Here is a 72,089-nt window from a genome sequence, read left to right as displayed (position 1 = left end):
TTGGGTGCAGGGTAAACTGAATATGAAATCCATACTAATCTCGCACAAAGGGGTTTCGGGAATTGGTAAGGGAGTATACAAAGCAACATTGGTGAGAGTTCCCTTAGATTGCTGACAGACAAAGCAACGGTCCACGAAATGAGCTGCGTTACTTGTTAGCTTGGGCCAATAGAATTCGGAAGAGATGAGGGCTAATGTCTTATCTCGGTTGAGGTGTCCTTCGTTATGCAATTGATTGATAATGTGTTACCTTAAGAAAATGATCTGGAATACATAATTATAGTCCACGAAATAGATAACCATTGTGAAAAATTAAATCATTGCGAAGCCTTACCTCCTGAAATATCTTGCCGAAGGAGGGATCAACAGCATAAATATCTGAGAAAGATCCAAAGCCGACAACCCTAACGTTCATGGTAGTAAGCAAGGAAGAACGACGACTTAGAGTATCCACAACACGATTGAAACTCCTGGATTGATGCTTCAGTATGAAGGTGAACTCCTACAAGTAGTTTTATCTACTTGGCGTGTTGACTACTAAACTTGTCAACTTATGTTGGCCGTTGATATACTTCAAAGCCTCATGATCAGTGAATAAGATAAATTCCTTCTGCACGAGATAATGACGCCAATGTTTCAAGGATTGCATAATGACATAGAATTCCATGTCATAGGTAGAGTAATTTTTCTTAGCACCGAATAGTTTCTACCTGAAGAAAGCAATAGGCCATCCCGAATGACTTAGAACGCCACCAATGTCAATGCTAGATGCGTCACAATTTATTTCGAATAGTTTGTTGAAATTTGTAAGTGTTAAAACGGGTGCTTTGGTTATTTTTTGCTTCACCAGTTGAAACCTTCTCATAGCTGCTTCATTCCACTTGAACTTATGCCCCTCGAGATACTCAGTGATAGGAGCAATTAAGGCGTTGAAGTTCTGGATAAACCGGCTAGAGAAACAGGCCAATCCATGAAAACTTCGGACGTCGTGAATAGTTTTTGGCTACGACCACTCTAAGATTGCTTCTATCTTGATGGATTTGCACGGACACCAATATACCATCAATAGACACAATAAATCCCTAAAAAAACTATGGTCGTGAAGAAAGAATAAGTATTTCGCCTATAGCTTCTCAAAAATAGTTCGGAGGTGATGGTGTAAAGCCCATGTCGAACTATAAATGAGGATGTCGTCAAAGTATACAACCATGAATCTTTCGATGAAAGGTTGCAAGACTTGATGCATGAATCTTATAAATGTGCCGGGTGCATTGGATAATCCGAAAGGCATGACCATCCACTCGTATAGCCCATGTTGTCTTGAAGGCAGTCTTCCATTCATCTTCGGGCTTGATTCGAATCTGGTGGTATCCACTCCTAAGATCGATCTTGGAGAAGATCTTAGAACCGGAAAGTTGATCTAACATGTCATCTAAGCGAGGAATCAGAAATCTATACTTTACCGTGATTTTGTTGATTCTCGGCTATCAATACAACATGCGTCACAAATCGTCTTTCTTTGGTACGAGTAGGAAGGGATGTGTAAGGGTTCATACTCTTGCAAATATAGCCTCGTCTCAATAGCTCCACAACTTCTTGTAGTTCTCAACATCCTTAGGGCTAAGACAGTATGCCGACTAGTTAGGAAATCTTGACCCCGGCACAAGGTCAATATGGTGCTCAATGTCTCTTATAGGGGGAAGTCTCGAGGGAAGTCTCGGAGGAAGGTCTTCGCCCATCAAATCATCGAAGTCGGATAGGAGTTGCTGCACCTCAGCTAGTAGATCTGAGTCTAGATCTATTACATTGCTTTCGCAAGGAAGCAAAGTATATACCACATCTCCATTTGCCATCTCGTTCAAAAATCTGGACATATAAACTACTGTATAGTTATTAGTTACCAAATTTAAAGGAGTTCTTTTTCGTCGAGGAGCCAATATGATGTTCCCCCCTTTGATGCTGAGGGTGTAGGTGTTCTTACGTCCATTGTGGATGACGTTGTGATCATATTGCCAAAGTCGTTCCAATAGTACGTGACATGCGTTCATTGATACAACATCACACTATGCTTGGTCGTAATACTTGTTGACAATAGAAAAAGACAAAAAGCAACACCTATCATGGTTACCTCGCTCCCTTTGCTAAGCCATGACAACTTGTAGGGTTTTCGATGACGATCTGTCTTCAATTGTAGCTTTTGAACAGCTTCTTTGGATACAATGTTTTCACAGCTTCCACTATCAATGATCATCTTGCAAACTTTGTCCGCAACCTTGCAAGTTGTGTGAAAGATGCTAGTTCTTAGCCAATCATCTTTCGATTCTTCCTTGGGCACAGTAGACTTTTGCGTACGACGAGAGTGTTATGACTATCGCCATAAAGAACCTCATCAACGATATCGTCGTCATAAATCGGCTCAATAATCTATTCAGGTGCATTCTCCATGTCTTCCTTAACCAGCAAGGTTTTGTTTTTTTTATTTAGAGATCTTTTATAATCAGAAGCTTGATGCCCTTGTTCACCACATCGAAAACACTTGATCGAGGTTTTAGGGTTATCTTGTGGTGGCTGCTGGGAAGGGTGCAGCTCTAGGTGAACGACTTGATTGTTTTGATCACTCCTATTTGCACCTATTTATTGGTCTTCGATTTAGCTCTTTTTTAACTGGCAAGCCTCGTTGATAAGCCTTTGAAACAGTCCAGAGTGAGTCGAGGCTCAGGGAATCTTGTAAAGGTTGTCGTAATCCCCCTAAATATCACACTACCGTCTGTTCCTCGATCTCAGATAGATCGTTTCGAGCAATAAGCTGATAGAATTCCTCTGTATAATCATCGATGGTTCTAGCCCCTTGCCTTGATATATGTAGTCGTTGAAACAACGTGTGTGTGTTGCCAAAGGGAAGAAAGTGGGTTCTCATCAGTTTTTTTTTAATTTTTTTCAAATTGGTGATTTTGGATTTACCTTGTCTCTCTCGTGATCGCCGAAGTTGCTCCCATTGTGCTGAGGCTCGGCAACTTGATTACGACCAATTTTACTTTGATGTGATCAGGTACTTATATTTGAAAATCCTCTCTACTTCGTTGATCCAATCAATGAAGTTTTTCGCTTGTAATGTGCCAAAAAAATCTAGAAGATCAATTTGGAAACCAAAGTCCCCATATCGTTCCTCTCGACCATGGTGTTCCCGGTATGTAGTACGATGGTGATATGGATTCTCAAAAGTAGAGATCTCATGATCTTCAAAATCCCGTACTGCTAGACACTGGGTTGATTTTGCAACTTGCTTCTCAGGTGATAATAAATCAATGATATCTCAGGTGTTTCGGTTATGTGATTATATCAAAAATAGTCACATAATTGAAACACCTGAGTTCGTGCATTTGAATTTATTATGAACAATTTTAGTTTGTGGATATGCTGCTATATTTAAACCAGTATTATGGAGTTTGATGCGACAAAAAGCATGTTTTATTCATTTGGCGTGTCCATGTGTATGTGGTAAGGAAATCCTAAGAAATTTTTTCTCAGGACTCAGCTGATACAGAAGAAAAAAAACTGAATAGTAGATAAGAAATTGAGTACATCCCTCTCTATAGATTCCATTTCTAAGTTTGCTTATGTAATGAGAGGAAACCTTTCGCTGAATTGTTGCTACATGGTTTCATTTGAATCATTATTGCAGGTCATCCAGCTCTGATCGGACGACATGCACCATTCCCTGTTACTCACCAAGCTGCTGAGAGGTGGTTGCACCACATGCAACAAGCACTTGATAGCACCACGAGCATCGATCCTGATTCAAAAGTCAAAATGATGAATTTTTTCAGGCACATATCAATTCCCACTGTCTTTCCTTTGTTGATGAAATGAACACTATAGTTATTTTTATTATTTGGGCTGGCTTTCAGGCACACTGCTTACTTTCTTGTGGGTGGGAATGAGATGACAAGGCAAAGGCAACAAGTTCAATGTAAGCATGCAGCAAATGGACCATCAACATCTACCTGAGATTCAACTTGCTCGTCAATTGACACAGTTACTTGATATCATATATATAAATAAATTCTACAAAATCATGCAATTTGCTCTTTGATCAATCGGGAGTATTGTGATCAATCTCATGAATGCGCGTTGCGATTGTTTATCACTTCACACCCGTGAAACGATTGCACCTGCTAATGAAATTAAACATTGCAGCTATGTTGTTCAATCTTTGATTTCAGTTTACCGCAAAATATATACTGATTTTAAAATCCGACCAGGCCGCAGATGAAGTCTTGTTGGTTAGTGATTTTACTGATTTTAACCGGCGCAAATCCTGGTCGCACTGGATTATGTCTATTTTCTGCTGTCTTGATGATTCCTAGTCATGTTTTCATTATTTAATAACAATTTAGTAATTCAGATTGGTTTAACTCTGTTTTATTGAAATGGAGTTACGATCGTTTTACCTCATATAATGTTCTCATATAGAATATTGCGTGCAGTGTGTGACTGTCCATGTGCAGGATATCAGTAGCGATTCTTTTTTTAAAAAAAAATTATTTTTAAATTTTGAATTAAAAAATTAATTAATTTTTTTAAACTCTTGTATAAGGAAATATTGATTTTTTAATTCAAAATTTAAAAAATAATAATAAAATAAAAAATGCTGCTGATGCATGTACTGTGCAATGCATAGGACATCAGGAATATATATATATATATATATATACTGCTGATGCATGTACTGTGCAATGCATAGGACATCAGGAATATATATATATACTGCATCATATATATATATATATATATATATATATATATATATATATATATATATATATATATAGAGTTTTGATCTCCTGCGCGCTCGCACAGTGCGCGACTGTGCGCGCGCGCAGGAGATCGGTCAAATTTTTTTAATTTTTTTAATTTTTTTAATATTTTAAATTTAAAAAATTAATTAAAAAATTTAACATTTCCTTATATAAATTTTTAATACCTTAATATATCCCCTTAACATATTACAATACTCAATAAAAGTTTAAATAAAAGCTATTTTAATTTTTTTTTAAAACCAAACACTATAACCTAATTGAAAAGCCTAAACCCCAAAGGTAAAATCTAAAAAAAAAAATAACTTTAACACTATACCCAAAGCCTGAACCCTAAAAATAAAATTTTTAAAAAATTTTTTAATTATTTTTTTTAATTCAAAAATTAAAAAAAAAATAAAAAACAAATTAAAATCATTGATATCCTGCGCGCGCACAGTCGCGCACTGTGCGGCGCGCAGGATATCAAAACCGTATATATATATATATATATATATATATATATATATATATATATATATATAAAATGCTACTGATGCATGTTCTGTGCAATGCATAGGACATCAGGAATATATATATATATACTGCGGATTGATATGCATGATTCCAGGTGATTAAATTCATTCTAGTAGTTTTTTTAAAAAATATTTATTTAGTTCCGTGGTTAAATCAATTAGATTTTATCTTTAGAATTTAGAGTTAAATTATACTATTCAAGCTAAAAAAAATTTAAAACTAAAAAAAATCTAGGTATTCACGTCTGGTATAATATATATATTTAGAGTATTTAGAATTTAATATTTAAGAAATTTTTAATTAGAAAAAGAGAGAAACGAGGCACCTCGACAAAGGACTCACGAACCATTCCAAAAGGAATGGTCTATAGCATATCACGATACTATATATATAGATCGTACTTCTGGAGTTATATCCGTGCCTCACTGTATTTGGTTTATATATTTTTTTTGTTTATTTTTTTAAGCTTCGATTATGCCAATAAGATTTTATCTTTAGAATTTATGTGTTGAGTTCTAGTATTAAGTAAGAAAAAAAACAATTTGAAAAAAATATTTGAGGTTTGCACGGGTGTGCGCGGTGTTCTTAGGGTAACATTGCTATATATTTACGCTGCACACCCTGTGAGCACCTAGTGTAATTAATTTTTTCTTTTTTAAGCTCTTGGTTATCTCAATCAGATTTTACCTTTAAGGTTTAGAACATGGATTATAATATTAAGTATAAAAAAATTTAGGTGCACATGGATGTGCAACGTAAGGTGGGCAGCATAGAATACGAAAGAGTCCTTCAGTGGGGTCGAAGGGGTCAACAGGCCAGTGCAACTGTCGGTTAAAGTCCACTATGGGTCAAAAAGCCGAGTAGTTGGCTTAGCAGGACCTCTATCTCTCGATTGAATATCATCAATTGGACATACTCTTAATTGGCCCCACTCCTGATTTTGCCGAACTCACACGGGGCTCTATTTCCGGAACAACATAAGCCTATTATCCATCCAAACATAAACCTATTAAATACACTTATTTTGAACTTAACTTAAAGTTAATGTTAGAAAACTGACAATGATAGACTAGGACTCTTATTATCAAATAATTTACAAATTATAAGAAAATTATTTACTTATATTTTCTAAAAATTTCTCATTTCTCTAGTTGTAAAATTATTTGGCCTTAGTCTAAGATCAAACTCATAGAAAGTATGATCCTATAGATCTAGGGAATTAGCACCTCACAAACACACTAAATTTACTTTGATTGTGTATTCAAAAACATAAAATGATGTGAGATGCATAGGCCTTTTGCTTGTACTTCAAATGCTTATATCAGTGCATCAAAATAAGCATGAACTATAAATACAACAATACATTGATCAAGTTAAGCAACATTTTTAATAAATAATAAGTTGGATCAAATTTTGCTTAACGTATTTAACCAAGTTAACACCACTATCTTCTGGTAGATAGTAACTAATGGTTAGATATGTATTAAAGATATTAGTAGTTGAATGATTATTTTTAAATAAAGATATATATCATACTTAGGGGGAGAATCTAATTTCAAAAACTCTAAAATGTTTATTTGAAAATTTTTTCTTAAAAAAAAAACTTTACCTAAGAAAAATCTTAGAAAATTATTTGCTTTAAAAAATATATAATTTTGAAAGTTTTTGAAAAATAAAATAATATTTAAAAACTTAGAAAATTATTTTGAATCCGTACTCTTCAAATTACTTTGAAAATCTTTCTTAAAAACTTTTCTTTAAAATTAATTTAAAAATATTTCCTAGAAAATTGTCTTTAAAATTATTTTAAAAATTCACACTTTGAAAAACTTTACGTAGAAATTTTTTTTCTTACAATTAATTTTGAAAATCCCTCGGGCCATCGCCTCGGCCGACCGGACGTCATGTCCGGTCAGGCAAAAGGCAACCCTTCGACAACCAAACAACCGAGTGGAGACAAAATAGCTTTGTTCAATGCGGTCGAGCTACATTGTCCTTGCCAAGCGACGTTTGCTTGGCCTATAGTAGGACCCCCTGCATATCTCATCGTATCGTTTTAGAAGTTTGTGACACTAATAACAGAACATGTCTAGTATGTAAATCGTATTTTAGAAGCATCTAACTTGTCACATAGGAGATTTGTATGCTCGCTTAAGGAAAGGTGTCAGAGACACTTTTTGACTCGTCTTTTCCTAGGATTCTTTGGAAAACATGCATATGCTTTGAAATACGTACACAGACACTACAGGGACACTATAAAAGGGTTCATCCATAGGCGGAGGTATGCGTTACTTTACTATTTAACATGCTTATTGCTACAACTATTCTACTATTCTCTACTGTACCAAGGATTCACTTGAGCATCGGAGGGCTAACGCTAGGAACCTCTTCTCGATCCGACACTAAAACCATCTCCAATCGGTACCCTTTTACACTATTTTGGTGTAAAAGCGACACCAAATCTCCTCCAATGGAGACCCCAAAATTTACACCAAAATGGTGCAAGTGAATAGTGCAGCACCATCTTGGTATTGCACTGTTCACTTGCACCAAAATGGTGCAAATACGGTTTATTTTAAATATAATATATTATAATATTAAATTTATATTTAAAATATTCTTAAATATTATAAATTAATATTATTTAATTTAATTAAATTTATTATGCAAATTTTATATATTATAAATTTATATTAATTATTAACTTAAATAAGTAATATTTAAAATATTTGTTATATTACTAAGATTATAAATATATTAAAATTTATAATATTGATAATTTCTTTAAATATTAGTATGTTTATTAAATTATTTCTAACAAAATTAAGAAAATACTAATTTTTAGTTATTTTTAACTAAAAACATAATAACATAAAGAGAAATGATATTCATCTAGAATTTTCATCTAGAAAATTCATCTAGATAGACACATAAATGATGGGGCCCACAAAAAGTGAAATGATGGGTCCCATCTTTATGTGTCTATCTAGATGAATTTTCTAGATGAAAATTCTAGATGAGTATCACAACTCTAACATAAAAATGAGTTATTATGTACAATAAAATTATTAATTTTAATAGTAGTTATTATCGTAATAAAAATATTTAATAAATTAACATATATATTGAATAATAAATTATAAGATGGAAAAATAGAATACTTTAAATAATATTCTTTTTAATGTAGGAAATGATGTATATTGGTTGGAGTTGAAAAAAATTTTAGTGCTCAAACGACACCAAACTGATGTTGAAAGTGCACCAAAATAAATTTGAGCGTTGGAGATGGTCTAACGTTCCTTATTTTGTCGGACCACATGAAGTCTTCGTCTAGTCAACTATAGAGCCACATTCACAATTAAACATCTTCTCCGCTTTCCGATCAGTTAAATTTCTCCAGTGGATGCCAGTTAGTTGAAATGACCACCCGTAACAATTAACGATCCCAAAGCTTATAGTTAGTTTTCTTCACTTTAGGTAGATTTGCTGCTATGTGTCCCAACAAGCGTGAACCTGAGATCGATGTTTCCCTTCTCAAAAAATGAACCAATTAACAATCAATTAATTAAATAGACAGTTCGTATTCTTACTACCAAGCAACTCAAACAATTAAAACATAAAAAAGAACTCTCACTACAGAGAGAAGAAAATCATAGATCCTAAATTTTTTAACAACTTTATAAATTAAAGTGTCCTGACGATCTTCGGCTTGAACATATTAGAAAGAAAATTAATTAAGTTAACCTGATCTATTTATTATAATAGTGCAATAACACAATTAGGGATTTGACAGATTCAATAGCGAAAAAAGTTGTGGTTGATTCGAGAGTTGCGGTTCTCCCATCTGGTTCAGTTTCTGAGACACTGATGTGAAGGGAATTAAGGAGAGGCGCAACTGCTCTACAATAATTGAGCTACATTATTGGTCACGACCCGAGAGATAAAGATTGATGAACTCATGAAATCAACCCTCATTAATTACATTGTCTAATTCTTATGAATTTGTGTTCTCTCCACTTGCTTAAATAATTAGGGCTATCTCTTTCATACACTTTGTCTTTCCCCACGCTTATCTTAATTTTTCACACAAACAAGTTTTGCTTTAAAAGAAAGGGTAATGCTAAATGGCCAGAATCTGGCCAGCTAGAATCAATACATGCAAGTGTACACATGGGTATTTTGGTAATATCATCTGTGTACATTAATTACATGCATGTACATGCATGCATTTTAATTGGAGCATAGGTAATTCTAGCTGGCCAGATTCTGGCCAACAAGAATTACCGTAAAAGAAGGGTAATGCTAAATGGCCAGAATCTGGCCAGCTAGAATCAATACATGCAAGTGTACACATGGGTATTTTGGTAATATCATCTGTGTACATTAATTACATGCATGTACATGCATGCATTTTAATTGGAGCATAGGTAATTCTAGCTGGCCAGATTCTGGCCAACAAGAATTACCGTAAAAGAAGGGTAATGCTAAATGGCCAGAATCTGGCCAGCTAGAATCAATACATGCAAGTGTACACATGGGTATTTTGGTAATATCATCTGTGTACATTAATTACATGCATGTACATGCATGCATTTTAATTGGAGCATAGGTAATTCTAGCTGGCCAGAATCTGGCCAGCTAGAATCAATACATGCAAGTGTACACATGGGTATTTTGGTAATATCATCTGTGTACATTAATTACATGCATGTACATGCATGCATTTTAATTGGAGCATAGGTAATTCTAGCTGGCCAGATTCTGGCCAACAAGAATTACCGTAAAAGAAGGGTAATGCTAAATGGCCAGAATCTGGCCAGCTAGAATCAATACATGCAAGTGTACACATTAAGATAAATAAATGACATTATATTATGATAATGTCAGGATATTTCCTAGGAATCCAATTAAAATACTTTTCAATTATAATACATGCATGTATTTAATATAGGGTAGTGCTAAATGACCAGAATCTGGCCAGCTAGAATGTATACATGCATGCATATTCAGGGGCATTTTAGTAATATCATATGTGTATATTAATTACATGCATGCACATGCATGTATTATAATTGGGTGATACAGATTTATAGCTGGCCAGATTCTGGCCAACAAGATTTACTGTTTAATATATACATATGATATTACTAAAATATCTATATATATGTACATACATGTATGTATTCTGATTGATCAGATTCTGACCATTTAACAATACTCGTATAAATCTTATTGGCCAGAATATGGTCAACTAGAAATCACTATATTTTCAATTATCAGTAAATCTTGTTCGCTAGAATCTGACCAGCTAGAAATTTTTATCTCCTAATTATAATGCATGCATGTACATGCATGTAATTAATATATACATATGATATTACTAAAATACCCATGTATATACATGCATGTATATATTCTGAGTGATCAGATTCTGGCCATTTAGCATTACCCTCCAATTATAATGCATGCATGTACATGCATGTATTTAATATATACATATGATATTACTAAAATGACCCTTTAATCATAAATCTTGTTGGCTAGAATCTGGTCCGTTAGAAATCTTTATTTTTCCAATTATAATGCATGCATGTATGTATTTAATATACATATGTTATTACTAAAATGCGCACATATATATATATATATATATATATATATATATATATATATATATATGGTAATGCTAAATGGTCAGAATCTGGCCAGTTAGAATTCATGCATGCATGTACAAGGGTATTTTAGTAATATCATAGGTATATATTAATTACATGTATGCACATGCATGTATTATGATTGGACGATAGAGAATTCTAGCTGGCCAGATTCTGACCAATAAAATTTACTCATATATATATATATATATATTATGGTTGGTAAGATTCTGACCATTTAATTATTACTGGTTGGTATATATATTACTGATTTAATAATACCCTTTTATTTATGTACTTTGTAATTGAGTCGGCATGCATGTTGGAAACGAACTAACCCACTAGTCCAACTAATTAATTAAGCTATAAATATGTATCAAACTGTTTTAATTTTTGTTACAGCTAAGTGAATCTTAGCAAGAAATAGTCGAGAAATAAAAAATTATAGCTTAAAAGTCTAAGCAAAGTTTATATAGTAGAGTTCGTCTTACCTGTGTGGGAAATTATTTACTCTTAAAATTTTCACATCGTATTGCATGTAAGAATTATTTATTTACGACAAAAATCACAAAATTAAATTTGCTCCTAACGATATTACTTACAACTGTTGTTACTTGAATGTAATCGTATTTTTTAAAAAATAAATTTCTAAGCTGCGATCTCGAGTTCGCAGACATATATGGTTTTCCTTCATTTAACAAATAAGCAAACTCCTCGAATAAAACAAGATCTCATTAATGGCATTGCACTAAATAAATTTGTCAGCTAATATAATGAAATTATTCTCTCCTTCTTTAGGTTTTTTAATATATTAATTAGACAAAAATCTCGTCGCGTACACGTCGGCATTAATGCAGGGCCCCACGCTGTCCACGTGGCTCCATAAACAAGGCTGCTCATTAACTTGTCATTCCAAACTCTAATTATAATTAAGATTAGTACAATCCTCTCTGATTACTTGTCACTATAATCCTTATATTCCAATTCCTCTTAAAATTTTATTTTATTTTATTTTATTTCAATGAACTTTTCTTAATTTAATTGAATGTTAAATTTTAATTATATACGAGTCTCATTTTCTAATTTATTGAGGACTTTCTAGTAATTTCTGATCCAATAATTGCAGTGGAAAAATATCCTCACACCATACATGTTCTCTTTGCAGCCACTGTTCTTAATTAGTTTCTTCATCATTTTATTTTTCCATATTTTCCCTTTATTTCCTTCCACTCCGCTTGTGTAATATAAATACCTTCCCTCTCCTTCCACCATTTTTTCTCAAACCAATATAAATCCACTCTTCCTCTTCCTCTCTTAATTCCTCTCCATAAATTCGGGAAAAATAATAAAAAAATAAGTAATTTCATGGAGATGACGTCAGCCAGAGGAGGTAGGAGGTTCTGGCATATTGTGAGGTTGGTGTTCCTGGGCTTCTCCAAGAACAAGCTTATGGTCGACCTCGACCTCCTCCTCAAGCGAGGCAAAATCGCCGGAAAAGCCCTCTCTCATCTCCTCAGCCACCACCATCACCACCACGGCGGCGGCGCCGGCGGAGGTGGCGCCGCTTCCATGTACTCCGCCCTCACCTGCCAGTCCATGGACCCCAACCTCGCCTTCTACAGCCCCCGGGAGGTGCAATTCAGCTTCAGCAACACCCCGTCCTACCCCACCTTCCGCCGCCACCGCCGCCGGCGTCACCACCGCCGCTACGATGACGACGACGCCGTGTTCAAGGCCATTGAAATTCTCAATGCCGAGGCGGATATCGATAACGACGGGGGCGGCGAAGACGAAGAGTACTCTGCTTCGGCGGTGGCGACGCCTTCGCTGGCGATTTGGAAGAGCCCCGCGGCGCAGGTGAGGCAGCTGAGGATCACCGACTCACCGTTCCCGCTGAAGGAGGAGGAAGGGGAGGCGGACGGGGGGATCGACCAGGATGCGGAGGAGTTCATCAAGAAGTTTTACGAGCAGCTGAGTCTCCAGCAAATGATAACCCCGGTGATGACGACGGCGCCGGAGTACATGAACCATCGCCGGCGGCGCGATCTGCCACTAATGATGGGACGAGCTTAATTAATTAATTATATTAGTGTTGCTGTTTGGTTTAATTTCTCCATCCACCTGTGAATAAATTCTACAAGTATTCTATATAATGAATAAAAAATTTATAATTAGAGTTGTAATGAGAGTGTAATTTTCAACCGAGGCATTATACATTAATAAAATATTTATTTCTCTAATTTTTTAGGTGCAGAAGAAAATAAGCCGGCTGGGTCGACAATCTACAGACATTTATTCTTAAAAAATATTAATAATAAAATTTGACAAGATCTCTCGATCACTTTTTATGGTTCAGATGATATGTCACTCGTATTTACGATTGAATTATGATTGTGATCCGATCATAATTGGTTGCGATCTCTTTTTGGGATCATCGTCCCCACCAGATTATATTTTGATTCGAAACGGACGACCGAAGACTACCTGGAGAACACCATCGCCCGACGGTCAGTAACCTGATCATTTATCCACCACCAGAGGCCGTCCGCTCCGAACCAAATTATAACCTGGTGGGGACGATGAATCAAGAAGGGATCACAACCAATTACGATCGGATCACGACCACAATCAAGTCGTAAATACGAATAACACATCTCTTGAATCATTAAAAAAAAAAAAAATGATCCAGGAGATATGCTCTCCACTAACAATGACAATGGTCAGATTTATCCTATATTAAATTCATCTTATTTGGAATAGATTTAAATTCAGTTAAATAGACTATGAGGTGAGTCTAAATCTATTCACTGCGAGACGTTATCTAACTATTCAGAACTACTTTCTATTATAGAGCTCTAATTGTTATAATCCCAATGTAATTAGGGTTAATATAACTAGATTAATGTTTATGATAAAATTTCGTTTGTAATTTCTGAAACAATTTATTAAAAGGATTACCTAACTTTGATTTTTTTTTTCTTATGTATTTATATCTGACAAAAGATAATTTGCCCGTTTCAACACCATTTATCCTTAGACTACGTAAATCACATACTATTAACCATTAATACAATGATCAAGGTATAATAAACAAATATACTCATTTACATTAAATTTTAATTTTATAAATTAATATCACAATATTTCATATTTTAACTATCATTAATATTACACGTTGGAAGGCGAGGTGCACGAAATGATTTTGACTTTGACTCGGACTCGTGTATGCATTTAACACGTGGTCTTGGGTATGCATTTAACACGTGAGGTGCACGAAAGGATTTTGACATTTGGACTTGCACGTGAATTTGTACGAATTGACTTTCACTTTGAGTTAGACTTAGACTTAAGCTTATGTACGTATTCAATACTGGTACATCAATCTAGTGTGTGATGGCAAGGATACGATACATGTTCGCGTGTAGTTTAGTCTAGTAAGCATATCATACATCAATCTAGTGTGTGATGGCAAGGATACGATACATGTTCGCGTGTAGTTTAGTTTTGACCTATCGATCTGATAATTAGAAGCAATGCATTCAGCTGCAGCAGCACCCGCCGTGTCTCTGCTCTTCTCCCAAATAATGCTGCTGCTGCTGCTGCTGCTGCTGCTTAGCTTGCAGTTGAATCTGCTATGCCTGATGGCAGATGCCCAACAAAATGCGGCTACGTGAAGATCGATCCGTACCCCCTTCAGCGTAGGCTCCATCAGTGCTAATTGTTCCACTGAACAGTCTCAAAACTGGCATCGATGGTTTCAATCTAACCTGCAACGCCATTGAAAGTGGCCTCAAGAAGCTATTTTTTTTTTATGATCTTGAGGTCTGCAATATTTCATTGGTGATGGGCCAAATGCACAGGCTGCGACCATGTATATATCCTCAGCATGCTATGATCCAAATTAGTGATTACAACAATGCCACTTACTCGTACGGAGAATAAGAATCAATGATCCATAAAGATTCTCAGATGTCAACAACACGTTCGCTCACTCTCATCAGCTAGCTCCTTGGTAGAGACCAAGTGGCTCCAGTTCCAAATTAACATAGATCACCACCAACCAATTGATGCAAATGAACAACAAACAAAATAATGACAGGCAGGGTGGTGCCGGTAGTGATTGACTGGGCCATTGGAATTTGGAAATGACGTGTGAGGTAACTAACCGCAACCTAATTATTCCTGCATCAGCATTCAGCAATTAAGAAAAACAACATCAAGGTGGCGGTGACTTCAGTTGGTAAGACACTTCTCCTAAGAGATTAGTCATTTGTCTCTGTCCACCTAAGAAAAACAACAACACAAAAATACTCATAAAGTTCACACGTATGACAAACATGAAATTAGAGCAAATTTGTCCATGTCCCAAGTGTGACCTCTGTTTCAATGTTAATCCTAACGGTGACATCCAAAACGAAGATAGTACCATCCTTTGTATAATTTTCCCCTCCGTCCTCAGTTCATTTGTAGCCATGAAAAAACAAAAAACTAAGACAGTACCTCATTTATGAGAAAAAAATTGATGGCCATGAAAAAAAATGCTAAATTAACATATCAGTTAGAGAAAACCTTTTGCATCTTAAGCTGTAGTGCCCTTAGAATTAAGTACTATAGTGCTCTTAGAATTATTGGCCTATAAGAATACAATTTATTTGGAAGTTGTTCCAATATACCAACAAACATTTTTGCAGCATTAAATCACCACCTAATTAAAAAAATATCTTTCTATTGTAAGTATTACAATAAATTATAGAAAGAAAAAAAAAATCAAGGAATATCTTAAGCCTCTTCAAATTTTGAGGAAAAAATACACAAGGAACATAGATCACATTCACAAGGACCTACTTAAATACTTAAATGCTAGCAGTTGTCTAACTTTTAAAATTTAGTGTTATAGGAATAATTAAAGAAAAACTCAACCATCGAAATTGCATGTCTAATTCTACATGCCATATCGGAATTGCATGTCTGATAGGAAGAATGAAAGTTTGTACATAGATTTCTAACAATAAGCTAGGATTTAAAAGATGAAGAAAAAGATTTTAAAAAAGTCAAAAATATGGAAAACAAACCTCAGTGCTCTGTGATTGGAAATGCACATTCTCTATTCTATACATTTACATGTAAATATGATTACACACCAATCACTATAATAATATCAAAATGTATTTAGCTATTAAATTCATTAAGCCTATATACACGTAGAAATTCCAATCTGCTTGTCGAATTATTTCCAAGGAAGCAAGTAGAAAACTAATCATTTGGTTCTCTTCTTGACTTAATTCCAACGGCATCAAATTCACGATCCATGTAAATTGAAGTATAAGGTTCAAGCCCGGTAACATTTATATATTATATGAATATATAGTCGATCACTTAACTATACTAATCTACTTACCATGGATGTGTAGTAATATAATTTTATTTTCAATGAGTTTGTCTATGAGAAAGCGGTTCGGGGATTGGAAGTCAAGGAGACACAGTCCATGACAAAGTCCCAGTAGAGTTGGTAGATAGTGATACTACTGGATGTGAGTATGACAAATATAAGCAATGTCGGCATCTTATACGTTATGTACTTCCACGGTAGTAAGACTGCCAACAACGTAAATAAAAACTTTCCAGTGTTTGTAACATCAATTTGAATTGTTTAACAGTTCAACACTAACACTTCATTAATAAAATTTAATTAAGTAACTGAATTAATTAGTAATAAATATTTTTTCAAGATATGAAATATACCTGTACCAAACAAAACAGGGAAAAATATGTAGTATGCATTATTCTTGTACTGTTTGGTTCGAATGCTAATCTTAGAAGAACACACAACATTTTCAAATCTAAAAAACCAAGCAATACCATATTATATGTCTCATTACGAAAATTTGCATGCATAACATAGTTACTTAACATATAATTAAATGAAGTTAAACTTATTTCAATAGCTAATTAGTTTTGTAATAAATATATATATATATCTTACTTGACTCGTTAGTTGGTCCATCATTAAAATTTCAACCATCGACATTTCCTACAATTAATAAATTAATAAAAAATAATAACTAAGTAATTTTTTTAACAATTTATTGATAGTAAGTAGTTAATCTATATATAATTACCATGGATGCCAGCAAAAACATAATGTTGAACATCGTCCGACGAAAGTAGGAGCGTGTTCAGCTATAGAATAGATTTGATGGGAAATAAGCAACACAATAAGCATCTGCATATGTTTATTAATTCATAATATTTAAAAATGAAAATAATTTGAAATGATATCTATACACAAACATATCAGGACGAGGACTCTTGGAATAGAGTCAATATATTTGCTTGTACCAGCAAGACTCTTGGAATAGCATCAATATACTTGCTTCTACTGGCAAACAGAAGGAGGAGAAGAGCGAGGAGGCCGATAGAGACGACCATCAAAAGGAAAGTGCTGATGAAGAAAGCATCACGGTGCTCAAGAGTCGTATTAGGCGACAAGTTCAAAATATAGTTATGATTGATTCTGTTACAGTGTCATGCCAATAGATTGCATTCATAGAAAAATATGTGCAGAATAATCAAAGCAAATACACTGCACGGAATAGAATACATAGAGAATATTCCAAAAAGTGTCGAAGAACAACTCACTGAAAGTGATATCAAACAATTGAGATAAGAATTAATACATAGAGAATTATACCAAAAGATCGGATAAATTCTTTCGATGTAATCATTAGGATGCATATTAAAATTAAGCAGTTGAGTTGAGCTAAGATGAAATGTAAAATGATTGATAACACAAAATTGTCGGTGAAGAACCCTGTAACAAACATATCTTTCATTAATAAATAATTAATGAGTTAATAATAATATAATTATATTCAGAGAAAATGTCCTCGAGCATTTCTTCTATAATTCTATGTGTGTGTGTGTGGAGGTTGTCAAATATCCCTCCTCACGTAGTTTGTTCCATAGGAGAGTGTTGGGTAATGCGATCGCCAAATTGCCGCCCGAATTCAGGAGAACAAAGGTAGTTCGCCTGCCTAGCCGCTAAACGCCCATTTTCACCCGCTTGATAAGTCTCCCAGTTGGCCTTCGAGGTTGATGACTTGAACTTGGTTTGTTCCAGTTCGGCTTCAAGGATTCTAACTCGATAGCCCAGGAGTCCAGGTCCCTTTGCTAACATATTATTCCATATCCTTGGCCCCGAGCTCCTTAGTTAGGCGAGCTACCTGAGAAGCATATGACTTTTTTAGGTTGTCCAACGCATTAGTCTCTGCGCTAAGTCCATTGCGGTTTTTTCCTTTATGGCAGTCTTCGCTCGACATTTAGACTCAGTAGCCTGCAAGAGCGCTTCAAGCTTTTCTTTGTTTACCCAATGAAGATCCGCAGCCTGCATAGCTTCCCCTAAAGCTTTCTCCTTCCCAACAGTTAGCTTCGTCAAAGTCTCTGTCTCCAGCTGTAGTCGATGCACCTCTAGAAATGCATTAGAGGAATGAGATTCTAGCTTTGCTATGCGATCCTTCAAAATTTTGTTTTGACGATACGAATCCATCGCTAGCTAGCTTAGGTTCAGCCCGAAAGCAAAGAACTAATAAAAGAAATAGTTAGAATCACACCAACCCCACCTGCCGAAATAGAAAAATCATGGGCTTATCGCGGAGGCATCCTGAGCGAACACATCTACCCGATCGAGTACCGAGCTGACGTTTATTTGTTTCATAGAGTCTATCCAGGCATCTGTCATTAAACCCTTTAATTCTACTACCCTCCGAGTGAGGTGGGGGTCGATAGCCATCCTTTGCTGGGAAGGCATGTCAACATGGAAGTAGAATCGACGGGGAGTAACAAGCTTGGAGGTCGACGTGTCGAGGATAGGTCTGGCTAGACGAGGACGTGCGAAGGGGCCAATTAGTTGAGGAGGTGGCCCCTTAGAATAGGCTTTGCTATCTCTATCGGGGCTTTCCACCGAACGAAGGTATAGATTCCCGCTCGATCCCAATTTGCTCAACAACAGCAGGGCGACCTATCTCAGTCAGAGTTGTTTGAGGGACTGAAGGGACGGGCGAGGGTCTCTGCTCGAGTCGAGTCGAAACTGGGGCAGCCCCGATAGGCGACTGAGGTCTTTTACGGCAAAAGTCAGCGGTTCATTTGAAACAGACAACTCTAAAGCAGGATGACGGATGGGTAGGGGACCCTGCAGAGCTAGTAGGATAGAATGGCGGATGGATGAGGGCCTTGTGGAGCTCTCGGAGCGGAATGACAGATGGGCAGGGGACCTTGTGGAACTCTCAGAGCGGAATGACGAATGGACGATAAACATTGTGGAGTTATCAGAGCTAGATGATGAATGGGTGGACCTGCCTGAGCGGGAGGATAAAGGGCAGAGGGCCTGCCAAAATAGCCCACCCTCTCCGGTTTATTTCAAAATTACTCATCTGAAGGGATCCAGACACCAAGGCCCTGGATAGAGTATCCACTGTAAAAGAGGAAAAACCAAAAGGGGTAAATCAAAAACAAAGTTCTTACCTAGTGAGGGCGGTATTTCCGCTGGGAGGGAGCTTAGGCCACTGCCAATCGTTCTGAAGCTTCGGTGAATGATCGCTATGTGCGGAAGTCGCCTAGCTCAGGCACGACTGGAAGGAGTGATTGATGTCCAATCAACCAAGCCACAGGAGAGGGAAAGTGAAGAAAAAAATACTTAGTTTTCCAATCCCTCCCCTGAAGAGGTATTTTGTCAAAAAGGTTGTCCTAAGATGAGGGTGAAAACGAAAAATGTCATCAGTCTGGCGTTGCGGAACAAAAAAGCAATGAAATACGCGTGTCAAGGGAATTTCATACAGACGTAAGAAGATAGTGATCCCACATAGTATGCGGATAAAATTGGGGCTGAACTGGCAAAGGGGAATGCTGAAATACCGACTCATGTCGGAGAAGAAAGTGGGGAGGGGAAAACGAAGTCCCGCATGGATTTGATCTTTAAAGATATATATTATTACCGATCAATAAAGTGATATACTCCTTGGGTTGTTGATGAGGTCTCAGAAATCTTCTGATTTTATTTTTGTCATTGTTAGCTAGGTTCTTTATAAACATAGACTCTAACGTGTCTTTTAGTGTTAACACACCTATATTAATAGTAATTAATTACCAACTTTATATATACATACACATATTACTACCTTTTTCAACCTATTGAAGTATGACCTTTCCGCCTCCATCCTGAATAATTCGATAATTTATTTTTTATTTGATACCTTCATTTAAATAATTAACATTTAATTTATTTCAAATTTATAAACTAAGACATTAATTAAATTTTAGTTTTATTTTTTTAATTATAAAACAAGTTTAAATATTAAAGATAAATGAATAAACTAAGAGATAAATTAAAACTATAAATAAATTAATAACTAATTACCTTTTTTAATTTCTAAAATATATCTTTAAACGTCTCCATAATTAAATAACTACAAAGACAATATAAATATATAATTTATATAACTTTATAATTTTTATTTACTATGAGTAATGAGAAAAAAAATATAATAAAGAAAAGTAAAAACAACGATAGGGAAATATCTACCGTTTGGGTAAGCACTTGTTTATTTTCGAGGTATTTCCGTAGTTCATCTATCAACTTCTCTTCACTCTCATGACACTCTTCCTCAATGGATGAACAAATCTATTTACCCTTTCTAATTCTTCATTTAGTTTATCTCTATACTTTTCGGCCTGCAATTTATATACAAAATATATTTTATATATTTATTTTTATTGCTAATAAATAAATAATTATACATATTCTATCTCAGTATATATTATTATCCTCCTTTGTATTTTTCTATGAAGTTCCTAAAAAATTAAATAAAATATTTTTAAAAATAGATCAACTATAAGTTATTAATAGTATAAGGGTTTAGAATTTACCGGAATCATTAGATCGTGAAAGATGTTTATGGACAGAGCTTCAAAGCCAACTCGGTCGTGATCTCGAAGACGATCCTTCAAATTGTATAATAGATGTTTTAGCTCTCGGTATCGCATTAAGTCGTATTTTCATGGCATGATATCCCAAGAAAATTCATTTCTCATTTCCATCGATCAGACTATTAAGGAAGAAGAGGAACTTCCTCTCTCGGATCAATCCTAATCTCAGATATAGAAAGTTAATGGGAGAAGCGATGCAGAAGAGAAGGAGAGGAAGGTTCTCGATGGTCGCTCGTTCTCGATGGTCGCTACCACCGAGCGACCACCGAGAACCTTCCTCTCATTCTCTTCTCCCATTAACTTTCTATATCTGAGATTAGGACCGATCCGTGAGAGGGAGGAAGTTCCTCTTCTTCCTTAATAGCCTGATTGATAGAAATGAGAGATGAATTTTCTTAGAATATCATGCCATGGAAATACAACTTAATGCGATACCGAGAACTAAAGCATCTATTATACAATTTGAAAGATCGTCTTCGAGATCACGACCGTGCTGACAGAGTTGGCTTTGAAGCTCTGTCCGTAAACATCTTTTACGATTTAATGATTCCGGTAAACTCTAAACCCTTACACCATAAAACTTATATAGTTGATCTATTTTTTTAATATTTTATTTATTTTTTTAAGAACATCATAGAAAAAAACAAAGGAGGATAATAGAATGTGTATAATTATTTATTTATTAGCAGTAAAAATAAATATATAAAATATATTTTCTATATAAATTACAGGTCGAAAAGTATAGAGATAAACTACATGAAAAATTAGAAAGGGTAAATAGAGTTTTTCAATCCATTGAGAAAGAGTGTCACGAGAGTGAAGAGAAATTGATGGATGAACTACGGAAATACCTCGAAAATAAACTAAGTGATTACCCAAACGGTAGATATTTCCCTATTGACCATCATCGAGTTGAGAAGTAAGAAAATGTTAATCCGGGATTCCTCCATCAAATTGTACACCACTATCTGCCACCTTGAGAATTACAGGTATCGTTGTTTTTACTTTTCTTTATTATATTTTTTTTTCATTTCTCATAGTAAATAAAAATTATAAAGTTATATAAATTATATATTTATATTGTCTTTGCAGTTATTTAATCATGGAGACGTTTAAAGATATAATTTAGAAATTAAAAAAGATAATTAGTTATTAATTTATTTATAGTTTTAATTTATCTCTTAATTTATTCATTCATCTTTAATATTTAACCTTGTTTTATAATTAATAAAAATAAAACTAAAACTTTAATTAATGTCTTAGTTTATAAATTTGAAATAAATTAAATGTTAATTATTTAAATGAAGGTATCAAATGAAAAATAAATTATCGATTTATTCAGGACGGAGGCGGAAAGGTCATACTTCAATAGGTTGAAAAAGGTAGTAATATGTGTATGTATATATAAAGTTGGTAATTAATTACTATTAATATAGGTGTTAACACTAAAAGACACGTTGGAGTCTATGTTTATAAAGAACCTAGCTAACAATGACAGAAATAAAATCAAAAGATTTCTGAGACCTCATCAACAACCCAAGGAGTATATCACTTTATTGATCGGTAATAATATATATCTTTAAAGATCAAATCCATGCGGGCCTTTGTTTCCCCCTCCCTACTTTCTTCTCCGACATGAGTCGGTATTTCAGCATTCCCCTTTGCCAGTTCAACCCCAATTTTATCTGCATACTATGTGGGACCACTATCTTCTTCCGTCTGTATGAAATTCCCTTGACATGCCTGTTTCATTGCTTTTTTGTTCCGTAACGCCAGACTGATGACATTTTTCGTTTTCAACCTCATCCTAGTACAACCTTTTTTGACAAAAATGCCTCTTCAGGGGAGGGATTGGAAAACTAAGTATTTTTTTCTTCACTTTTCCTTTCCTGTGGCTTGGCTGATTGGACATCAATCACTCCTTCCAGTCGTGCCTAAGCTAGGCGACTTCCGCACATAGCGATCATTCACCGAAACTTCAGAGCGATTGGCAGGTCTGAAGTTTGATATTTCCGAGTTGCGTTAGGAGGGAATCTTGTAGATGTTTGGTCTAAGCTCCCTCCCAGCGGAAATACCACCCTCACTAGGTAAGAACTTTGTTTTTGATTTACCCCCTCATGCTTTTTCCTACAAACGCCTTCTCTTTTGCAATAGATACTCTATCCAAGGCCTCGATGTATGGCCCCTTCGGATGAGTAATTTTGAAATAAATCGGAGAGGGCGGGTTATTCCGGAAGAGCGACGAGACCCTCTGCCCGTCTATCCTCCCGCTCAGGCAGGTTCGCCCATCCATCATCCAACTCTGATAGCTCCACAAGGTCCCTCGCCCATTCGTCATTCCGCTCTAAGAGTTCCATAAGGTCCTCCGCCCTTCCGTCATTCCACTCCGAGGGCTCCATAAGGTCCCTCATCCATCCGCCATCATATCCTAATAGCTCCATAGGATCCCTCGCCCATCCGTCATCCTGCTCCAAAGAATTATAGAAGAAATCCTCAAGGACATTTTCTCTGAATACAATTATATTATTATTAACTTATTAATTATTTATTAATGAAAGATATGTTTGTTATAGGGTTCTTCACCGATAGTTTTGTATTATCAATCATTTTACATGCCATTTTAGCTCGACTGCTTAATTTCAATGTGCATCTTAATGATTACATCAAAAGAATTTATCCGATGTTTTGGTATAATTCTCTATGTATTAATTCTTAGCTTGATTATTTGATATCACTTTCAGTAGGTTGTTTACCAAAATTTTTGTAATATTCTCTATGAATTCCATTCCATGCAGTATATTTACTTTGATTAGTTTGCTCATATTTTTCTATAAATGCAATCTATTGGTATGACACCATAACATAATTAATCATGACTACATTTTGAACTTATCGCCTAATATGGCTCTTGAGCACCGTGATGCTTTCCTCATCAGCACTTTCCTTTTGATGGTTGTCTTTATCGGCCTCCTCGCACTTCTTCTGTTTGCCAGTAGAAGCAAGTATATTGACTCTATTCCAAGAGTCCTCGTCCTGGTATGTATGTGTATATATATCATTTCAAATTATTTTTATTTTTAAATATTATGAATTAATATACATGTGCAGATGCTTATTGGATTGCTTATCTTCCTATCAAATCTATTTTACGACTCAACACACTCCTACTTTCGCCAGACGATGCTCAACATTATGTTTTCACTGGCGTCCATGGTAACTATATATAGATTAACTACTTACTATCAATAAATTGTTAAAAGAATCACTTAGTTACTATTTTTTATTAATTTATTAATTATAGGAAAAGCCGATGGTTGAAATTTTAATGACGGACCAACTAACGAGTCAAGTAAGATTTATATATATTTCTTACAAAACTAATTAGCTAGTGGACTGAGGTTACCTTCATTTAATTATATATTAATTAACTATGTTATGTTATATGCGGATTCCATTAATGGGACATATAATGTGGTATTGCATAGTTTTTAGATTTGAAAATGTTGTGGATTCTTCGAAGATTAGCATTCGAATCAAATAATACAAGAATAATGCATACTACATATTTTTCCTTATTTGTTACGTTTGATACAGGTATATTTCATCTGTTGAAAAATATTTATTACTAATTAATTCAATTAATTAATTAAATTTTATTAAATTAAGTGTTTGTGCTGGACTATTAAACAATACAACAAAATTAATGCTGTAAACACTGGGAAGTTTTTATTTACGCTATTGACAGTCTTACTACGGGGGAAGTATATGATGCACAAGACGCCGACATTGCTTATATTTGTCATACATCCAGTAGTATCACTGTCTACCAGCTGGAATGAGAGTCTAGGGGTGCGTGAGCCAGACACGCTTATAACTCACCGCTGGGATGAGAATCTGGGCCTGACCTGATAGTCGTTGGGCGCGAGAGCCTTGCTCGCTTATAACTCACTCTAGGCCGAGAGTCTAGGAGGCGCATGAGCCTTGCACATTTATATAACTCATTGCTGGGATGAGAGTCTCAGACCCAATCAGATGGTTATTGGACGCGAGAGCCTTACTCGCTTATAACTCGCACTGAGGCGAGAGTCTAGGAGGTGCATGAGCCCTGCACACTTATAACCCTAACATTGTTGTCCCCTGGCGAAAATTCGATAGGCACTAGGACCGACCGGGTGTATTCTTGGAGTCTTGCCCATGCAAAGTGAGAGGACTGAGCCCTGGGGTCCGACCGACGTGGAGCTGACCGGGAGTAGACTAGGAGTCTTGCCCATGAGGCTCTGGGGTCCGACCGACGTGGAGCTGACCGGGAGTAGACTAGGAGTCTTGCCCATGAGAAGTGAGGGGACTGAATCTAGGGGTTTGACCAGCGTGGAGCCGGTCGGGAGTAGACTAGGAGCCTTGCCCATGAGAAGTGAGGGACAATGAACTGTGATTCCGATCATTACTGGAAATGACGGGAATGGATTGGGGTTGTGTCCAGAAGTGAGGGACTATGCCCTGGGAACCCGGCCAACTATTGGGCGATTTGGACACGTACCCCTCGACTTTGACTGCCACCTTATCTTGACTTTTGACCGCCACATGACCTTGACCATTGGCCTTGTGTTATCCTTCGGGCCACCCACTATACATCGGGTCAATAACCATTCAGTGAAAAATTGACAAGAACACCACCCAGATGTGAACAAACATACTTCCTCGTTTTGATAAGAGATGACTTTCAGTGGGAAGCCAAACTTGATATTTACACTAATAGTTTTGAATCTAGGGCAACTACTATACTGGCATCGCTTTCTTCCTGATTATAATGCTATTTGATACGGCGATAAGAGTGGACCCCCACCCCCAAAAAAAAGCGGGTCAAAGTGATAAGGACTAGCTGACATGATGGTCAAAATCAATAGGAGGTCAAAGATGTCAACAACGGTTGGGGTGAGCCCGAGCTGCTTACACGCCCGGTCAAAGATAAGTGTCCAACCAGGCCTTCGATTCGGTCGGATTTAGCATCCCAATTTGGAACCAATAGGCCATCCTCATTGCCAAGTAGTGAATATGTTGACGTGACTCAAGCCGATTGGGCTTTAAGGCCAACCAGGTCCAATGTTCCTTCACTCTGTTCAAGGGATAGACCGACCAGGCCTTCGATTCGGTCGGATTTAGCATCCCAGTTTGGAACCAATAGGCCATCCTCATTGCCAAGTAGTGAATATGTTGACGTGACTCAAGCCGATTGGGCTTTAAGGCCAACCAGGTCCAATGTTCCTTCACTCTGTTCAAGGGATAGACCGAGTGAGCGCCGAGTCGAAGGCGGCATCCCATAGGACGAAATGGGCGTCCTCCTGGCCGATTGACGACCGATTGGCCCATAGAAGAATCGTGCACCTATCATGTTGTATTTTTCTAGAAGTTTGTGTTAGAAATGACAGAGAACATACTATAGGCAAATCGTACTTTAGAAGGGGTCTCCATCGCGGAGGAATGCAATGCTTCACATTTGAACACGCTCGTTGCTACAATTTTTTACGATTTTTCTCCTTGTACGTCGATCATTGACTTGAGCGTCGGAGGAGCAACGCCGGGAATCCCTTCCCTGCCCCGACATTAACACTCCTTGTGTTACAGGAAAGCGCAAGATCTTCACCGAGTTAACAGCAGAGTCACGTTCCCAGCTCACCGCCTTCATCGATTTCGGACAAGATCACTATTATATGAAAGTATTCTGATATACAGACGGTTTCAATAAGCAGAAATATGTATTCATTTTTTTTCTTTTAATGTTTACCTCCATTCCCCATTTGATGTAATCTGGAGACTCGCATGCCTTGTATTCATCGACCAAGCTTTCTATTATCTCCTGAGATTCATCAAACTCCTCCTGAGATTCATCAAACTCAGAAGATCATTATCCTGATAAAGCCAAGCAAAATAATATAATTAGATACGAGCATCTTAATGACATACTTAAACTTTTCAACTTTCATGAACACACAATCCAAAAAAAAGGCTTTGATGTTGTGAATTCAATCCAAATGTGGAGTCTTAGAACTCTGGGACTTACTACAAACATTGGAAACTTTCGATAATTGTCAAGGAAAGCCTGTTTTTTCCTCAGCTTTTCATACTGACCCAGGCATTTGCTGAAAAGATGCCGAATGCTGGTATGGTTTTGCCAGCATTAGACCACTTACCTAAATGAATTTACAGAAAGTTGATGGAGTTAAATTGGACTTAATTCATAGAGGGAAATATCAAATCAAATTGAATTTTCACACGTATAAGTCTAGTCATGGCAACCATTCCAATCATTTCTCAAAATAGATCTCATCACAGTTTCTTCATTTAGTTTCCAAATGCTTTTAGAACAAGAGATTTCTCTTCTAGATGGTGTTAGAAGTTATCAATCTAAAATACGAGACAGAAGAGGATTAACTTCCAAGAGATGGAATGCTGGTCTTGCTTAACTCATTATATTATCTACAGAGAGTGCAACGAGGGTTTTACCCGATGGGTAGTTTGGATGTATGGCGATTTTCTAGATAATGCAACCTGCAAATACATAATGAAAGTCAAACCAAATTGAATCAAGAAACAATACAAATTATGTCATCCACGTGACCTGAATGCTAGCTGGGCCCCACTCAATAAAGTTAACGAGCTTTCTTTCACGTATGCTTTGCAAGCTTTCATGTACCCAAATGAAAGAACAAATTAATAAAGATAACAGGAGAAAGCCAAAAAAGAGCTATTTCATAAACAGATTATCCAAAAAAAACTCGTCGATGATAAGTCATGAGCAACAGCTGCTAGTTAAAGATCCATTATATTACTTGAAGACTCAACCATGGATTCTTACTAGTTCATAGGAAACATATTGACTGGTGCTTTCCTGCCCAACATAGACAGTAATGTGCGTATAATTTTTTTACTGTTGCTAAGTATCAAAATCATTGTTGGGACATTTTTATCACTGAATACTGGTGCATTCTAGCCATATTTGTTTGCAACGGATGCATTTACAGACTCAAAAAACTAACGAACTGACAAGAAAAACATAGCTTCATAGATATACGGAAAAAACACAACCTAGTTTCCAAACAAACCACTACCTGTGTAGGATCCACATCTCCTTGGATAATGTTTAATATGGATATATACTTAGCTTGGATAGCTTCTTTTGTGTAAGATGACACCATAATATTTTTAGTCTGCCAAGGAGAAATGAGTCAGGAGCAGATCCATTTAGAAAAGCACTACAAAATAATAGTAAAAGGAAGATTGCATTCGCCTGTAAAAGTCGCCTCATCACATCTAGAACAGTAGTCTTACGTATCATATTTACCTGAAAAAAAAATGTTGCCAGCAGGAAATTCACATACCAATAATATCAAGACAGTACAAGCCTCTAGAAACAAATGAAGTTAAATTCTAGGAGTAATTTGTCTGAGACAGAATTAGAATGCATGAAGATTGTAATTTCATCTAAGAATATGATTCTTTGGACAGATAAGTGAGTGGACAGATGATAGAACAGATTCTTAAAAAAATTGCTCCCTCGTGTTGTTTACTTGGGCGGATGGACTAGAAGTAGATGAAAACAATTGAGCAGATCAAATGGGTTCCAGTAGCTCATTTATTATCCTCCCAAATCAAGCAGATCAAGGAGATATTCATATTTCTATGTTATTTTAATTCTTATCCATCCTTTTATGATCTTATCCATCTGTCCAGAACAAGAAACTATATTACAGAATTATGAATCATTATACTTTACCACAGAGATGGTGAAACAATCATTTAGAACATCCTAACAAGTGCATCAAGACTTTTTTCTCAAATTGACATGCAAGATATACCAGAAGAAGATTATGACAAGAGTCACAACAAATTGATGCTAGCCAGAGTAAATTTGTCCCAGCATGTATGACAAACATGAAACCAGAGTAAATTTGTCCATATCCCAAGTGTGACATTGTATCAATGTTAATCCTAGCCGTGACATCCAAAACGAAAATAGTATCATCTTTTATATAGTTTTTTCCTCCTTCCTGAGTTCATCTCAGCGATGAAAAAAGTAAGACAATGGGTGTCACGACCTCAGAGGAGTCCTTGCCAAAAAAAATTTCGGCAACATCTCCCCTGTACGGCGGACAATCTGAAACATTACTACATCACCATATACCTCAGCCACATGCGGCTGGAATAGATAACAATATAGAAATAACACAAACACGCAATTAATATACACAGCCTACCTGGCTGGACATAAATGAATAAAAACAACCACGCAGTTAACAACAACCCACACGACTGGAAACATGCACAGCGGAAGACACAAAATAATACGAACGTAAAACTAACAATGACACTAACAAAATACCTACAACCACCAGACTAGACTCCAAAATCCATATCGAAGCATACAATACCAAGTTCACAAAACCAAAACATAAATTGCGTTAGCAATCAAAACCAGAAAAAGAAGCTATCCTCGAGTGTGTCGTGGGACTGGCAGCTGGGACTCTCCAAGCATCCATGACTCATCTACCTGTTACCTGGCGAAAGAAAATCATTTTGCGGGGTGGTGAGTATTGGAACTCAGCGGGTAAGGAGAGAGATAGTGCATGAACATAACATATAAGTAGAAAACGAGCCAAGAGTATACAGTCTCATAAAAGAAATAGCAAATACTACAATAGAACCAAAATAAGCACTCATACCTGAAACCATATCCTAGGCTAAGTATAGTAGGACAGAACTGGTACTAATCTGCTACAGTACTAGGTATAGTAGGACAGAACTGGTACTAATCTGCTACAGTACTACTCATAACTACAGAAACGACGAGCAAGGTATATACAAGCAATAACAACGTATGTAAACAACAACAGTAAATAGCAATAACAGCATACATATACAACAGCAGCCCAAAGCAAATATCATAATAACAGCGTATGCACGGATGGTCACTCCCGCCCACCTCTCCGCACCATGACCCCTGTATGGTCGAAAGGCCGGGTCAGTGACAGACTGTACACCACTCCAGCTACCACTCACACGAATGGCCGAGGGGACAGTTGCATAGTAGCTAACTAGCTACATCTGCGGTGGGGTCCCTGTGGCTCATACTCCAGCTACCACTCACACGAATGGCCGAGTGTGGCACGACAGGACAAGCGGCATCAACTCCAGCTACAACTCTCTCGAGTGGCCGAGGATGCGGCATCAGTCATCATATCAATATAAGCAGAAACAGGTATGCTACATGAAGCCAGCATGCTCAACATAATATATAAATAACTAACAAATCAAGCATACAAACATGGTATCTAGTATCTGCTACTGATCATGGATAACAAAAGAGACTGTATGGATATAAAAACGAGTAACTCAAAGATTTTGAGTGGAAGTATCAAGCATAGGAAAAATTATGAGTGGAGTCAAGGTAAGGCAGTTCTTATCCAAAAATAGCTCATGCACCAAGTTCAAAGGACTAAAGAGACAAAGCAAGAAATACCCGCCTTTATATGTAGATCGTGTCAACCGTCTTCAATCAACGTCCTGCAAATCACATGATGTACAATTTAGCTAATTTCATAAACGACACTAGCTAAACCGAAACCTAACTTAATTAGGGAAAAATCCTAATTCAACTATGAACCTCGATTCACCCAAATACAATGAATAAATCCTTAATTAAAATCCACACTATCTAAATCTATCCCATCCGGAAAGGAAACAAACCGAAATCATAACCAAGCCTGGACACAAATTAACTTTAGAACACCACCAATGGAAATCTTCCCAAGGCACCCAAAGAATACTAAATCTGCCAAGAAGACCGGAAAGCATCATGAAGGAGAGGAACTTCATTGAAAACCATCCACGGGAAGCAGAAATAACCACACTCGACATTAGTAGAAAAGGAAAAACATCATCCTTCTAAGTCCAGATCTAACCATAACCTGTCCATAAAATCAAAAGCCTTTGTGTGAAAATACAATGACATCAATTTTTACAATGTTGGTCACAACAGTTGCACTTATAAGGATCAATTAACCTAATTAAACTCGATTCTATCCAATAGGTATAAACTGGAAGAACCTTGCAAAATCTATTTTAGCATAATCTAATTTCTGGCATAACCAACCAATGTACTAAACCCTAAACCCTAAACCCTAAACCCTAAAAAATTTCATAGATTGGAGCAATTGATTCCGATACATAATTTAGTTAAGACGAATGCAACTTTAAGGCGAACAAAATGAAACGAGAACATCTCCCACCCAGTAAAGCTAGCGAAAACAAACATCCTCCAATTGTTTGATTCCTTACCTGGAAGGAACCGAGCAGAACGAGCGTAACCCTTCAGAAACCCGAGAGAAAGGCAAAAAGAATGAGGAAAGGGGAGGAAAGGTCGGCAGCTAGGGCTCGTCGTGACCGGCGGTGGTGTGGCGTCTCAAGTGCTAGTGTGAGGAAGAGATGCCGGCGGTGTCCGAGAACTCGCGAGAGGGAAGGAAGAAGACTCGGCTGTGGCTCGGGAGAGCATAGAGGAGCTACGGAGGAAGGAAGCGGCGCCGAGTTGGCTAGGGCCCGGCGTCGCAAGCGCAACGAAGAGGGAAGAGGGGTCGGCGGTGGTTTTGGGCAGGGGATCGCGAGCGGGAGAGGGCTCAGGGAGGATGAGGAGTTCGGCGCAAGGGGTTAGGGAAGAGTATGAAACTTAGGCTTTAATAGAAAATCTATACCTATTAATCAAATCAACTCCCTATTAAATAGGTATTCCAAACAGACCTTTTCCAAAGCTAAAAATTTTATCCCATCAAAATACGTCCTACATGCTCAGATTAAATCCCAGAAAATTTCTAAAAATTCCTAAAAATCCTAATAAGGTTATTTGTCTATTAAACCTTATTTTTTTATTATCATTTGTTACCGTATTTTACATTCTCCCCCACTAATAAAAAATTTGGTCCCCAAATTTACGACCTAAGTATGTTGAACAACAAATGACATGTTTTATACCCGAGAGATGAACGAATGAGAACTACCAGTATCTATCAATAGATCTATACTAAAGGTATAAAGTGGCTAATACCTCGGAAGTCCAATCCCTCGGCCCGCTGTGCCTCCTCCCGTGTGACGGCATAACCCCGTCCCACCTCTGCACTCGATGGTGGCATCCTTAAAGTAGGCTGACGTGGATTCGGAGGAGCGTCATCTGCTGCGGGTACTGAGGCTGAGTCTGCGGCTGAAATGTCGAATAAGGCTGAGATGGAAGTGCAGGGTCTTGCTGTACCGGATATGTTTGGTAAGGGGACGCCGCAGTAGAGTACTGCGTGGTCGCTGGCATCACTGGATACTCCTGACCCTGGATATGGTACACTTTTCCCGGGGGTCCCGACAGTTGCGGCTGATATGAAGCGTTCTGAGTCCTCTGAGGTCCTTTCTGCTGTCGTGGCTGGGTGGGTCGCCCTCCCTGAGTGGTCTCTTTAGAGGGCAATTCTGACTCTCATGCCCCGGAAGCTTACAATAGAAGCATATAGCGTGATCCAACGGGCAATCATTCCTGGTATGACTCTTGGAGCCACACTGAAAACACATGATCCCTCCAAAGTTATTCTTCCGGTCTCGCTGAGAGGAACGAGAACCCCCATCCGAGGTTCGCCTTGTCTTCTGAGGTGGAGAGGACCCTCCTGAAGTAACCTGTGAGCTTTGCCCTCTTTTCTCTTTCTTCTGTGTCAGTTGTTTATTATTACTTTTTTCCAAATTCACCTGTTGCTGAGTCATCTCAATAAATAACGCTCGATCTAAGACCTCTCGATAGGAACTACGGGGAAATCCGGACATCTTGAGTCGTATGTATGCCGCCAGTCCCTGAGTAAACTGATACATCCGATCATAATCCTGAGCCACCAGATGAGGACAAAACTCGGCCAATCTACTGAATTCTGCATTATACTCCATCACCGAACGGTCGCCTTGCTTGAGGCTCAGAAACTCCTGACGACGGGATAGACAAAATGTAACCGGAAAATACTGTCTCTCAAATGCCTCCCGGTACATCTGCCACGTGATACGTTGTTCCCCAAAGATCGACTTCTGCATGTCCCACCAAGTGACGGCTTGATCCCGAAGATGATATGCAGCCAACTCCACCTTCTCTTCATCTGTACGCTTCATGTACCAAAATGTGTCCTCCAAGTTCTTCAACCAGCTACGAGCCGCCCAAGGGTCAGCACCCCCATGAAACAGAGTAGTTCGATCTTTCACAGACTTCGCCAACAAGGGTATTCGGGCTCTATCCATCACCCAACCAGTAGTGTCTGGAGCAGGTATAGAAGGTGGTACCCCCGGCGCCCGTAAATCATGCTCTCAAGTAGAGGTTAGAGGATTCCGATCACTGCTACCTGAATCAACCTCATTCGGGTTTCCTGTAAACTCCGTCTCTTGGCCAGTAGGTTCGGGACCCATCGATACCGTGGGTTATTTTCGTGGTTGACCTTGTCCACGGTGATGCATAGCAGTCGACCCTTTTCGTGCCATTCCTGTTAATAATAAGTATGTAAGGAAAATGATTTAGCAGTAGACCACTTACATCCTATAGCTCGGAGATGTCCTGTCGCTGCCTGGTCCCAAAACTCAAGAGTCACATCAAGGGGTCGAAACCAAATCGAAATCTCAAAAAAAAAAAATAAAAATAAAAATAAAACCAGAACACGGAACTAACTCGAGAAAAAAATCATAAAGCAAACCAAGATCGAAACCGCTCTGATACCACTAAATTGGTATCAGATTAACTCGAAAAGTTGTAAATCACAACAAGATCGACATTCCAAAAACACACAACCCAACATCGAAAATCCAAAATACAAAAAAAATAGGAATCACAAACCCGCTCTGATACCACTAAATTAGTATCAGATTAACTCGAAAATTCAAAACATGGAAACAAATCGCAAAAACTTGAAACATAAAAATAGGATTCGCCAAAACCTAAGCTCTTATACCACTAAATTGTCACGCCCCCAGAGGAGTCCTTGCCAGAAGAAATTTCGGCAACATCTCCCCTGTACGGCGGACAATCTGAAACATTACTACATCACCATATACCTCAGCCACATGCGGCTGGAATAGATAACAATATAGAAATAACACAAACACGCAATTAATATACACAGCCTACCTGGCTGGACATAAATGAATAAAAACAACCACGCAGTTAACAACAACCCACACGACTGGAAACATGCACAGCGGAAGACACAAAATAATACGAACGTAAAACTAACAATGACACTAACAAAATACCTACAACCACCAGACTAGACTCCAAAATCCATATCGAAGCATACAATACCAAGTTCACAAAACCAAAACATAAATTGCGTTAGCAATCAAAACCAGAAAAAGAAGCTATCCTCGAGTGTGTCGTGGGACTGGCAATTGGGACTCTCCAAGCATCCATGACTCATCTACTGCACCTGGCGAAAGAAAATCATTTTGCGGCGGGTAAGGAGAGAGATAGTGCATGAACATAACATATAAGTAGAAAACGAGCCAAGAGTATACAGTCTCATAAAAGAAATAGCAAATACTACAATAGAACCAAAATAAGCACTCATACCTGAAACCATATCCTAGGCTAAGTATAGTAGGACAGAACTGGTACTAATCTGCTACAGTACTAGGTATAGTAGGACAGAACTGGTACTAATCTGCTACAGTACTACTCATAACTACAGAAACGACGAGCAAGGTATATACAAGCAATAACAACGTATGTAAACAACAACAGTAAATAGCAATAACAGCATACATATACAACAGCAGCCCAAAGCAAATATCATAATAACAGCGTATGCACGGATGGTCACTCCCGCCCACCTCTCCGCACCATGACCCCTGTATGGTCGAAAGGCCTGACAGACTGTACACCACTCCAGCTACCACTCACACGAATGGCCGAGGGGACAGCTAGCTACATCTGCGGTGGGGTCCCTGTGGCTCATACTCCAGCTACCACTCACACGAATGGCCGAGTGTGGCACGACAGGACAAGCGGCATCAACTCCAGCTACAACTCTCTCGAGTGGCCGAGGATGCGGCATGCATGCAATCACATGATGCGAACAATGCAACAGTCATCATATATATATATAAGCAGAAACAGGTATGCTACATGAAGCCAGCATGCTCAACATAATATATAAATAACTAACAAATCAAGCATACAAACATGGTATCTAGTATCTGCTACTGATCATGGATAACAAAAGAGACTGTATGGATATAAAAACGAGTAACTCAAAGATTTTGAGTGGAAGTATCAAGCATAGGAAAAATTATGAGTGGAGTCAAGGTAAGGCAGTTCTTATCCAAAAATAGCTCATGCACCAAGTTCAAAGGACTAAAGAGACAAAGCAAGAAATACCCGCCTTTATATGTAGATCGTGTCAACCGTCTTCAATCAACGTCCTGCAAATCACATGATGTACAATTTAGCTAATTTCATAAACGACACTAGCTAAACCGAAACCTAACTTAATTAGGGAAAAATCCTAATTCAACTATGAACCTCGATTCACCCAAATACAATGAATAAATCCTTAATTAAAATCCACACTATCTAAATCTATCCCATCCGGAAAGGAAACAAACCGAAATCATAACCAAGCCTGGACACAAATTAACTTTAGAACACCACCAATGGAAATCTTCCCAAGGCACCCAAAGAATACTAAATCTGCCAAGAAGACCGGAAAGCATCATGAAGGAGAGGAACTTCATTGAAAACCATCCACGGGAAGCAGAAATAACCACACTCGACATTAGTAGAAAAGGAAAAACATCATCCTTCTAAGTCCAGATCTAACCATAACCTGTCCATAAAATCAAAAGCCTTTGTGTGAAAATACAATGACATCGATTTTTACAATGTTGGTCACAACAGTTGCACTTATAAGGATCAATTAACCTAATTAAACTCGATTCTATCCAATAGGTATAAACTGGAAGAACCTTGCAAAATCTATTTTAGCATAATCTAATTTCTGGCATAACCAACCAATGTATTTAACTATTACTAACTACCAAATTTGCAGGCTTCAAACCAAGATAATAGAAATAAACTGGAACAATGTGTCGTCACAAGGCCAGGTAGATAAAAAATTTCATAGATTGGAGCAATTGATTCCGATACATAATTTAGTTAAGACGAATGCAACTTTAAGGCGAACAAAATGAAACGAGAACATCTCCCACCCAGTAAAGCTAGCGAAAACAAACATCCTCCAATTGTTTGATTCCTTACCTGGAAGGAACCGAGCAGAACGAGCGTAACCCTTCAGAAACCCGAGAGAAAGGCAAAAAGAATGAGGAAAGGGGAGGAAAGGTCGGCAGCTAGGGCTCGTCGTGACCGGCGGTGGTGTGGCGTCTCAAGTGCTAGTGTGAGGAAGAGATGCCGGCGGTGTCCGAGAACTCGCGAGAGGGAAGGAAGAAGACTCGGCTGTGGCTCGGGAGAGCAGAGAGGAGCTACAGAGGAAGGAAGCGGCGCCGAGTTGGCTAGGGCCCGGCGTCGCAAGCGCAACGAAGAGGGAAGAGGGGTCGGCGGTGGTTTTGGGCAGGGGATCGCGAGCGGGAGAGGGCTCGGGGAGGATGAGGAGTTCGGCGCAAGGGTTAGGGAAGAGTATGAAACTTAGGCTTTAATAGAAAATCTAGACCTATTAATCAAATCAACTCCCTATTAAATAGGTATTCTAAATAGACTTTTTCCAAAGTTAAAAATTTTATCCCATCAAAATACGTCCTACAGGCTCAGATTAAATTCCAGAAAATTTTTAAAAATTCCTAAAAATCCTAATAAGGTTATTTGTCTATTAAACCTTATTTTTTTATTATCATTTGTTACCGTATTTTACAATGGGTACCTCATTTATGAGAAAAAAACTGATGGTCATGAAGAAAGGGCTAAATTAACATATCAATTAGAGAAAAAAAATACTAAATCGCCACCTTATATTAAAAAAATCTTTCTATTATAAGTATTACAATAAATTAAAATACTAGCTGTTGCCTATCTTTTATAATTTAGTGTTATAGAAATCAATAAAAAAAAACTCAACCATCATAAATTGCCACAATGTCTGTATCAAAATCGTTCTTTCGGATGGGTCTAGTGACTAGCATATAAGATGTTGTCATAATGAGGTCTGAGGTTCGAATCTCGACAAAGTCGAGGTAAAATACCTTAGTTGTCTCCCTTATGTGTTAGTCACTATTCCAAAGGTTAGTAGCCATCTGTGATTTACCTGCTAGGGACGAGCGTATTCGCTTTTATGTCACAATGTCTCTATCAAAACTGAATCCATCAAATCAAAAATCAAGCTGATCAAATTTTTCTATAAAAATTGAACCGATAAAATATTAATTAATTTTTTTATCGCAATAATCAAAATTTTAAAACCTTATTTGATTGTAACTAAAAAACATTTGTTTAATTAATTATATTTTTAAATAAAAAATAATTAAAATAATATTTTTATTTGGTATACTCAGTTTATTTGATTTAAATTAATTACAAAATATAATATAAAACTGAAATCGAACAAAATTAACTAAAAATCGTACCTAATTTTAAAAAAATGGAAAATTGAAAACTAATTAATTTATTCGAATTTCTAAATTCGGTCGGTTCAGTTCAGTTAATTTAGTTTTATCGAATTGTTGTTCATCCCTACTAATAGGGAGAATGAAAGTTTTTATATACATTTCTAATAATAAGCTAGGATTTACAAAAGGAAGAAAAAGATTTTTTTAAAAGTTAAAAAAATTAGGGAAAACAAACCTCACAATCTAAGTGCTATGTGCCTTCTCTAATTTGTACATATGTATGCAAATATTATTATACACTAATCAATATAATATTATCAAAATGTATATAGCTATTAATTTCATTAAGCATATGTAAATGTAGAAATTCCAATTTATGTGTCGAATGATTTTCAAGGAAGTGAATAGGAAATTAATTTTTCGTTCTCCCTTTTACTTAATTCTAGCAAGATCAAATTCATGATCCATGTAAACTGAAGTATAAGGTTTAAGACCCGTAATATTTATATATAATATGAACATATAATCAATTAGTTAACTCTATTAATCAATGATTTACCATGGATATATAGTAATATGATTTTCTTTTCAATATGAGTTCATCTATGAGAAAGCGGTTGGGGGATTGGAAGTCAAGGAGGCTCCAGTCCATGATAAAGTCCCAGTAGAGCCGATAGATAGTGATATTATCGGATGTGAGTGTGGCAAATATAAACAATGTCGGATTCTTGTGCATCATGTACTTCCATCGTAGGACGAATGCCAACAGCGTAAATGAAAACTTTCTAATGTTTGCAGTATTAATTTTGTTGAATGGTAAGGTCCGATACATACACTTCATTTAATAAATTTAATTGAATTAATTAATAATAAATATTTTTTCAACTGATCAAACATACTTGCATGAAACGTAACCAATAAGAAAAAAAATGAAGTATGCAATATTCTTGTACTGTTTAGTTCAAATGGTAATTTTCAAAGAATCCACTTCTATTTCAAATATAAAATCCATGCAATACCACAGTATATGTCCTATTAATGGAATCTATGCATAGCATAACATAACATAGTTAATTAATATAAAATTAAATGGAGGTAAACTTATTCCACTAACTAATTAATTTTGTAATCAATATATATAAATCGTACTTAGTTGGTCCGTCATTAAAATTTCAACTATCGGCATGTAATTAATAAATTAATAAAAAATAGTAACTAAGCGATTCTTTTAATAATTTATTGATAGTAGGTAGACACCAAGGAAAACATAATGCAAATATTAACTATAATTAATATAATTATCATATACATACAAATATACACAAATTAATATAATACTATCGAAATGTATATAACTATTAAATTCATTAAGCATATGTACCTGCATCAGCAAGTAAGAAAATAAATGCATCTAAACAATTAAGAAAAATAACAACATAAAGAGAAATAAGGCGGTGACTACATGTAAGACACTTCTCTTGAGAGATTAATCATTTGTCCCTATACACTTAAGAAAAATGACAACACAAAAATACTCATAAAGTTCACAAGCATGTATGACAAACATGAAATTAGAGTAAATTTGTTCATGTCAAGTGTGACTCCTGCTTCAATGTTAATCCTAGCAGTGACTTCCAAAATGAAGATAGTACCATCCTTTATATAGTTTTCCCCTCCTTCCTAAGTTCATCTGTAGCCATGAAAAAACTAAGATAGTATGTACAGAAAAGTTTTTGCATCTTAAGCTTTTAAATTAAAGACACTTAAAAATGCAATTTATTTTGAAGTTGTTCCAATATGGGAACATACATTTTTTTCACCACTAAATCACCGCCCTACTTAAAAAATTCTTTCTATTACAAGTATTACAATTAAATAAATTAGAAAAAAAATCAAGTAATATCTCAAGCCTCTTCAAATTTTGAAGAAAAAATGACATAAGATCACATTCACAATGACCTGTTTAACGGTTAGCTGTTGCCCAACTTTTTAAATTTAATGTTATAGGAATTATTGAAAAAAAATCTTACATCAGAATTTCATGTATAATTCTACACGCCATATTAGAATTACATGTCAAATAAGTAGAACTGAATATTCGATGAAAATCGAACCAATCGAATTAACTAAATTGAAAATTGAACGGATCAATATTTCTAAAAAATCAAACCAATAAAATACTAGTTAATTCAATTTTCGATAGAATTAACTGAAATTTTAAAACCTTATTCAATTTAAATAAAAAAATATTTGTTTAATTAATTAGATTTTTAAATAAATAATGATCAAATTAATATTCTTATTCAATTTACCCAGTTTATTCGGTTTGATCTAATTACAAAATCTTAAATCGAAATCGAAAATCGAACCTTATTTAAAAAAAATGAAAACAAAAAACTGAATTAACCAAATTGAATTTCTAAATTCTGTATGTTAAGTTCGATAAATTCGATTTTACTAAATTTTTGCTCACTACTAATAGAAAGAATGAAAGTTTCTATATATATTTCTAAAAATAAGTTAGGATTTAAAAAAGAAGATTAAGATTTTTTAAAAAGTTAAAAAAAATGGAAAACAAATCTCACAGTCAAGTGCTTTGTCCATTCTCTAATTTGTACATATGTATGCAAATATAATTATACACCCATCAATATAATATTATCAATATATATATAGCTATTAAATTCATTAAACATACATGTCAATGTAGAAATTCCAATTTTTGTGTTGAATGATCTTCAAGGAAGCGAATAGGAAATTAATTATTCGGTTCTCTCCTTGACTTAATTAATTATAGAGGCATCAAATTCATAATCCATGTAAACCGGAGTATAAGGTTTAAGATATGTAATATTTATATATAATATGAATATATAATCGATCACTTAACTGTATTAATCAATGACTTACCACGGAGACATAGTAATATGATTTTCTTTTCAATATGAGTTCATCTATGAGAAAGCGGTTGGGGGATTGGAAGTCAAGGAGACTCCAGTCCATGATAAAGTCCCAGTAGAGCCGGTAGATAGTGATACTACCGGATGTGAGTGTGGCAAATATAAGAAATGTCATATTTTTGTCCATCATATACTTCCATCATAGGATGAATGCCAACAGCGTAAATGAAAACTTCTTAGCGTTTGCAGTATTAATTTTGTTGAATGGTAAGGCCCGATACACACACTTCATTTAATAAATTTAATTGAATTAATTAGTAATAAATATTTTTTCAACTGATCAAATATACTTGAATTAAATGTAACACATAAGAAAAAAAAATGAAGTATGCATTATTCTTGGACTGTTTAGTTCAAATTGTAATCTTCACATTATCCACTGCTATTTCAAATATAAAATCCATGCAATACCACAGTATATGTTTTATTAATGGAATCTACAGGCACAACATAACATAACATAGTTAATTAATATATAATTAAATAAAGTTAAAATCATTCCACTAACTAATTAGTTTTGTAATCAATATATATAAATCTTAAGTTGGTCCGTCATTAAAATTTCAACCGCACTTAATTAATAAATTAATAAAAAAATTGTAACTAAGTGATTCTTTTAATAATTTATGGATAGTTAATAGACACCAAAGAAAACATAGTGCAAATATTAACTATAATTAATATAGTTATCATATACATACAAATATACACCAATTGATATAATATTATCGAAATATATATAGCTATTAAATTCATTAACCATATATGCTTAATGAATTTAACTACATATATGCTTAATGAATTTAATAGCTATATATATTTTGATAATATTATATTAACTGATGTATATTTGTATATATATGGATGACTACTTCCCTAAGGACTTCTTAGATCACCAAAGAATTATAGAAAAAATGTTCGAAGACATTTTATCTAAATATAATTATATTATTATTAACTTATTAATTATTTATTAATGAAAGATATGTTTGTTATAGAATTTTTCACCGACAATTTTGTATTATCAATCATTTACATGGCATCTTAGTTCGACTATTTAATTCAATATAATGTGATCAATGTGCATCCTAATGATTACATCGATATTTTGATAGAATTCTCTATGTATTAAGTCTTATCTCGATTGTTTGATATCACTTTCAATAGATTTTCATCGATAAGTTTATAATATTCTCTATGTATTCCATTCCATACAATATATGTCTTGATTAATTTGCACATATTCTTTTATGGATGCAATGTATTACCATGTCACCGTAATAAAATTATTCACCACCCTACTTAAAAATTCTTTCTATTATAAGCGATCCTGTTCGAAAGTTGAATCAACGGACACTGGGCACGTGGCGCTCTCCAAGTGGCTGACGCAGATCTCTTGGCTGTCCGCTAGGACCTCCGGTGAACCTGCACAGAAGTTGGGCCGAGAAGGGGTTCCCGGCGACGACCCTCCGACGCTCAAGTCAGGTAAGCGAACAACGAAGAAGTGACTCTAAGTATAAGAGATTGTGTACCTCCGGTGAGGTGCGAGGCTCCTTATATAGAGTTGGAAAGGAGTCCATGCACACATACCAAGGCGAATACGTGTCCCCAGCCCATACCTCAGTAAGGGCTTGTCAGCAACCTGACACCATACTGCTATAGTCCAAGCACGTCTTCGATGGGACAGCGGCACCCCTTGTCATAAGATTTGGAGTATGGCCGGATTATAGAGCATGCCCGCTGTCAGAAGATGTCCCTTGTCCTTTTCTCCTTATTCCCTGCCGAGAGTCCGGTCGGCCAGCATGTGCCTTACGTCCGGCCGGTCATATATAGTGGTCTACTTGGGAGATTCTCGGTAACGTGCTGTATGGAGATTGTCCACAGTATGTCACCTTATGTCTTCGGCCGAACGTTCCATCTGCTCGACCCTTCAATCCTGTTCAACGAGCGCCGGAACCCCGACTCCTGCTGAGGCGCCTTTTGCCATCAGTTAGACCCTGGTCGACCGGTCGGCCTATCGATCCAACTTGTTCTCGGGCGTTCGGTTGGTCTATCCTTCTCCGATCGGACACCGGGCCCTTTGACTTCCACGTAACGTTGACTTCCCAGAACGGGGGTCCCCTGTTCTTACCGCCGGATCAATAAGTATTACAATAAATTAGAAAACAAAAATCAAGGAATATCTGAAGCCTCTTCCAATTTTGAGAAAAATGAGCACATCACGATGACATATTTAACTCTAGCTGTTGCCCAACTTTAAAACTTAGTGTTATAGGAATTATTCAACAACAACCCAATCATCAGAATTTTATATCTAATTCTACACACCATATTGGAATTACATGTCCAACAAGTATACTGAATATTCGTTCAAAATCGAACTGATCGAATTAAATAAATTGAAATTGAACCGATTAATTTTTTATATAAAAATCAAACCGAAAAAATACCAGTTAATTCAATTTTCGATAGAATTAATTGAAATTTTAAAACCTTATTCAATTTAAATAAAAAAAACATTTGTTTAATTAATTAGATTTTTAAATAAATAATAATCAAATTAATATTCTTATTCAGTTTACCTAATTTATTTTGTTTGATCGAATTACAAAATCTAAAATCGAAACCGAACCTTATTTAAAAAAAACAAAAACTCAAAACTGAATTAGGTTAATTCGATTTTACTAATTTTTGCTCACTCCTAATAGGAAGAATGAAAATTTCTATATATATTTATAACAATAAGCTAGTACTTAAAAAAGAAGAATAAGACTTTTTTAAAAGTTAACAAAAATGGAAAAGAAAACTAACAAGTGCTCTGTGCATTTTCTAATTTGTACATATGTATGCAAATATAATTATACATCAATCAATATAATATTATCAAAATATATATAGCTATTAAATTCATTAAGCATATATGTCAATGTAGAAATTCCAATTTGTGTGTTGAATGATTTTCAAAGGAAGCGAATTGGAAATTAATTATTCGGTTCTCTCCTTGACTTAATTATAGCGGTATCAAATTCATGATCCATGTAAATCGAAGTATAAGGTTTAAGAACTATAATATTTATATATAATATGAGTTCATCTATGAGAAAGCGGTTGGGGGGTTGGAAATCAAGGAAGCTCCAGTCCTAGTAGAGTCGGTAGATAGTGATACTACTGGATGTGAGTGTGGCAAATATAAGCAATTTCGGATTCTTGTGCATCATGTACTTCCATCGTAGCACGAATGACAACAACATAAATGAAAACTTCCTAGTGCTTGCAGCATTAATTTTGTTGAATGGTATAGCCAGGTACACATACATCATTTAATAAATTTAATTGAATTAATTAGTAATAAATATTTTTTCAACCGATCAAATATACTTGCATGAAACGTAAGCGATAAGAAAAAAAACGAAGTATGCAATATTCTTGTACTGTTTGGTTCAAATTGTAATATTCAAATAATCCACTACTATTTCAAATATAAAATCCATGCAATATCGACACTTCCTGTAATTAATAAATTAATAAAAAATAGTAGCTAAGGGATTCTTTTAATAATTTATCGATAGTAAGTAGACACCAAGTAAAACATATTGCACATATTAACTATAATTAATATAGTTATCATATAAATATACACCAATTAATATACTTAATAAATTTAATAGATATATATCTTTCGATAATATTATATTAATTGGTGTATATTTGTATGTATATGGATACTTGACGACTACTCCCTAAGGATTATTTAGACCACCAAAGAACTATAGAAAAAAAATGCCCGAAGACATTTTCTCTAAATATAATTAAATTATTATTAATTTATTAATGAAATATATGTTTGTTATAGGATTTTTCACCGACATTTTTGTGTTATCAATCATTTTATATGGCATCTTAGTTCGACTGCTTAATTTCAATGTGATCAATGTGCATCCTAATGATTACATCATTATTTTGATAGAATTCTCTATGTATTAAGTCTTAGTTCGACTGTTTGATATCACTTTCAGTAGGTTTTATCGATAATTTTATAATATTCTCTATGTATTCCATTCCATATAATATATTTGGCTTGATTAATTTGATCAAAATCGAACCGATCGAATAAAATAAATTGAAAATTGAACCGATCAATTTTTTATATAAAAATTGAACCGATAAAATACCAGTTAATTCAATTTTCAATATAATTAATTGAAATTTCAAAACCTTATTCAATTTAAATAAAAAAAACACATTTGTTTAGTTAATTATATTTTTAAATAAATAATAATCAAATTAATATTCTTATTCAGTTTACCCAATTTATTCGGTTTGATCGAATTACAAAATCTAAAATCAAAACCGAAAATAAAAAATTATTTAAAAAAACAAAAAACAAAAACTGAATTAAGCGAATTGAATTTCTAAATTAGATCGGTAAAGTTCGGTTAATTCGATTTTACTAATTTTTGCTGACTCCTAATAGGAAGAATTAAAATTTCTATATATATTTATAACAATAAGCTAGGACTTAAAAAAGAAGAATAAGATTTTTTTAAAAGTTAAAAAAAATGGAAAAGAAAACTAACAATCAAGTGCTCTGTGCATTTTCTAATTTGTACATATGTATGCAAATATAATTGTACACCTATTAATATTATATTATCAAAATATATATAGCTATTAAATTTATTAAGCATATATGTCAATGTAGAAATTTCAATTTGTGTGTTCAATGATTTTAAGGAAGCTAATTGGAAATTAATTATTCGGTTCTCTCCTTTACTTAATTATAGCGGCATCAAATTCATGATCCATGTAAATCGAAGTATATATAAGGTTTAAGAATTATAATATGAATATATAATCGATAACTTAACTGTATTAATAAATGACTTATATGGAGAAATAGTAATATGATTTTCTTTTCAATATGAGTTCATCTATGAGAAAGTGGTTGGGGGGTTTGAAATCAAGGAGGCTTCGGTATATGATAAAGTCCTAGTAAAGTCGGTAGATAGCGATAGTACCGGATGTGAGTGTTGCAAATATAAGCAATGTCGAATTCTTGTGCATCATGTACTTCCATCGTAGGACGAATGGTAACAGCATAAATGAAAACTTCCTAGTGTTTGCATCATTAATTCTGTTGAATGGTATGGCTAGGTACACACATTTCATTTAATAAATTTAATTGAATTAATTAGTAATAAGTATTTTTTCAACTGATCAAATATATTTGGATGAAATGTAACCGATAAGGAAAAAAATGAAGTATGCAATATTCTTGTACTGTTTGGTTCAAATTGTAATATTCAAATAATCCACTACTATTTCAAATATAAAATCCATGCAATACCACAATATATGTCCTATTAATGGAATCTACAGGTATAGCATAACATAATATAGTTAATTAATATATAATTAAATAAAGTTAATATCATTCCACTAACTATTTAGTTTTTTAATCAATATATATATATCTCGTTAGTTGGTGTGTCATTAAAATTTCAACCATAGGCACTTCCTATAAATAATAAAATAATAAAAAATAGTAACTAAATGATTCTTTTAATAATTTATCGATAGTAAGTAGACACCAAGTAAAACATATTGCAAATATTAACTATAATTAATATAGTTATCATATAAATATACACCAATTAATATGCTTAATGAATTTAATAAATATATATCTTTCGATAATATTATATTAATTGGTGTAAATTTGTATGTATACGGATACTTGACGACTACTCCCCTAATCATTATTTACACCACCAAAGAATTATAGAAAAAAAAATGCCCGAAGACATTTTCTCTAAATATAATTATATTATTATTAACTTATTATTTATTTATTAATGAAATATATGTTTGTTATAGGATTTTTCATCGACATTTTTGTGTTATCAATCATTTTATATGACATCTTAGTTCGACTGCTTAATTTCAATGTGATCAATGTGCATCATAATGATTACATCATTATTTTGATAGAATTTTATATGTATTAAGTCTTAGCTCGATTGTTTGATATCACTTTCAGTAAGTTTTTATCGATAATTTTATAATATTCTCTATGTATTCCATTCCATATAATATATTTGGCTTGATTAATTTGATCAAAATCGAACCGATCGAATTAAATAAATTGAAAATTGAACCGATCAATATTTTATATAAAAATCGAACCGATAAAATACCAGTTAATTCAATTTTCGATAGAATTAATTGAAATTTCAAAACCTTATTCAATTTAAATAAAAAAAACATTTGTTTAGTTAATTAGATTTTTAAATAAATAATAATCAAATTAATATTCTTATTCAGTTTACCCAATTTATTCGGTTTGATCGAATTACAAAATCTAAAATAAAAACCGAAAATCAAACCTTATTTAAAAAAAACGAAAACCAAAAACTGAATTAAGCGAATTGAATTTCTAAATTAGATTGGTTAAGTTCGGTTAATTCGATTTTACTAATTTTTGCTCACTCCTAATAGGAAGAATGAAAGTTTCTATATATATTTATAACAATAAGCTAGGACTTAAAAAAGAAGAATAAGATTTTTTTAAAAGTTAAAAAAAAATGGAAAAGAAAACTAACAATCAAGTTTTGTTATTCGGTTCTTCTTGACTTAATTATAGCGGCATCAAATTCATGTGGCACAAAGGTGATTCGTTCGCCCCAGTGCCCCCTCAACCCGTCCATAGGCTAACACGGAGGAGGTAAATCACGGGTGGCTACTAGCCATTAGTGCAAATGGCCAAGACATGGGGAAGGTTATGCTCGGTCACGCCGAGTTTCGACCCCAAGACCTCATGTGACAACACCCCATGTCTTAACCATCGCACCACCCCGAGGGGACATCAAATTCATGATCCATGTAAATGAAGTATAAGGTTTAAGAACTATAATATTTATATATAATATGAATATATAATCGATAACTTAACTGTATTAATAAATGACTTACTATGGAGACATAGTAATATGATTTTCTTTTCAATATGAGTTCATCTATTAGAAAGCGGTTGGGGGGGTTGGAAATCAAAGATGCTCCGATACATGATAAAATCCTAGTAGAGTCGGTAGATAGTGATAGTACCGGATGTGAGTGTGACAAATATAAGCAATGTCAGATTCTTGTGCATCATGTACTTCCACCGTAGGACGAATGCCAACAGCATAAATGAAAACTTCCTAGTATTTGCAGCATTAATTTTGTTGAATAATAAGGCCAGGTACACACATTCATTTAATAAATTTAATTGAATTAATTAGTAATAAGTATTTTTTTCAACCGATCAAATATACTTGCATGAAACGTAACCGATAAGGAAAAAAAAATGAAGTATGCAATATTCTTGTACTATTTGGTTCAAATTGTAATATTCAAATAATCCACTAGTATTTCAAATATAAAATCCATGCAATACCATAATATATGTCCTAGTAATGGAATCTACAGGCATAGCGTAACATAATATAGTTAATTAATATATAATTAAATAAAGTTAATATCATTCCACTAACTATTTAGTTTTGTAATCAATATATATAAATCTTACTCGACGTTAATTGGTCCGTCATTAAAATTTCAACCATCGGTACTCCTGTAATTAATAAATTAATAAAAAATAGTAACTCTAAGTGATTCTTTTAATAATTTATCGATAGTAAGTAGACACTAAGTAAAACATGTTGCAAATATTAATTATAATTAATATAGTTATTATATAAATATACATCAATTAATATGCTTAATGAATTTAATAAATATATATCTTTCGATAATATTATATTAATTAGTGTATATTTGTATGTATATGGATACTTGATTACTACTCCCCTAAGGACTTCTTAGACTACCAAAGAATTATATAAAAAATGTCCGAAGACATTTCTCTACATATAATTATATTATTTTTAACTTATTAATTATTTATTAATGAAAGATATATTTGTTAATGGATTTTTCACTGACAATTTTGTGTTATCAATCATTTACATGCCATCTTAGTTCGACTGTTCATCGATATTTTGGTTGAATTCTCTATGTATTAGCTCGATTGTTTAATATCACTTTCAGTAGGTTTTTCATGGATAATTTTATAATATTCTCTTTGTATTTTATTCTATATAGTATATTTGTCTTGATTAATTTGCACATATTCTTCTATGGATGCAATGTATTAATATGTCATCGTAACAAAATCAATCACCGCCCTACTTAAAAAATTATTTCTATTATAAATATTACAATAAATTAGAAAAAAAATCAAGGAATATCTCAAGCCTCTTCAAATTTTGAGTAAAAAATGACGTAAGATTACATCACAATGACCTATTTAACTCTAGCTGTTGCCCAACTTTAAAATTTATTCTTATAGGAATTATTCAAAAACAACTCAATCATCAGAATTTCATTGTCTAATTCTACATGTCATATTGGAATTTATTTGGACTGAATATTCGATCAAAATTAAAATTGAATTGAATAAATTGAAAATTGAACCGATCAAATTTTTCTAAAAAATTGAATAAATAAAATATCAATTAATTCAATTTTTCGACCGAATTAATTGAAATTTTAAAACCTTATTCAATTTTAACTAAAAAAAATTATTTAATTAATTATATTCTTAAATAAACAATAATCAAATTACTATTATTATTAAGTTTACCCAGTTTATTCAATTTAATCGAATTACAAAATCTAAAATCGAAACTGAATCAAATTAATCGAAAACTGAACCTAATTTAAAAAAAAAATAAAAAATAAAAATCGAATTAATCGAATTGAATTTCTAAATTCGATCAGTTCAGTTCTATTAATTCAATTTTATTATATTTTTGCTCAGTCCTACTAATAGGGAGAATGAAAGTTTCTATATATATTTCTAACAATAAGCTAGATTTAAAAAAAAAGGAAGAAAATGATTTTTTTAAAAGTAAAAATAAATAGAAAACAAACCTCACAATCAAGTACTCTGTAATAAATTCATTAAGCATAACCATGGATACATAGTAATATGATTTTCTTTTCGATATGAGTTTGTCTTTTGAGAAAACAGTTGAAGATTTAAAGTCAAGGAGGCCCCAGTGTCTGACAAAGTCTAGTAGAGCTGGTAGACAGTGATAGTACTGGATGTAAGTATAACAAATATAAACAATGTATTTCCACCGTGGTAAGATTGCCAAACACCGTAAATAAAAACTTCTAATAAAATTTAATTAAGTAATTGAATTAATTAGTAATAAATATTTTTCAAATAGATCAAATATATCTGTATCACACGAAACAAGTAAAAAAAAAAAAATGAAATAGGCAATATTATATTCTTGTCTGTTGGTTCGAATGTTAATCTTCAAATAATCCACTACATTAATTTCAAATAGCAAACTGTGCAAGAACACATTGTATGTCTTATCCGCATGCATAACATAACATAGTTAATTAATATATAATTAAACAAAGATAAACTCATTCTACTAGTTAGTTGATCCGTCGTTACAATTTCAACTATCAAAACTTCTTACAATTAATAAATTAATAAAAAAAAATTAAGGGATTATTTTAAAATTGATATTAAGTAGTTAATCTATATATAATTGCTTTTGACGCTAGCTAAAATATAATGTTGAGCATCATCCTACTAAAGTAAGAGCTTAGCTTGTTGAAAGGTAGAATAAGTTTAACGGTAAGATAAGCAACCTAAGCATCTGCACATATTTATTAATTCATGATATTTAAAAATAAAAATAATTTGAAATTATATCCGTACACATACATACGAATAGAGTCAATATATTTACTTTTATGGATAAACAGAAGAAGGAGATTAGTGAGGAGGTCTATAGAGAAAGCACTGATGAGGAAAGTGCTATGGTGCTCAAGAGTCGTGTTAGGTGACAAATTCAAAATGTGATTGTGATTGATTCTGTTACGACGAAAAGCAAATATACTACATGGAATGGAATACATAGAAAATATTACAAAATTGTTGGTGAACAACATGCTGAAAGTGATATCAAATAATCGAGCTAAGAGTTAATACATAAAGAATTATACCAAAAGATTGGATAAATTCTTTCAAGAGAATATACCGCATGGAATGGAATACATCAAGAATATATCGCATGGAATGCAATACATAGAGAATACAAAATTGTCGGTGAACAATCTACTGGATTGATATCAAACAATCGAGATAAGAATTAATACATAAAGAATTATAACTAAAGATTGGATAACTTCTTTTGATATAATCATTCGGATGCATATTGATATCAAGTAGTCGAGTTAAGATGACACATAAAATAAAATGATTGATAATTTTATACATTTAAATTTTTTTTACATAAATTAATAATATTTATTATAAAAAAAATAAATTTTAAATATATTTAATTGGGATCGTAATTTTATTAGGCTTTATGAATCAACCCTATTATTGAAATTATCCCCCTTAGGAATTATTTTAATTTATTAAATCTAAAAAAATAAATAAAATAAAAAGAAAAGAAAAGAAAACGCCGTCTCTCTGTCAAGTCTCGTGCGACGGCGTGGATGCCACCGGCCGCCATCGACGCCTCACGGGAGGCCTCCGGCGCGTCCGGCGAAGTCCAACGTTGCTTCCAACGACGCCGGAAGCGTCGCGGAAAGCTTCCAGTGCCGCTGGAAGCATCACGAGATGCTACCGGACGCGTCCTGAGACGCTTTTGGCGGCTGCGGACGCATCCGGTGCCGCCGGAGACGTGCCGCGAGGCCCGTGACGATGCCTCAACAGTCAACAGGAATAAAAAAATTAACAAAACGTAAGAAAACAAAACGTAAAAACTTACCGGAGCTCCGGAGCGACAAAGCCTTCAACGCAGCGACGCAGGCTTGCAGCGACGATGAGAGAAGATGAACCGGTGCTGAGAGACGACGAAGACGTAAACACGGAAACAACAAATTTGGTAAAAATATTAAAACCTAAATGACTACGCCGAGGCCCGCCGAGAGCCACCTAGGCGGCTGGGCTGCCTAGGTCACTCGCCTGGGGGGTTTCCGACGCGGCTTGCTGCCGCACAGTGCCTAGGCGGCCGCCAAGCCCGTGTTTTCGAACACTTGTGAGAGGTGAGGGCAGTGCCTTTAGTCCTCTTGGGATGATCTAGTGACTAGCTCATGAGGTGTTGCTACTATGAGTTCGGGGTTCAAATCTCGACAAAGTCGAGGTAAATGTCTCCCTTTTGTGCTAGTCACTATTCCAAAGGCTAGCAGGCGCCCGATTTACCTCCTCCCGTGTTGATCCTGGGATGAATTGGCGGGGACGTTAAGGGCCAACGTATTCACTTTTTTGCTACCTTGAGGGCATTGCATTTAGGGGCAGGGTCGAACTTTCCATGAATGAGTAGTTTGTTTTTTATTGGATACTTTCATGGATCTATCTATCGTTTGAGTATGCACTTATTTTTTTCGAGATATTTTCATAGTTAATCCTTCAACTTCTCTCCACTCTCATAGCACTCTTTTTCAATCGATTGAAAAAAAAAAATCTATTTATCTTTTCTAATTCTCTATTTAGTTTATCTCTTAAGTTTTTAACCTTCTATTTATATACAAAATATATTTTATATATTTATTTTTACGGCTAATAAATAATTATACACATTTTCCCTCATCATCTATTATTATTTTCATTTATTGTATTTTTTTATTATCCATCTAAAATAATAAATAAAATATTGGAAAAAATAGATTAACGGGAAGTTGTTAATGGTGTAAGGATTTAGAATTTATCAAAATTTTTAAATTTAATAAGTTGAAGAACAAAGCTTTAAAGTCACTTCCGTGATCTGGAAGACAATGATTCAAATTATTCAACAAATAATTTAGCTCATAGTAGAAAATTCATCTCTCTTTTCCATGGAAGAAAAGAAACTTCCTTCCTCTCCTAGATCACCTCTAATCTCAAACATAGGAGGTCATGGGAGAAGAAAAGAAGAAGAAGAAGAGGAAGATTCTCGGGAGACGAAAAGACAACGATGAAGAATGAGATGAGTGAGTCAGAGAGAGGGAGAAGAGGTAGCAAGGAAGGAGACGAAGGAATGTTGACAACTGCGAAATATAGCTTCATCTTCTTCAGAGAAAAAAAGTCCAAGCATTAACAAAAAGGTATAAAGTTTTTTTATACGCATTATTTTTATATAAAAAAAATCAAGAGAACTCATGAATAACTCGTTTATGTGCAATTCTAGGAGGATCTTCTCAAATCCACCAAAGATGAAATAAGCAAATTGAGAGAAAAAAACAACAGATTAAAGGTGACATCAACACGCATCATCGACCGACGACTACCAGTCTCTCCAGTTGCACTTCTCTGCTGTTTCTCAACAATTCCAGCTTCTGATGAAGAAGAATACGAGTTTGTTTCGTTGATCCTTGGAACGGGGCAAATATATAGAAAGGAAGACAAGAATATTGAGAACACTGCAGGCAAAGACAAAGGTCGAAGGGAGAACTTAGAAGAAGACTTGACTCTTAGACGGGACTGTAAACTTTACGATGCCTGCAGCAGTGGACTAATCAAGCAGCAACTGATTGCAAGGAAGGAAGACAAAAAGATTACTCCATGCAAGATGGTGAAGGATTTGAGAAATAATGGATCAGAAGATGAGGCGTTGCAGCAACCACAGTGAAGAAAACAAGAATATGTGTGCGAAGGAGATGCAACGGACCAATGGTGTGTATTGTTTACCTGGTAGATTAATATGATCGAAGTAGAAGTAGATGTATAGTTTGAAACTAAACACAGTAAGCAAATGAGATGTTTACTCTTTCTTACAGATGAATGACGGATGTCAATGGAGGAAGTATGGTCAGTAGATTGCAAAAGGAAATCCATGCCCACGAGGTTTCTATCGCTGCACTGTGGCACCGGGCTGCACTGGTACGAGGTTAAATTTCTGACTGACATTAATTCGTTCCTTTTGATCTCCTTCAATGTATCACCATGCGAGAGCAAAGTGTGTTTCACTGAATTCTACGTAATTCATTCCAGGTGCAAAGATGTGCAGAAGATATGACGATATTAATCACGACCTATGAAGGAAACCACAATCACCCTCTCCCAGTCTCGGCCACTGCCATGGCCTCCGCCAACTCAGCAGCAGCATGCATGCTGCTCTCAGGATCATCTTCCACTGCCCAACTTGCAATCACGTTAACAGATCAGGCCTATAAATTGACTACCAACCTCATGACTTCAAGTGCTTATCCCCCTGGTTTGAACTTTGGCATCTCAGATATATCAAGACAAGGACCGCCCTGCCTCCCAAACTATATACTCTCATCAATTACCACCAACCCAACTGTCACACTAGACCTAACTGCAACGCATTCTAGAGTAAACCAGTTCAGTTTGGTCTCTTCAAACTTTGCCACAAGGCCAAGACACTCACCACCATCAATCTTTAGCTTCTCTTCTCCAAAATCTAACACCGTAGCAACGCCAGCTTGGAGCAGTGGGTACCATAGTTATGGGTCTCAACAATCTAAGGAAGGTTCCATTTCGTCATCAAACCATAGTAGACTATCTCAAGAATCTTTCTACCAGCACTACTTGCAGAAGACCACCAACCCAAAGGATCCTGGCGACCAGCATAAGTTGACTGATGCAATTGCAAAGACCACAACAGAAGATCCTAGATTCCAGTTTGCGCTGACAGCTAGTGTTCCATCATATGTTGGAGCTAATGAAGCTGAATGTTTGGGTTTCCAAAATAGGGGGATCATGATCCACAACAGTTCGACTCTGATCCATACTTTACAACTATGGGGAGAGGAAATAGTTATTCCCAGAGCTACTTAGATATAAATCCACGGTTTCAAGCACAAGAATGAAAGAAAAGAACCTCTTGTTCCTCCAGCCTTCATTAGCATTAGCAAGCACCAAGAGTGCTTCTGCCTCACCAGTGGACCATAGCATAGGAACCGTTAAATGATGAGTCTCTTTAACAATTAGATAAAGCACTATTTTTTTGGGATTTATAGATATTGGCACTAAGCAATTATGTAGGTTAATTACTAGAAGAGCAATTCAGGTGTGAAGAGAACTAATTCAATAGTTGAGCGTCCTGTTGAGATAGATATAAGCCTTATAACCCAAATTGCTTGAGGGGTTCCTACAAATAATCTAGTCCTTCAATAGCTTAAATTTTCTGTTAAATGCTGCTGATTAATTGATATTTGCTTTACCCGCAATTCTTCTGAGCTTCACAATTATGTTATTCTGTGCCAGAAAATAAAGAACTATCAGACTTTTCCATTGATTATTTTTGAAACTACTGGTTCCTTTCAAGGAGTCTTCGGTTTGATTTATTTTATAGGAAGTCATTCGGACTGGAGCAGCAGTAGCTTCATGATATTGCACAACAATGACAAAAATATAGTTTTTATTACCTAGAGATGAAAGATGACCTGTTTATGGTTTATTTTTAAATTTTCATCATTGAGCAATGAAAAATAAAATTAGAGGAAAGACATTGAAATTACATATATGGTGGCTAGAATCAGTAACTACTTTCATCCTACTATACTTAATAAAATGTTGCTCGAACTGGAGCAGCCAGTAACTTCGTGAAATGTTCAGTTGGATGGTTTGCAGAATAACAGCAAGTTTTTTGCAAAAACAATAGAAGTAGATTGATAATGACCTAAGAAAGGTGAATTGTTGACGTGTTTTTTTTAAATGATCATCGCTCAACTATCAAAATTACAATTATTGGGGGAAGACCGTGAATTGCATACTGGTGGCTGGATACTAGAGTTGGTATATTTATAAAATCACCCTCACCTTCATTTTTTCACTGCTACCTCTACTTTTTTTTTAGTCTTTTAATAAAATGAGTGAGATAGCGAATGGGAAAATATGATACTGCCTCCAAAAACAACCAAATTCAAAACAGAACATAGCAACTCAAGCATGGCTTTCAAGCAAGTGATTGATATGCTTATCGCTCTATAAGATTCATAACATTGATGATTCAAACGACAGCATAAAGATGCAAAAGATCTGAAAGTTAAAAAATAAAAATACATTCACCTCGAGATGGCTTTCACAAACCTATTAAACGATGTGAATATGCTCAGGGCCTTATCTAAGAATGAAGGCTCTGCTGACTTCTCATCCAGATTTCCAAATATAATCTGCAAAAAGAATATCAATTAAACAAACAAAAATAAATAAATAAAATAAAAATAGATTGGTGGGAACAATATTAGATAATATAAGCATTGTCTAAGTAATAAGGCAGTTATCAGCTAAATATTCACCCAAAATGCTGCAAAATTTAGTATTAATAGATATTTGCTGAATAAGTATGTAATATTAAAAGGTAATTAGATGATAAACTGTGATTGATAAATTTCTCTATGCCAGATGGAAATATAAGTGAGTATATTTGAGTCATTTTCTTTTATAAGGAACATAAAATTAAACATTAAGCTACAGCTTGTTGTATAATCAAAAAAAAAAAAACATTCTCACAATTTACCGAAAAAAGAGAGTATATTCCCTCAGTCTCATTAGGTAAAAAAAAATACCACAGTCAAGTTCTCTTTCGCTAGAAAAGAATTAGCTTCACCAAGATGATAACTTCAGTGAGATTGTTTTCATATTGGGTCAACGGCAGAGATTGACTAGGGTGGGGCCATATAGTTGTGGGAAATTTAGGATATTTCTATGCCCCATGTAGTTCCCTCTTATCTCTATCCATATTCATCATAGTACCTTTATAATTTACACCCTAGCAGATCCCCAACTTACACAGAGGTCCCTAACATATTTACAACAGAGGTCCCTAACATATTTACAAATAGGTTCCAAAAGTATGATAAAAGAACAACAATAAAAGAAGGGGAACAAGAGAAATCTATGATGCAAGGAAATGACCTCAATATCTGTTGCATCTGGACGCCTGGGCTGTTCTTTGGCCAGCAAATATCTGCCTGGTCTATTTACATCGTCATAGAACACTTTCCACATCCTAGAATGAAATCCAAACGTAACAAGAGATTCTCTGCTGATAAGAGTTTCTTCTATCCAAATGAAAACGTTAGACAAAATGCTCATTCAAGTTTTAACTTACCCAGGATAACACCTAAAGACTGCTCCAGAAGGCAATGGCCTCATCGAGTAAACGGGAGTGAAAGTGCTGCACACACAGCTTGGCAATCAAAACTAAAAGAATATAATATTAGAAAAGTAATATCTTAGGTGTCATCATTGAGAGCATTAGGGAGTGGTTAGAACTTGGTAATTAATGAGAACTTGATTTCTTGCCTTAAGAAATATCTACGTAGATTCCGAACATTGATTCCAACTCCAACATCTTCGCTAACAAGCCGGGGGTTCCACATGATAAGGGGTCTTGGCTAACAACATAATAAGGATGAATGCTGTGTAAGGAAAATGATCCCACTTAGAGTGTAAAATTTCTGTAGGAAAAGAAGCACTGCAAAACAATTGAATTTATTGTTTTGTTCACAAAAACAAAATAATTAATTCTTTGGTTTTAAAATGGGGAACTTTTAGCTACATGGGAGGTCTCACAGAGCTTCATATAAGAGCTATGGACCCCAGGTCTGCAATAAAGGCCATAATATGTATCAGAAATGGCCCCTAGCAATTCAGAAAGGTTACTTCCACGTTTTTTCATTGACAAATGTGTCTGGATAGAGATTGAAGCATAAAGTTAGCCATTTGGGAAGTAAAACCAGGTCACAATGAATAAAGCACGACAGAAGAATCAGATGAATTATATTTAAAATATAGACAGTAAGTAATTGTTCTTTTGACAGAAAAATATCATACTGGGTCTGCTGATAGAAGAGACGCAATTCTTTCAACATTTTCCAACATCTGATAATCAGGAACAACCATGACAACAACTTCATCCTCATTGTCAACAGGCTTCCGGTCACCTAAGCTGCATAATGAGATGGCAAAGCTCAAGTATCTAAGATAAGAAAAAACATAAATTCATCTTCATTCTTCGAATGTTGGTCACAAGCCACTGTGATTGTTATCCTGTTCTTTAGGAATTATGAAGCTCTACTTTTCAGTAACTACAAAGCCAGAGATTGCTGAGCTAGGAATTAAGAATTGCTGCAATGTGATGACATGCTATGATCATAAAAACAAATGCTTGAAAAAAGTCCACGTAGCATAAAGATGCCCCATGATCAATAATGCCTTGATGTGCATTACTAAGTGAATGACTTAGTCCTTCTGCACTTACAGCCACTCCAACAACTATAACTGCAGGAGCACACATACACAAATAGAAAGTTGACACTGACACACTATGGTCCCTTCAAAGTCCTAAAAGTTGGGGAACTAGCTTACAAATTAGCGCCACTGAATTCTTTTAATATCAATACAATCTACATGTTTCTTGCTTAAAGTCATTTCATAGGCAGCCACCAGCAAACCAATCAGAGCCTCCAGCTTTGCCCATAGACTACCATGAACTCCAACCTAAGGTCATCCTGGACTCATGAATCATTCATGAGTCCTCACAAAGTTTTGATCAACTAGATCCAGGACAATCTAGATCCTGTAGCAGAGTAGGCGCAGCCTAAGACGACAACATTAATGAATGATTACATGAAAAAATAATCCCAATATTCAGGCAGACAGCAATTGTGCACCTTGTGTCCAAACAAGCTTATATTAGTTAATATCCAGTTGTTTCATTAAATCATTTCCAATCCAAAGTATTCTGATCAACTTGATAAATTGACACAGACATTCTCAAAGAAAAAACAACAAATTGCAGTTGATACGTGGATTTCATTAATGGAAATGGCATCCAAGATATATATGAGAGATAATTGAAAATTATATCCGCCTTAGATAGAGAACTAGCAAAACAGATGCCTCTTAAGTGTCAAATTCATGCGAAAATTTCATGTGACTTCATGATATTTCTATTAGAATGGCACATGTGTATAGCAATAATAGTTTCTGTTTTCTGTTGAAGATCTATGCTACTGCTTTCAGGTGATTTTTCTCAAACAGAAACAACTGAATGTAAAATAGAGAATTAATACCTGGAGAAACCAAATTCAGCATCCTTCCACTGATATTTCAGAAGAGCAGCTGCTCCAGCATCTGGAAAAATGGCTTTTACCTTCTACAGGAGATTATCCCAAATATGAAAATCTTCCATAAAAAACAAACAAAATAAAGCATGGCTGATAACACAGTAAACACTATCACCAGAAACACATAAGGGCGATTTCAAAAATGTCTCATGCTTTGTAAAATTAACTAACAACATTAGCAGCATGGTAAAAGGATGAAGTTTTCTTTTTAGTTTTTGTTAATTTTGAAACTAAAGTAAAATAAGTCACCTACAAAATATTTTTTGAAAAAATAAAATTAAAAGTAACTTTTGTAAGTAAACTTATTCCAACAAAAATTAAACATAATTTATTTAATAAAAAACCAAGTTGCATCACACATCATGATATTGGTATTATGCTGTATTAACCAGTTTTTCAAAAACAATGTATTTAATAAAAAATCAAGTTGCATCACACATCGTGATATTGGTATTATGCTCTACCGATTTAAGATTTTATCTCTATAGTTTGTTTTCAATCTTGTTGTGATATTATTGTATTCAATATTGTTAATTCCAAAAGATCAGGCTGGAGAAACAAATCTTGAATATTGTCAGAGAAAGATGCATAATATTTCTTCCATTTCATGAATCTTTTAACAATCACACTGAGTACTTTATCTTTCTGTATGTGATAAGTCTACCATTAGATTGATTTTGCCTAAATGCCTAAGAGGAGTAAAACTTAAATTTGTGAGACATTTAGCATTAAAAACTCAGGTCAGCATCAATTCATGAAAGTTGGAACTAAAGAAAATCAAATTTAAATAGCATGAAAAATTTTAGTACTCTATAGAGCAAGGGCAGTCTCCGCTAAGTCATTGATCCTATTGATGTAAAAGGGAAAAGAAACTTATCCATATTAAATAAACTTTACCAATAGCTTGCAATTTTTCAGTTATGCGGTTATGCAAAGTGTAGAAAAACGGTTGACTAAATGATCTTAACAAATTCTATAAACAGTGTTCCAAACCTGATTTCCTAATTCTTCCATAAATGACTCCAAAAAGATCTTTGAAAGCTCCCATAACTCAGCTTGAGCACCTTCATCGTCAAGAAATTGCATTTGAGGAATTAGAAGTTCCACCTGTAAAAGAAAACCCAAACTGATTGACTATATTGTTTCTAAATAAAAATTCAAGTCAGCTACAACTTTGTGACAACCAAGTGACAGTAGCTAGTATAAAAAAACTAGAATATTTCCATTTCAATATGCTATTAGAAGTCTATCGATTAGAAGTTTGAACTGTTTAAGAAAACACATTAATGCCCATGATTAGAGCTACCATACTGATGCAGTTCCACATGTTCCAAATTAAGAACCTAAGTTAATAAAATATAGCTGAATTTTTATATTGTTTATTAAGTGGAAAAGAAAATTCTACCGGAGCCCGTTAGGAATAATTCTGAAGGTCGATGGCAATACTTAAAACATGAAAGTTTAAGAACATGGAGAAGAAAAGACACTCAGAGAATTTTGTGTCAACAAAAGGCAATGGATCAAAATAGAACTTTAAAAATTGGAGGGAACTTTGAACGTTTTCGAGCAGAAACTTTTTCCCAGTGATTCTATACTGGAGTGAGAGCGAGCATAGAAAAAGAGCATACACATCCACCCTATGTGAAGAAAGACCAACATGCTGAATTTACAAAGCAAAGCTATTTGCAACTTGTCAACCTGAGTCAATTTCTGCAAATTGACCCAGTGCAATATAATTTAAGATTGCAAACTTTTTAACGAGTCAACACAGAAACTGACTTCGTTGAAATAGTGCAAACCGCAGGCTGCCTAAAAGAATTAGACATGGTGGAGAAAATGACGAAGTCCTTTCCAGTATCATGTAAAAACATAAGGTTACTACACAACAATTCAATAAACACCAAATTGAACTTACAATAACTCCAATCCTACTGGAGCTTCACAAATAAACTTACAATAGCTCGCATTCCACCTGATGATACAAACAAAGCACTTGCTAGGCTTGACTGCCTGATCGCACCCTCCAAATCCGAAGGCAAGTCACTGGACCAACGCAAAACCTAGCAGTGAGTTTGTTTGTCCCAGTCCAGAAAGATGGAACTAAATTATCGAATTTAACAATACATAGGAGCTATTAATTCTTCAACCTTGATTCAAAATTGGGCTTCATGCGAAAGAAGTAATAATTTTTCTCAAATCTCATAAGAATTCCCAATCGTTAGTTTCATAATTTGATGGCAATCGAACCTGTCTTCATCTAACTCCAACCCTTCCGCTACTGCAGAGATCTCCGAAGTAGGGCTTTCCGGCGTAGGCGGAGGACCATCGGCGACGGCGTCAAACTTATCGAACTTGGCTCGAGAAATTAGGACTCTCGAGCGGCGCGCGAGGGCGACGGGAGACATGTGGCGAGGGACAGGTTGGAGGTTGGGACGAGCGACGTGGCAAACGCATACATGGCGGTGGTGGGATACGGAAGCGACGGCGGTGACGGCAGCCGCGACCATGCTTCTCGCTCTTCCTCGGGATATCTCCTCCCTCCCCCTCGCCTTCTGCAACACTAACCAGTGGCAGTGGCCAGAGATAATTTGACTGCTTTATGGATTTTTCTTTTAATTTTAACTATATTTTATTTTATTTTTTTTCCGCGTAAACATTATCTTTTCCATTGACATAATTATATAATTATTATAATATAGCACATATTAATATATAATTGAATTTCTCTTTCTGACTTGTTTGGCAAGTAATGGTACATATATGATTTGGATTTGATAATATTATTTTCCAAACGTGCAATATTAATTATTGAGGGTCCCACCATGCATCTGCTTGCCTACAGCCTACCTGAACAAGATGTGCGACGACAGATTTATCGAGACTCGAGAGAGATGTAGAGATCTCACAACTAAAAATCAAGCGTTCCTAAATAGATTGAGTGTTCGATTTGATAAGAATTTACTTATATTCATTTATTATACATAAAATTAATTAAATAAATAAAGTTGAACAATTCGTTAAATTAAATAAATAAATTTGAACATATATATGTTCAGCTCGTTAACGTTCGTGAATAATGTTCATGGACAACGTTCATGAACAATATTCACGAATCATATTTATTAATAAAATTCTTTTCAATATGCTAAATAAATAATAAAATAAAATAAAATAAATAAATAAATTTAAATTATCAATTTTAATAACCAATCAAACAATTAAAAATTTCAAACAATCAAACAAACTTGAATTGAGAGTTTGATAACATCTAAACGAACCAAGCTCAAGCCAAGCTTGAATTGAGAGCTTGATAACATCTAAACGAACCAAGCTCAAGCCAAGCTTGAATTGAGAGCTTGAGAACATCTAAACGAACCAAGCTCAAGCCAAACTTCAAACAAGTTCAAGCACATAAAAAATAAACCAAGCCAAATTTAAACACTCATTTCAAAAGCTTGGTTCATTTTAAGCTCGGCTCGATTATCTTATCAAATAAATTTGAACACCCCAAAGTTCGACTTGACTTGACTCGACTTATTTACAGTCCTACTCGCAACGCAATTCTCATTTTAATTAATAGATAAATTAAGCAGTCTAGTTTATTGGTTTTGGCTGGAGGCCCTGAGCTTACAAGTATGTATTCTGCACGAATCTGCCATTCAGATTGGATTCGCTCCTTTAATTAATACTATTTGTAATGATCATATTCCATCTATCGATCGATCAATCGATCGCTACTTGGAGCAGCGACGATAATTGAAATTTGAGTGGTTGTGCACTCCGTCGTAGAGAATCAAGAGAAATCGTGGGTCTTCTGGATCTCGCTCCACTCTCTTCTTCACTCTACAGCCCTCGCTCGAGCAATGGAAATAATTCCTTGGATTTGGATTGTTTTTCACTCTCTTTTTCCCGTACTTTCTCCACTTGAATCCGTCGTCCAAATTCTCCAACTCCCACTGTATTTTGAATCCAATCTTGCACCCAACTCTCACATCCCTGTAGTTTCTGCATATATATATATCACAATTAATTAATCACGTTTACGTTGGTTAATTCACCATATATAACTAAGATTAATCTTACGCTTATAATTCTCTAGGTACGTACCTCCAGAAATAATTAATTAATAATTAGCAGTATATATTTATATATATAAACTTACATTAACTCATTAGTAGAAGGAGAAACATGGCCATTGACGACACGGACCACTGTTTCCTCGCTCCCTTTGGCGACTACCACCAATGATGAGTCGACGACGTTGTCAAACGAGGCTACGTAATCGTCGGAGATCATGTCGACCGGAAATAGGCCATCGACATCGGCAGTACTGGTGAAGTTCTCAGAAAAAGCAGAGTGAGTAGTGTTATAAGGGCTGTCGAGGAGGAAGGAGGAGATGGCAGTGAGAAGATCCGAGTTATAATCCGCCATCATCTGATCGATCGATCGATCGATCGATAGTACTGTTAGATTTGGTGGATCAGTAAATAATGGACATATTTATAATGCTAGCTCGCTCACTTTAATCAAATGAAAGATAGCCAACCAGCTGGTAAGTCTCGAAGTCGGACGTAGCCTCGAGTTGACCTGCTAAATCAAAGACAAAATTTGGTTTTTTATTAAAAAACTTCTTTGTGAGTTGGAATATTTAATTTTGTGGAAGAATATAATGTGAAACCAAACGAGAGTAATCGCATTAGTCAGCTAACTTTCCACCAATTACTTTTCTTCAAGCTATATATATGAATTATATATAGTTAAACATGTTTGAAATATGTATGGACTATGGAGTTTGATTTGATGTTTTTAATCAAAAGCTTTGCATCGTTTAACCTTTTTTAATTAAAAAAAGGAGGAAATTACTCAAATTGATAGCATTGATTGGGCAGGCAAAATGTTTGAAATATATATATATTGTTGTGGAGGAAATTACTGGCTGTACAGATACTATAGGTTCTACGTACTAACAAAGCCATCAATTCTAGTAGTTGATAATTTATATATATCTTGACTTGTTCAACTCGAATATATTTAATGGGATATTTGTGCAGCAGCCTAGACGATTTAGCTAGGGACCCAAATGAAGAAAGACTATTAAGTGCACGAGTTCAATTTGTTCACATTAGTCAACCATCAAGTCTTATATATGTATACACACACAAGTCAATCCTCGATCGATATATAGCTAGCTAGCTTCAAAAGGTCAGCCCTTGCATTTATCTGTCAATCGATTTATGCTAGCAAGATACAGCTTCATCTAGCGCATGCAGTGGGGTGTGGAATTGATCAATTCTACTGTCGGTCGATGCCTTTATATATATTAATTACGGGTGCCTTGTGGATGGGAGACGGTCGGATAATGAACTTGATCGTAAGATCCAGCTGAAAATGGTAGCAATAGTACTTGCATGATGTGGCAAAGGCCGAAGGCAAATTAAAAGAATATTAGTTACGTTACCTTTGTACGGCAATTTTTTCCACGGATTCAAGTACCAAGGAAAAAACTCGAAATGGCAGTGGATTCGGAGAGTATTTTTTATTTATTTATTTATTTATTTATTTATTTTGATAAGAGTTCGGATTTTAAGATTTTTTTAATTTCCGCATTTCATTGAAAAGATGGATATGGGAAGACTATCTTCATCCGGAACTTGCCTGATATGGCATAATGGAGGACGGTGATAAGAATTTTCTGATTAATTCGATAAATATTTGATGGAAAGTAGTTAAGTAGGCAAAGTCGGCCTTGGTCAGAGTTATTAGGGCTCCAACTCAGGGTCTAAAAATACCCAGAGAATATATATATATATATATATATATATGGTTTCCCGCACAGTGCGTGCAAGGATATCATGTTTTAATTTTTTTAAAAAAATTTTGAATTAAAAAAACTAATTAAAATATTTTTTAAAAATTTTATTTCTAGGGTTCAGGCTTTGGATTATAGTATCAAAGCTATTTTTTTTTTTAGATTTTATCTCTAGGATTCAGGCTTTGGGTTATAGTATTAAAGTTATTTTTTTTTAGATTTTACCTCTAGGGTTTAGGTTTCCCAATTAGGTTATAGTGTTTGGTTTTAAAAAAAAATTAAAATAAAATTAATTTAAGTATTTATTGAGTATTGTAATATATTGAGGGGATATATTAATGTATTAGAAATTTAAATAAGGAAATGCTAATTTTTTTAATTAATTTTTTTTAATTTAAAATATTAAAAAAATAATAATAATAAAGCTATTAATTGATCTCCTGTGCGACGCGCACAGTCACGTATTGTGCGCATCGCGCAGGAGATCAAAACTATATATATATAATCGCGCAGGAGATCAAAACTATATATATATAAAAGTTTATATCTGTTAACGTTTTTTTCTCTGAATATTTTTCATCCCTGGTCGAAGCCCTCATCCTTCGTTGAAGTCCTCGTCAAATCCCTCGCTAAAGCCGAACGCCAACGATTTTCCTCGCTAAAGCGCCGATTCTCCTCGTTGAAGCGCCCTCGCGATTCTCCTTGCTTCAGCCCTCCTCGCAGGGCCAATTCCCTCTCTCGCTGCGACGACTACAGGCCCATCTCTCGCTCTCTCAAAGGCTCAAAGCCCTCCTCGCCACGACTTTTCTTCCTCATTGCGACGACTACTGGTCCTCTCTGGCTCTCTCAAAGGCGTGACTTGTTACTTCACACTTTTGTAAACCCTAAAAGGTCTTCATCTTTGCTCTTCTATTTTTCTCTCATCTGTTTCGATCAAGCCGTACAACTTTGAATTAAAAATAGGGTTTGTGCTCTCACAGGGTCAATTTTAACCATTAAACATAAAAGTGAGAACAATAATATAGGATGCCAATAAAAAAAGATAAATAATACATCAATTTGGTGCACAATTTTGCATCAAAGCAGGGTGTCTATTGTAGGTGTGTGGTTCATTAGCAAACAAATGAGCGTGGATAGACCTATGACAATGCAGTTTGGATGATTAGTACAAATGACTCAAATAAGGAGTTATTCTTAGAATTCTTCTAGACATTAGGGATAGAAACGAATTGAATCACATGCTGCAATCAGAGTCTTATAACTCTCAATTATAATATGTATCAAATGAATCAAATATATACTCTCAATTACAAGATGATTTTTGGTAGAATATTTTTTATAATGACTCCAAAGTTAAGGATGTTCTACTAACTGAGTTATAATTTTTGTTATAGACATTTCATATTTGAACATAGAGACAATTTCATATTAAGATAGATGCATGTTTTATAATTTCACATAATAGCTTTGTAAGGTTTTTTTATTGTATTAAGCTTAATATAAAGAAATTAGTATTGCTTGAAAATCTTATTCAATTAGTGGTTAGAATAATTCTTTTTTTTTTCTGGAATTTTATTTTACTTCCATCTTTAACTATACGAATAAAGTATTAACTCCTAAATAATTGAATTATGTTTTTTTTATAAACTTGCAAGATATCTATGCAAGGTTTTATATAAGTGTATTTCGAATAAAAAAAATTCCCATATAAGGTTTTATTGTTCTTTATTTTTTATTTTTTTGTTCATAATTATCTATCATCATGAAAGAATTCTCTGGATATCAAAAAAGATAAAAAAAGAAAAAAGAAGAAGAGATAGCACAAAGCTTAAGAGGTTCATTGAATAAATATTTTGGAAAAGAATCACATAATACAACGGAAAACTTAGTTCAGATTTTAACTAATGAATCAAATGAAAATGAAAATTTTGTTGAAAACAAGAATGATGAAAATGAAGAATTTGTGAGAAATGAAAGTGATGAGAATGAGAAATTTGTAGAAAATGAGAATGAAGAGAACACAAATTTTAATAATTTGGATGAAATTGAACTTGACAAAACTAAAAATATTGATAAGTGTTGTGATGATGAGCATACAAATGAATATCAATGTTCGACACCTAAATATGATTTGAACATATTTGATCCAAGAGTTTGGGATACTCTTGATACAAAAATGAGAAATTTACTTGTGACAAGAGGTCCTAAAAGAAAAGATATTCTTAAATTTTGTTTAGATAGAGAATCTCAACACTTTCTCATACTTACTATGTCCAAATGTTACCAAATGGTGAAACTCGTGATCGAAAATGGAAAATGGTTAAGGAGTTGTACAAAGTATTTTTATATTTGTTGTAAGTTGTTTAAAATAATACACACCAAAAGTAATTTAGCAAGAAGAGTTAATGACTGGAAACATTTATGTGACAAACTTAAACAACATGAAAATAGTGTTTAACAACTCACTAATCTAAGAGCTTTTGTTGAACTACAAATAAGATTAAAGAAAACATTGACAATTGATAAGGAAATACAAGAATAAATTAAAAAGGACACAAAACATTATAAACACATTATGCTTATAATAGTTGTTGTTGTTAAATGTCTTGCTATACATAATTTGTCATTTCGTGGTGCACATGACAAAATCTATGAAGATGGTAATGGTAATTTTTTGGGTCTATTTGAAATGATTGCTGATTTTGATCCAATAATGCAAGAGCATTTTTGACTTATTCAAGATAAAAAGATTCATTATCATTATCTTAACCATAAAATTCAAAACGAGTTAATATCTATTCTAGCCTCCAAAGTTAGGAATGCAATAATTAAAAAAGTAAAAGAGGTAAAATATTTTTTAGTAATTCTTGATTGTACACCGGAAGCAAGTCACAAAGAATAAATGACTCTCATATTAAGATGTGTAGATGTTTCAGAGACTCCAATTAAAATAGAAGAGTATTTCTTAGAATTTATAAATGTAGAAGATACAACTGGTTTAGGTCTTTTCAATGAATTGAAATTTGTTCTACAATCTTTAGAACTTGATATTGATAATGTGAGAGGGCAAGGTTATGATAATGGATCTAATATGAAAGACAAAAATCAAGGCGTGCAAAGAAGATTGCTTGACATTAATCCTAGAGCATTTTACATGCCATGTGGTTCTCATTCTTTTAACTTAGTTATTTGTGACATGGCAAATTCTTGTGCTAAAGTAAAATTATTTTTGGAGCATGTCAATGTATGTACACTGTGTTCTCTAATTCAATAAAAAGATGGAATGTTTTGCTTGAATATATTGATGGATTAACTTTAAAATCATTGTCAACTACAAGATGAGAAAGCCATATTAAAACAATCAAAGCAATACTATCTCAAACTTCCCAAATTTGAGAAGCTTTGTTCAAATTAGCAGAACTAATTGAAGATAATAATTAAGTAGAGATGCTGAAACGTTAGCATCTGGTGAACTTTCAAGTTTTGAATTTATATTAAGCCTTGTTATTTGGCATGATATTTTGCATAAAATTAACTTAGTTAGTAAAAAATTATAGTCAGAGGATATGCGTCTTGATGTTGCTGTAAAACAATTGTCTAATCTTGTTACTTTTTTTAAAAAATATAGAGAAAATGGTTTTGCTTCTGCTATGGTTGATGCCAAAAAAAAAAATAACATCTGATATGGAAATTGAACCTATATTTCCTACAAAACGTAAAATTAGTAGAAAGAGACATTTTGATGAGATTGCTAATACTGAAAGGGAAAATCAATCACCGGAAGAGTCTTTTCGAATAGATTATTTTATCTTAGTGGTTGATATTATTCTTGGAGAATTGAAAAGTAAGTTTGAACAATTGTAATATTTTGAATCTATATTTGAGTTCTTGTATGATGTTGCAAAATTAGTTTTAATGGATGATGATGAATTCTTGTGTGAATCTTGAAAATACTTTAAAAAATGGTGACACTTCTGATATTGATGCAAAATATATGTTTTCAGAACTACAAATTTTGCAAGTAATATTACCAAGTGAATCTTATGAAATGAATAAAAAATGGTCTGCCATTCAAATATTAGCGTTTTTAAAAACAATGGATATGTTTTCAAATGTGATGATTGCTTATAGGATATTATTGACAATACCCATGACAGTCGCATCTGCCGAAAGAAGTTTTTCAAAATTGAAATTAATAAAATCTTATTTACAGACCATAATGATTTAAGATAGGCTAAATGAATTAGCAATTTTATGCATTCAAAAGAATATTTTGAAAAATATTGAATATGATGATATTATTGATAATTTTACCTTTAAAAGTGCATCACGAAGATACTTTAAATGAGTTGCCTCTGTGTTTTTTTATAGGTGTATGTATTTCAGCGTTCACTCTCATTTTTTTCTTTTGATTTAGTGAGGAGGAAGCGAAGAAGAAGGTTTACAATGTCTTAGATGGAGAGCTAGAGATTTGCATTTCCCTTTGGATTTTCTGGCACAATCTAATTTGCTGACTGGAATTCATTATTTTGGGTGGTTTGGTGATTTGTGCTAGGACGTAAACTCTTTGTGAGCTTGATTGGTTGTAACAATTCGGTGACCATGATAAGGCTGTGGTGTTTATACATGTTTTCTTTGGGATTTATTGAGTTGATAAGTTCAATAGAGGATATGGTATTGTGGAGTTATTTTTGCGAGAAAGCAGAGTTCAAAGGTTTTGCAGAATTTCATGTATTATGGAGATCTTTGAAGGTTGTGAAGGATTAATTATGCTTTGGGTTATCTGGTTTATGAAGTTATATGTTGGGCTAGGGATTTCGACAGAATCTGGTGTTATGCAGTGAGTGGTTGCTAGGAGATGATGATTGCAGGATTCTTAATTTTAAATACTAGAGAGGTTGTTCTCGGATTTTAAGGTGGCTTTAGAGCTTTCGGGCAAATTTGAAAAAGGCAAAAGTGTGGAGTTTCATTCAGGTTTCATGAGCTTTATCTTTTGCGTCCTTAGATATTGGTGTCGATTTTGGTACATTCGATTTTGTTGGTGGTGTGAAGTTATTTTTGTAGGGGTGGAATTCATATGGTGAAGCATTTGTGGAATGGTTTTTTTCCTTGAACATGGGAGATGATGGTTGCTGGTGGGATTTCTTTTCTGTGCAATTTTGGAGCTGTGCTGAGGGACAGTGGCGTGGTTTGGTTTTGCTTTGAGAATGGTGCTCTAAGGGTCATCAATTAGTGATTGGTAAAGTAGGTTTTGTGGAATATGGAAATTTGATCTCATGGTATACTCTGGGTTGGTTGCTATGACTGTTGGTGGCTAGTTTCGTTTGCTGATAAGTGGATGTTGGGTTTGTGGAAGCTCCTTGCTGAAGGTATCTTGCATGAGGTTCCGTGGTGTCTAGATATGTTGGGAATTTTATGTGCCAAATGTTTGATGTTGGATTTTGGTGCAGTTGATGCCTGGTGGTGAATGACGGTTCTGTACTATAATTTTTGATGGTTTGCTATAATGGGAGTTTCTTATGCTACATTAGTAATATGCTTTCTTGAAGGTAGAAATTGTTGGTTTTAGTTTGCTTGAGAGGTTGGTGCTGCAAGGTTGCTCGTTTGTTGGTTCCTGTGTGCAGATTTTTTATTTTGTATATAGGTGAGGAAGGGATCTTTAAATTTTGGATTTGTAAAGTTTATAGAGTTCGTTTGCATTTCTTTAGAGCTCATCGAAGATTAGTGAGATTTTGTAATAAACCATACTAGAAGGCCAGGTTTGCCCCCTTCTAATATGGTGTTTCTTTTTCCAATAAATGATAGTTTTTTTTAAAATAAATGAGGAGACATCTAACAAATTGGAAGGTACTAAGTAACCAAGTAGGTCATTCTCCATAGAAAGTTTTTGCTCACCACATGATGCATTAGTCAATTTGAAATTTTAAAATTTGACAGTATTTTTAATTTTTGTTATTGCTAGGATTTCTATTCATAAAATTTAATTATTTATACTGAGTTTTAGTTTTTCTTATATATAAGCAATGCCACTTTTTTTTATAAAAAGATTTTAATTCTTAACTACTCTATTGAATAAATTGGTTAAGTTGCTCAAACTCAAACTGAATATATTTGTGATAGATTTTTCTGATGTTCTTTCGTTCTTCTAGATTCGTTGATGTTGAAAATAAGAGTTATGGAGGTAAGCTGATTACGCTGCACTTCTTTATTATTTTTTATATTAGTGTCAGGATTTTGTATTACATTACTTTGCTTATCTCTTTGTATTTTTGAGTTAAATTTTTCTTCACGGTTAGTATTCTTTTGCTAAAAATTCAAATGATTGCTCTTTGTAAGTACCTCTTGCATTTTAAATGAATTGATTACAAATAGAATTATTATTCTTGGACAATTTAATAGTGTAAGAATGAAAAAAAAAAATTTATCTATAGTTTTTGAATTGATGCTTTATTCTTATTTTTATGTTAGAATTATAAGAATTTATGCGTAAATAAAAAATAAACAATCATCCTAGAATAAAAAATCTTATTTCGTTATCCGATTTCTAGAAACAAAATTTTATAAATTAAAATAATTATTATTTAGATTGGTGGAAGGATAAATTAGGACATAATTAATAGTTTCGCTCAGGACTTTTAAATAACCAAGACCGGTCCTGCAAGCGGGGATAACCATCTTTTTAGATTTGTTTTTAGGGATGGAAAGTGAGGATGAAGATTTAATTCTCACGAGATTGGAGATGGAGATTCTTCGATTACACCGAACCATGAGGACGAGAATATAATTCAGAGGTGAAGATAGAAATGACAAAGCCATCCGTCCCACCCTATTATTATCCTATTGCTGCCAAAACAAAAGGGGGCATTTAATTTTCCATTGTGAAAACACACCTTCACAAGTTTTCAATGACTTTAGCTCATTGATAATTAGTCAGACGGTTTAAACAATGTGTATATAGTTTCACATGTTTTCGATTATCAACGGATCATTTCGAATAATAAAGGTATTCCTTTAATATATCGGAGATCTCCATATATGACAGGAAGGTCAATAGTCTTGTTAAAGTGGAGGTGATCAGTTCAGGTGGATCAACTCAATCGAGCTATCTGATTGGGCTATCCGAGACGAGATAGGTGGTTAATTAGATGATTGACTTCACTTTGCCCCACTGACTAGACACTCGGCATGTCTTCGATCGGCTTATTCAACTATATTGCAGATGATAGATTGACATTAAGTGTTCAGAACTCCATTCGGCCCTACCAATCAGACGCTCAACTTCACCAACTCTACACTCCACTTAGCTAGCTCCAATTTTTCCAATTCGTCTACCCGATTCCAGGGGCTCAACTTCCCCGACTCCACACTCCACTCAGTCAGCTCTAATATAATTCCTCTAGTTGGTCTATCTGACTTCAAGGGCTCAACTCCCCTGACTCCACACTCCGCTCAACTGGAAGCTCCCTCGATTCCTTCAGTCGGTCTGCCTGACTTTAGGGGATCACCTCTCCTGACTCGATGTTCAAGTCAGTAAGCTCAGCCCCTGCTGTAGGTCCAGGTAGGCTGGCCCGAGAGGGGTGGGGATGAATAGCTT

The 72,089-nt window shown here is 34.7% G+C and overlaps 7 protein-coding genes across 37 annotated transcripts in view; 3 read left to right on the top strand and 4 right to left on the bottom strand.

Moving 5' to 3' along the window:
• The window catches only part of LOC122004844 (two-on-two hemoglobin-3-like), a 6,685-nt gene extending 2,475 nt beyond the window's left edge, over window positions 1-4,210 (top strand). The window contains exons 3-4 of the mRNA XM_042559664.1: window positions 3,683-3,827; window positions 3,909-4,210. Of these exons, the coding sequence (XP_042415598.1) occupies window positions 3,683-3,827; window positions 3,909-4,008 (245 nt within the window). The 3' untranslated portion in view covers window positions 4,009-4,210. The remainder of the gene's footprint in view (window positions 1-3,682; window positions 3,828-3,908) is intronic.
• An 8,001-nt stretch (window positions 4,211-12,211) lies between these two features.
• LOC122003446 lies at window positions 12,212-13,189 on the top strand. The gene has a single exon (XM_042558549.1). The coding sequence runs from the start codon at window positions 12,353-12,355 to the stop codon at window positions 13,058-13,060; it is 708 nt and encodes a 235-aa protein (XP_042414483.1). The 5' UTR covers window positions 12,212-12,352; the 3' UTR covers window positions 13,061-13,189.
• Window positions 13,190-14,420: 1,231 nt separating this feature from the next.
• On the bottom strand, window positions 14,421-29,208 carry LOC122004842 (tubulin gamma-2 chain-like). Of its 29 annotated transcripts, none has more exons than XR_006118257.1 (7): window positions 28,254-29,208; window positions 28,075-28,173; window positions 27,585-27,648; window positions 27,470-27,514; window positions 26,751-26,843; window positions 15,364-15,620; window positions 14,918-15,271 (listed from the first exon to the last, which is right to left on the bottom strand). XR_006118257.1 is itself a non-coding variant. In XM_042559660.1 (6 exons), the coding sequence occupies exons 2-6, from the start codon at window positions 28,089-28,091 to the stop codon at window positions 14,620-14,622; spliced, it is 354 nt and encodes a 117-aa protein (XP_042415594.1). In that variant the 5' UTR covers window positions 28,092-28,173; window positions 28,254-29,208; the 3' UTR covers window positions 14,421-14,619. The 29 variants fall into 29 exon arrangements, 3 of the variants coding, with proteins under 3 accessions (XP_042415594.1, XP_042415595.1, XP_042415596.1); XR_006118262.1 differs by lacking the exon at window positions 28,254-29,208 and adding an exon at window positions 26,930-27,156 and having other exon boundaries at window positions 15,364-26,669; window positions 28,075-28,179; XR_006118269.1 differs by lacking the exon at window positions 28,254-29,208 and adding an exon at window positions 26,930-27,156 and having other exon boundaries at window positions 15,364-18,454; window positions 28,075-28,179.
• A 3,371-nt stretch (window positions 29,209-32,579) lies between these two features.
• Window positions 32,580-33,271, bottom strand: LOC122007373. The gene is made up of 2 exons (XM_042563244.1): window positions 32,797-33,271; window positions 32,580-32,698 (listed from the first exon to the last, which is right to left on the bottom strand). The coding sequence occupies exons 1-2, from the start codon at window positions 33,269-33,271 to the stop codon at window positions 32,580-32,582; spliced, it is 594 nt and encodes a 197-aa protein (XP_042419178.1).
• Window positions 33,272-53,368: 20,097 nt separating this feature from the next.
• Window positions 53,369-54,388, top strand: LOC122007372 (WRKY transcription factor 72B-like). The gene is made up of 2 exons (XM_042563243.1): window positions 53,369-53,467; window positions 53,558-54,388. The coding sequence occupies exons 1-2, from the start codon at window positions 53,369-53,371 to the stop codon at window positions 54,386-54,388; spliced, it is 930 nt and encodes a 309-aa protein (XP_042419177.1).
• Window positions 54,389-55,506: 1,118 nt separating this feature from the next.
• On the bottom strand, window positions 55,507-61,270 carry LOC122004841. Of its 3 annotated transcripts, none has more exons than XM_042559657.1 (9): window positions 60,934-61,270; window positions 60,642-60,729; window positions 59,680-59,793; window positions 58,633-58,715; window positions 57,392-57,506; window positions 56,861-56,952; window positions 56,667-56,732; window positions 56,471-56,564; window positions 55,507-55,725 (listed from the first exon to the last, which is right to left on the bottom strand). In XM_042559657.1, the coding sequence occupies exons 1-9, from the start codon at window positions 61,191-61,193 to the stop codon at window positions 55,618-55,620; spliced, it is 1,020 nt and encodes a 339-aa protein (XP_042415591.1). In that variant the 5' UTR covers window positions 61,194-61,270; the 3' UTR covers window positions 55,507-55,617. The 3 variants fall into 3 exon arrangements, with proteins under 3 accessions (XP_042415591.1, XP_042415592.1, XP_042415593.1); XM_042559658.1 differs by having other exon boundaries at window positions 58,633-58,712; XM_042559659.1 differs by having other exon boundaries at window positions 60,834-60,975.
• Window positions 61,271-62,420: 1,150 nt separating this feature from the next.
• Window positions 62,421-63,117, bottom strand: LOC122007371 (probable WRKY transcription factor 45). The gene is made up of 2 exons (XM_042563242.1): window positions 62,849-63,117; window positions 62,421-62,691 (listed from the first exon to the last, which is right to left on the bottom strand). The coding sequence occupies exons 1-2, from the start codon at window positions 63,115-63,117 to the stop codon at window positions 62,421-62,423; spliced, it is 540 nt and encodes a 179-aa protein (XP_042419176.1).
• Window positions 63,118-72,089: the final 8,972 nt, after the last annotated feature.

Source organism: Zingiber officinale, chromosome 7B, assembly GCF_018446385.1.
Source record: "Zingiber officinale cultivar Zhangliang chromosome 7B, Zo_v1.1, whole genome shotgun sequence".
NCBI classification, from domain to species: domain Eukaryota; kingdom Viridiplantae; phylum Streptophyta; class Magnoliopsida; order Zingiberales; family Zingiberaceae; genus Zingiber; species Zingiber officinale.
This window is presented reverse-complemented; position numbering and strand designations above follow the sequence as displayed.

What these genes read in the sequence shown, in the direction of transcription:
- LOC122003446 (XM_042558549.1), top strand. Translation starts at nt 12,353, where the DNA reads ATGGAGATGACGTCAGCCAGAGGAGGTAGGAGGTTCTGGCATATTGTG.
- LOC122004842 (XM_042559660.1), bottom strand. An exon ending in GGGGCCCAGCTAGCATTCAG is followed by an intron (nt 27,515 to 27,584) that starts GTCACGTGGATG and finishes ATGTATTTGCAG; the next exon opens with GTTGCATTATCTAGAAAATC. An exon ending in ACATCAAATGGGGAATGGAG is followed by an intron (nt 14,755 to 26,750) that starts GTAAACATTAAA and finishes ATGGCGTTGCAG; the next exon opens with GTTAGATTGAAACCATCGAT.
- LOC122007373 (XM_042563244.1), bottom strand. Translation starts at nt 33,271, where the DNA reads ATGGATAGAGCCCGAATACCCTTGTTGGCGAAGTCTGTGAAAGATCGA. An exon ending in CAAGATGTCCGGATTTCCCC is followed by an intron (nt 32,699 to 32,796) that starts GTAGTTCCTATC and finishes CAACTGACACAG; the next exon opens with AAGAAAGAGAAAAGAGGGCA.
- LOC122007372 (XM_042563243.1), top strand. Translation starts at nt 53,369, where the DNA reads ATGACGGATGTCAATGGAGGAAGTATGGTCAGTAGATTGCAAAAGGAA. An exon ending in TGTGGCACCGGGCTGCACTG is followed by an intron (nt 53,468 to 53,557) that starts GTACGAGGTTAA and finishes GTGTTTCACTGA; the next exon opens with ATTCTACGTAATTCATTCCA.
- LOC122004841 (XM_042559657.1), bottom strand. Translation starts at nt 61,193, where the DNA reads ATGGTCGCGGCTGCCGTCACCGCCGTCGCTTCCGTATCCCACCACCGC. An exon ending in CTCTTCTATCAGCAGACCCA is followed by an intron (nt 56,953 to 57,391) that starts GTATGATATTTT and finishes TTATGTTGTTAG; the next exon opens with CCAAGACCCCTTATCATGTG. An exon ending in CAGATGCAACAGATATTGAG is followed by an intron (nt 55,726 to 56,470) that starts GTCATTTCCTTG and finishes TTCTTTTTGCAG; the next exon opens with ATTATATTTGGAAATCTGGA.
- LOC122007371 (XM_042563242.1), bottom strand. Translation starts at nt 63,117, where the DNA reads ATGGCGGATTATAACTCGGATCTTCTCACTGCCATCTCCTCCTTCCTC. An exon ending in CCTTCTACTAATGAGTTAAT is followed by an intron (nt 62,692 to 62,848) that starts GTAAGTTTATAT and finishes ATATATATGCAG; the next exon opens with AAACTACAGGGATGTGAGAG.